General features: G+C 41.9%; 5 protein-coding genes across 9 annotated transcripts in view; 3 read left to right on the top strand and 2 right to left on the bottom strand.

Moving 5' to 3' along the window:
- The window catches only part of IFNAR1 (interferon alpha and beta receptor subunit 1), a 16609-nt gene extending 7824 nt beyond the window's left edge, over positions 1 to 8785 (top strand). Inside the window, exons 7-11 of one of the 2 annotated variants that reach the window (XM_042868296.1) lie at positions 108 to 310; positions 1572 to 1654; positions 2405 to 2558; positions 4731 to 4885; positions 7188 to 8785. In XM_042868296.1, coding sequence (XP_042724230.1) covers positions 108 to 310; positions 1572 to 1654; positions 2405 to 2558; positions 4731 to 4885; positions 7188 to 7415 — 823 coding nt within the window. In that variant the 3' untranslated portion in view covers positions 7416 to 8785. Of the gene's footprint in view, positions 1 to 107; positions 311 to 1499; positions 1655 to 2404; positions 2559 to 4730; positions 4886 to 7187 lie in introns of both variants that reach the window. The other variant, XM_042868295.1, reaches the window with a different exon arrangement.
- A 13204-nt stretch (positions 8786 to 21989) lies between these two features.
- On the top strand, positions 21990 to 29720 carry IFNGR2 (interferon gamma receptor 2). Its single transcript, XM_042866380.1, has 7 exons — positions 21990 to 22098; positions 23665 to 23791; positions 24240 to 24415; positions 25482 to 25630; positions 26896 to 27049; positions 27754 to 27908; positions 28832 to 29720. The coding sequence occupies exons 1-7, from the start codon at positions 22023 to 22025 to the stop codon at positions 29000 to 29002; spliced, it is 1008 nt and encodes a 335-aa protein (XP_042722314.1). The 5' UTR covers positions 21990 to 22022; the 3' UTR covers positions 29003 to 29720.
- Positions 29721 to 31190: 1470 nt separating this feature from the next.
- TMEM50B (transmembrane protein 50B) lies at positions 31191 to 45550 on the bottom strand. Of its 4 annotated transcripts, none has more exons than XM_042866384.1 (7): positions 45524 to 45550; positions 37898 to 38073; positions 37061 to 37173; positions 36235 to 36302; positions 35048 to 35140; positions 34368 to 34425; positions 31191 to 32743 (listed from the first exon to the last, which is right to left on the bottom strand). In XM_042866384.1, the coding sequence occupies exons 2-7, from the start codon at positions 37994 to 37996 to the stop codon at positions 32698 to 32700; spliced, it is 477 nt and encodes a 158-aa protein (XP_042722318.1). In that variant the 5' UTR covers positions 37997 to 38073; positions 45524 to 45550; the 3' UTR covers positions 31191 to 32697. The 4 variants fall into 4 exon arrangements, with proteins under 4 accessions (XP_042722318.1, XP_042722315.1, XP_042722316.1 ...); XM_042866381.1 differs by lacking the exon at positions 45524 to 45550 and adding an exon at positions 41845 to 41916; XM_042866382.1 differs by lacking the exon at positions 45524 to 45550 and adding an exon at positions 41796 to 41879.
- DNAJC28 (DnaJ heat shock protein family (Hsp40) member C28) lies at positions 42754 to 45608 on the bottom strand. The gene is made up of 2 exons (XM_042866379.1): positions 45524 to 45608; positions 42754 to 44295 (listed from the first exon to the last, which is right to left on the bottom strand). The coding sequence occupies exon 2, from the start codon at positions 44242 to 44244 to the stop codon at positions 43123 to 43125; it is 1122 nt and encodes a 373-aa protein (XP_042722313.1). The 5' UTR covers positions 44245 to 44295; positions 45524 to 45608; the 3' UTR covers positions 42754 to 43122.
- A 4075-nt stretch (positions 45609 to 49683) lies between these two features.
- Positions 49684 to 69396, top strand: LOC122178295 (trifunctional purine biosynthetic protein adenosine-3-like). The gene is made up of 21 exons (XM_042868394.1): positions 49684 to 49828; positions 50609 to 50704; positions 51320 to 51494; positions 53158 to 53269; positions 53809 to 53868; positions 54705 to 54830; positions 55671 to 55755; positions 57147 to 57232; positions 57725 to 57893; positions 59711 to 59942; positions 60080 to 60174; positions 60823 to 60932; positions 61995 to 62193; positions 62738 to 62989; positions 63282 to 63434; positions 63889 to 64095; positions 65043 to 65183; positions 65509 to 65639; positions 67448 to 67589; positions 68134 to 68249; positions 68918 to 69396. Exons 1-21 carry the CDS (start codon positions 49684 to 49686, stop codon positions 69188 to 69190), a joined length of 3105 nt encoding a protein of 1034 aa, XP_042724328.1. The 3' UTR covers positions 69191 to 69396.
- Positions 69397 to 69820: the final 424 nt, after the last annotated feature.

Below are 69820 nucleotides of genomic sequence, written 5' to 3'. Positions count from 1 at the left end.
TTCATTGTTTCATTTATAAATAGAAGAACTAGTTTTCTTGTTTGTTTGTTTGTTTTTTAAATCTGTGGGCCCTACGTCATAAAAAGACATTGAAATGTTTCTTGCAGTGGGTACCTAAAGAACCTTTATGATGATTATTCCTCGAAGTGGCGGAAGGTATCAGGATGTGAGAACATCACTGACATGAAATGCAATTTGTCGTCTGTCATCGAGCCTACTTCAGGACCTCATTACTTCCGTGTGCAGGCCACGAATGAACATAATAAATCATGTTTGTCTAAAGATATAAGAGTAGATCCTCTGGTAACGAGTAAGGAGATATTCTTTCTTAAATTTTTTCATTTCTCAGCCAACTTGTACTTGATGCTACATGAGTTGCTCTGAAAGTGATGCCTCCTATTTAATTCCATGGAAACTAGCACAGATAAAAAGATGAGAGTAACACAATTTGATAGAGCAAATTCTCAGCTACAAAACAATATTTTTCAACGTAGTCACCACAGTTAGCTGTATGCTTCCATCACTGATAAACAACAGCCTGCATGCTTTGTTTGTAAATGTCTGCAGCAGTGGAGGTGGCTCATGTGACCTGCTGTTTCACAGCTGCTATGATGGTATCGTTGCTAGGAAAATGTTGCCCATGCGGCCCATCCTTCGTTGGCCCAAAGAGATCAGGTTGCCCAGGGTCTTATCCAGCCTCACCTGGAAAGTCTCCAGGGACAGGGCATCAACCACATCACTGGGCAGGCAACCTGTTCCTGTGCCTCACCATCCTCACCGTAAAAGATTTTTTTTCCTTATATCTAACCTAAATCTACTCTCTTTGAGCTTGAAGCCTTTTCCCCTCGTTCTATCACCACAGACCCTGCTAAAGACTCTGACCCCTTCTTTCCTGTAGCTCCCCTCTAGATACTGATGATGGATGAGCTGATTGAGACATACTACATGCTTTGTAGTTTTGACAGCTGTGCATGGCTGTCCATGGCTTGTCTTTCATGTCTCTTACCACTGCTAAAATGCATCACCCACTGCTTCACTGTACTCACATCCAGTCTTTGGTTTCCCTTGAAGTGTCGGTGAATATCAGTGAGATCCATTTTTTCCATACAGAGGAATTCAGTGACACACCTTTGCTTCATACACACTTCTGTGTCAAACGCCGTTATGTCAAACCGCCCCTCTACTGCTGTGTGCCACATGACAACAACATGTAATGGCATATTGGTGGGAAGGTTCAGCCTTTACTGCCATACCACCAACATCCACCTCCATTGTCATGGGTCAACAAAGTAAAATACGAGGCAGTACTTTCGGAGCTGCCCTTATGCATACAGATACGTACAGGTGAAACTATTAGTCAAGTCAGGGTTTTAAATACACATTTTTAAAAATTTTCATAGATTTAAATGGCTGTGTTTTATTCAGTATTGTTACTTCTATTCTGTCAGTTTTTTTTTTTTTTTTTTTTTTTAACCTTTCTTTTTTTTTAATGTCTGAAGATGAAATTGGCCCTCCTGATATAAAGGTAGACATCAGTGATGTTTTGCTCCATATCAACATTATTCCTCCAGGAGGACCTGAGAGTGAAATCATGAGTGACCTATATGATTTATCTTACCAGATTCTGTATTGGAAGAATTCATCAGATAATGAGGTATGAAATCATCAAGTGCTTAAAACAGTCTGTGCAATTTGCTATGACATGAACAGTCCATTTAAGTTCTCAAGAAGCTTATTTTCAGAAGAGGCACGTACATGGTGTGCCAGTCATGGTGCCTGTTTGTTTTTGTGAAAGATTCTTTTAAAAAGTCTAGCATTACAACCTGAGGTGATTTTGATCTTTTTTCATTCACGTGGCCATGTAATGATTTTGTAAAGCTACGCTCTGAGTTTCATAAAGTTGCCAAATGGCTTGCTTTTGAACAGAGGTTTCTTTCTTACAGTATCTCTGTAGGAGTCTTGTCCTAATGTAGATTCTTGCCTCTTAAATGCTTATTTCTGTATTTGCAGTTTTATACCTACATGTATAATAAAATAACAAAGCCTTGAATGTTTCCAGTTCATGTTTTAATACATCTCCTCATAGTCTTTAAATGTTCCTAGAGCAAAATAGTTTTATCATAATCCGGAAATGCGTGTGTATAAACTTGTGGGAAAAGGAAAACAGTAACTGGAAGGAGTTTAATTTTGCACACAGTACATCAGTTTTGATTGCAAAATTTTGGTATGGTGAAAATGGTATCTTCTTGACAATCAGTGTTTTCTGAATTGGCTTGCTTTAGAGTTACGTGGTTCTTCTGTTTTATTCAAAGCTACTTACAGAATTACTTCTTCAGCAGAGTCCAAAACTCTTAGTGAGTGATTCTTATAATATGTATGTGCACCTTACTTTGCTCTTTTTCAGGAGGAAGTAAAAATGAAAGAAACAAAACAGACAATAGTGACAGTCTCAGATCTGACACCCTCAACTTTGTACTGTGTGAAAGTACAAGCGTTCTCAGTAGCTTACAACAAAAGCAGTGATTTCAGCAAAGAGGAATGCATCGGAACACCTGGAGGTAGGATGAACTTTGGACTTGTTACACCTACGGAATTGAAACTGTTAACACTTCACTGGCCTTTGCAGTCCTCGCTAGTTAGGAAGTATTTGCAGCACGATGTAACGGCCTTACCAAGTCAGCACCCATTTGGGCAGAGGTCTGTCACTGCTGCTGTGTTCTGTCCTGTTGCTGTACTGATACTTCTGTTCTGACCTCAACAAAACTGCATTGCAGTTATTCCATGGTACATCTGAGTTTAGAAATTGTCTCAGAATAGTCACTGTAATGATTATGAATTAAACTTAATTCCAGCTTGTTAATAGCACACTTTAATGTCCATTACTTCCTAAATATGGTTATGAGCGTGCAGGGAATCTCTAGGTGCTACATTTTTAAGAGTATTTTATTCTTGAGTTGTCTTAATTATTTTGTGAATTAACTAAACTTTAAAAAAAAAATCCTAGTCTAAAGTGTGAGGGGGCACTTTAGGGGACAAATAAAGATGAAAACACTCAGACTCGTTACTGACTTGTTTGCACATTGTGTGCAAAATGAAAATAGGTTTGAGGATGGGTTATATTCAGTCAACATCAGGGCGTGTTAAACTGTTGAATTTAATTTGGCTGGTTGTCTTTTAGTAAGAGCTCTTAGCACTAGTAGAAATAAAGAACTATCCAAACTGATACTAAGAAAATTTAATAGTCATATTATTATTTTCTCACATAATAAACTTCTGGGACGTAGTGATTTATATAGTCCTCACTTCCTGTCTTTATTAATCCTAAAAATAATTAAATGTTACCATTTTTTTAGTTTCATAAAATAAATTCTTTAATTGTTCAACTGGTTAAAGATTAGATTTCCCCATATTGCCCTATTGAACTTAACCTACTAAAGACTGAGAAGTACGTTCCAGCCTCCATATTGGGATAGAAAGTCACACAGATTGTGCCATGTGTTTCCCAGATGTTCTTATAACTGTGTGGAATGTTTTTGTTCTTTGATCACTTGTACTAACTGGAAATAGAGATTAAAAAGTCCCGATTGTCTCATCTAGGTTATTTGTAAAGTGTTTCCTGTTATTATAGTGTGTTCAATCTCCCTTCAATTGGTTTGTTTGATAGAGAGAATATGTTGCAAAGTAGAATAGAGGAGTAGAATAGAAGGAAGCTTGCAGAACTCTTGAACTTAATCACTGAACACCCTATGACTATTCAGCTGAAAGATTTGTTTGATGACAATATTTTGCTATCAAAAGCTGGGTTCTGCTTTCTATTCTTCTACCACAAGGTTCAAAATTTAAGTCTTAGAACTGAACCTTGCCTGTTAGAAGCCTTTCTATGGTTCTTGAGTTGGAACGGGAATACAGGATCGTTTTTGAGCACTGAAGTGAAATTTATCTCATCTTTCTATACTTACATAGGTTTCTGTACTTAAATAGGTTTCTGTACTAGTGTAAGAAGTTGAGCAGTTGTCTAGATTACCAGTATAGGAAATAGTCAGAATATGCTTGGGATTGATTTATTCCTAGATACTCATCTGAAAGAAATAGATAAGTTGCTTGCTAGATCTTTTTTCTCCCTACTGACTGGGCCACAGTCATCTGAATCTTAGAACAGGAGTTCCTTTCCTGTCAAAGCAACTCTTTTGTGCTCCTAGAGGTCTTCCAAGTCTGGCCATTCTAATCATTTCCTGGCTGAAAAGCCAGCAGCCAACTTTGCTGTTTTAATTGTTCATTCTCCTTCCATAACCCATGGAAATTTCCATAATGTGGAAATGTTGACTCCCGTATTTCCATTAGTTTCATATTATGTAGTCTGGGGCCAGAGCCAGCGGGGTAACAGATTTGTGTGCATCAGGTGCTTCATGTGGTTGTCTGTGGGCAGCCTTTCTGTCTTGCTGTCAGGTAGTGAGGGAATCACTGGATCCTGGTTCTGATCCTGTATGCAGATTCCTGTGTTCTCATATTTGATAAATCTCTTGTGCTGTGATTTTAATGAAATTACTTAGGGTATAAGGATGACATCATTTTCATAATGATCATTGTGCCTGGCTATAGTGATGTAGGATTGCAAAATTCTATGATAAGCACTGTGTCAGATTTGGAAAACATCTGTTATAATCTTGGTAGTAGTTCATGAATGCCTAGACTAAATGTTTGGTTTATTGGTTTTTTTCCCCCTTCTTTAGGTAAAAGCTTACCTCTGATCATTTTAGCAACATTTGTAGCTGCGCTGATTGTTGTCTTGATTGTGGCATTGCTGGTTATTTTTTTCCTGTATCAAGCCTACAATAAAATCAAGTACATGTTCTTTCCTTCATGCCGGACTCCTCTGAACATAGAGGTAAGATGAGATTTATTTTTCTTTAAGCAGAAAATATAATGGAAAGAAAGAAGTGATTCTGTTATCTTGTAGTCTTACAGGTTAATTGTATACTTTTTAACAAAATGCAGGAATGCCCAAGGGAAAAATTGAGTAGTAACATGTTCTAGAATTCTGCGTAACACAGAATGGGCACTGGGACTTACTCACATCCTTTCACTTACCAGCTTGACATTATTTTCTTGCTGCATAAAACTTGATTTTTATTGCTTCCAGTTTGTTTGTTCCTTGTTGCATTACACCTCACTAGTTTATCTGAAGGTTTGTTTGGGAGGGAATCATGAGTATCTTGGAGAGGGGAGTTGACTGAGAGCACCTCTGCAAGGAAGGACCTGGAGATACTAGTGGTAGATATGAGCTGGCAATGTGTGTTTGCAGCCTAAGCAAGTCAGTCATATCCTGGACTGCTTCAAAAGAAGCCTAGTCAGCAGGTCAAGGAGTTGATTGCCTGCTTTTTAACTCATAAGGCTCTACCTGCAGTACTGCATTCAAGTCTGGGACTCCCAATGCAAGAGGGCCATGGAGTTGTTGGAACATCTCAAGAGTAGGGCTATAAAGATGGTCAGAGGGCTGGAGCACCTCTCCTGTGAAGAAATGCTGAGAGCTGGAGTTGCTTGGCTTAGAGAAGGCTCTGAATTTGTGGCCTCTTGTATAAGCTCACCTTATGTTTGTTGTTTTGTTTTCTTTTGTTTTTTAAATGCTGGGGCCTGTAGTGAGAAGGGACAATCATTTTAAACTGAAACGGGATAGTTTCACATTGGATACGAGGAGAAATTTTTGTGACGAGGAGCATCTGGAGCAGGTTGCCCAGAGAAGTTGTGGATGCCTCCTTCATGGAAGCATTCAAAGTCAGGTTGAATGGGGCTTGAGCAACCTCTTAACAGTCCTTGCCCATGGTGAGGGGGGAGGGTTGGAAGTAGATGATCTTTAAAAATCCAACCAAAACCACTGTGTGGTTCTATGCATAGAAGTTGATGGAGCATTTTCTGGCTCTTTCATTATTAGAATTAGAGAGAATTGAATGGTTTTATTAAGATCCAGATTCAAAACCAAAGCATCTTCAAGCAGGCAGACCTCCAGATCTCTTGGTCATAAGACTCTCTGGATACAAGAAGGGTTAATTGGATCAAGGGCATCTTTGTAGAAGAGAACTGAATGAAACATTACTAAAATAAACAGAAACCATATCTGGCTCAGGAAGCTGGTGAGAGTTGGATGTTGGAAGCGTCCTTCCAGCTTTGTGTATTCTGTGGAAGTCATATTACACTTCTGCCATATCTTCTGTGTCTCTTTATCATCTGAGAGGCTGTGTGATCAAAGAACTGTTGTTATTGCCTGTCCTTTAAAACTCAAAGGAGGTAAAAATGCAAGTTCAATCTTTGGAGGAAATTTTGATATAGCAAATGTCTGCCATCTCTTGACATGATGACCTTATGGTTCAAGTCCCAAAAAGGATGATTATGCAGTTTCTGAGCTCTGCTTGGCATAGTACTTAATAGTGATCCCATTCTAGAGTAAACAGAGCCACACATAAATGTGGATACATTTTAGAATGTGAGTGTATCATAGAATCACGGTTCTGTATTGGAGCATATCCAGAACTACTCCTCACACAGCTTTCTTCAGTGTTTCCCAGACCACTGACTTGAGCGGTGTGTGGCCTTCCTAATGTATCACCTTCTCCTTGGGGCTCTTATGATATGTAATGTGCAGAGCTTTCTGAACACAGCTATAATTTAACCCTAGTTGCGTAGTTTTCAAGGGCTAATCTGAACTTAATTTGTAAGGCAGCATTTTAGCTCTTTTGTTCAGTAGAATACTGATAACAGAATTAATATTGTGTATTTATTTGATATAAAAACCATTTCAGAGAATAGATTTGAAGCACATAGAACAGACAGCGGCACTCTTGAGAGCTATGTAAGGCTTGGTGTCGTGCTGTAGCAGCTTGCTTCATTCATTCCTTTTATTTCTTGAGTGGTCTCAAGGCTGTAATCAATGAAGTATTGTGGTTATATACCTGATTGACAGCTGCAAACATAGCAGAAGAGTTGAGGTTGCTAGAACAATGTATAAATGCAGCTAAACTTTATCACGACTTTTCATTCCTGAACTTTAGAGAGCAGGTTGCATGCTATAGGTGGAAAAATTTGTGACTATTGGATACAGTACAGTGTAGTTGTATGGCCTTCATGTTAAGTGGGGTTATTTTTTAGGTGTTATATATGAATGTTCATCTTTCTTTGCGCTTCTGTTTTTGCAGGGCTTTGGAGGACAGCTCTTTAGCAGTCCGTTTGTGCCTGCTGCGGAAGAACCAGTAGAAATTTGTTACATAATTGAAAGTAGCATCGCAGAAGAAGTAAATCAAAATGATTTTAAAGGCAACAGACATTTCAAACAGAGCAGTCGGGATTCGGGGAATTACTCTTACGATGATAATACCTCACAGAGCAAAGGATCAGAAGAACCACTAGGAAAGGACATACTATAACTTCTATGGAAATAAAATTCAAGGATGGGACTTGTAGTATAATAAACACTTGAACTTTTTTTAGTTATGAAAGTCTTCGGCCTAATGAAGACTGTATGACTTTGGGATCCTTGTTCTGAAGTTTTCAAATCTGCACTTTGTTACTGGAAAATTAAATACCTTCTCTGCTGCCAGCTGACTGCGGTTAAAGCACAACGGAGTTCTGGTAGCTTATGCCATTTTGACTGAATCATCTGATGTCATCTGATGATAAAAGGAATACTATCTCAATACAGAGAAGAGATCTGTATGCTTCGTATACTTGAACCTATAACCTTGATGAAAGCCTACTGTGTTGCACAAGAAGGATTTCTCTCTTACAGGTTTATTTTGTGTGCCAGTGTGTACTTTGACAGAGTCCTTAGATCATCTTTATGCAGGCAAAAGAAAATTGATGCCAAATACCATTTCAAATACTTCTCTGGCATCTTCCAGCTGCTTGGAGACAGTGTTTTTTGAGTCAGTAAGTCCAGAGCAAAGTATGCTCTGGAAAGTATCCAGAGCAAAGAAGACAACAGCCTCAACGAGGCAAATCCTCTGAGCATCCCTTTAAAATTCCTTATAGCCGTGGCTGCCAGGTGCTCCCAGTGCCCACTTCCATGTGTATGAAGCTGGGTATTGGGGTGCTCTTCTCCCATAGCACTGGTTAACATGGGCAAGTACCAAGTGGGGAGAAGGCACTCCACTGTGGAAAATAAAAAAAAGAAAAGTCACAGTGGAAGCACTTTGTAAATAGAGGTATGGTCAAATTGCATTGTGCTGCGTTTAGAATGGCAGCCAATGAATACATAAAATAACCGAATAATACTTTGAAAAATACTTCAGCAATTACCTTGATGATAAGGCATATTAAGATGAATATCTGTTCTTTTTTTCTTTTTTCTTCTCTAACCAGAAGGTTACAACTCTTGTAACTGAATGGGATTTGTGAATGTGAAACTTTATTCTGTATGTACAAATATCCAAGTTGTATTTAGAAAATGCCTTCTAACAGCATGGCAAGGACACTGTCCTTCACAGCTTTTCCAACTCAGTCTTTTCTTTCCAACAGCCAACTCTTTGTGCAAATTGTACAGATGCTGCAGTTATATTTGTCTGCATACCACTTTCTTCTGTCAAAGTATTTTTATTTTTTATAGATTATTTTTTACGACAGAATTGACTTAGAATAAACTAGGTTTGAGTTACACGTGGGCCATTGTGTATTACAGCAAGCAACTGCTGGTGTTTTTGTATTTTTTTTTATCTCAAAAATGTGTTCTAATTTTATAAATGTCATGTTCCGGTGTTCATTGAAGAACTTAATAAATTTTGCACATTTACTTCTTTAACCCTTTCTTGGTTCTATTTCCAAAATAGCAGGATTGAAGCTATAGCACATTGGAAATCCCCATGATTCTCTCTTATTGTCCTTCCAGAAAGGAAGGACTGCATGAAGAATATCGCATAAAAACTTAATTAGCGCTTACGTGGGAACAAGCATGGTTTAAGCAGTTCAGAATGGAAGTACCAATGACACTGTTTGAGTCAGAGCTTATAAACTGACAAATGGCAGCATCTCACCGTCAGTGGTAAGACGCTCTGTGGATGGCTGTAGCAGATGAAACACAGTATCATGTTGGCTCTTTGTGCGGTCTATTCAAAGTAATCTTGCTTCAAACTCAAATTTGCTTTTCCACTGTGAGAATGCAAATTGTTTATGCAACTGTTCCTCATAGTGCTTTATGTTCTAATGGGCCTTCTTGGGTATTTTTTTTCCCCTGAACAACTTCAAGTTCAGACTGCTATTCTTGTGACCTACATCCACAGTAGGGCTTGGGGATGTATTTTCATTTCGGGGATGTTTCAAAAGTAAAGATATTCTAAACATTTTTCTGAAGTAAGGTTGGGAGGGATGTTATTTGTTTTCTGGGTTGTTTTTTTTTTTTGTACCTTTTTTCATGTCCATCTAGAGAAAAGGATTCCTCTGGTATTTCAGCAGCTGACTGCAGAACATTGTTTTGATAACTGTGAACTATTTCCAGTGAAGACATTGTTTGCCTCCCCAGGTTTTGGTGCTTTGGAAAACAGCAATTTCATAGGAGGGGATATTGCTGTCAGACCTCAACCGATAGCAAAGGCTACAGCAAATGTTAATCAAAATGGGCAGAATTCCTAATTTGCATGTAATCCACCTTTTTATCTTTTTTTGTGAGAATACAGAAGAAAATGAACTGTAATGAATATGTACATTTGTGTGGATATGTGCAGTGTACACACATTTATAAAGAAAGTGTGCTTCCAAGATGAATTGGATCTTGTTAACATCTCCTGAAGCAGTAAAAACAAAACCTTATCATGGAAATGCTCACTCTGCTTATATAATATCTAATAAGCAGGAAAAATTAAATTCTTACATATCTGATGCATTCACATTCTTCTTGTTTCAGGTGTATCCAGAATTACTGGAAAATAAGTTGGAACTTTTGCAGCCTAGCTTCTAAGATGAGTTGATCACAAATGCATAGAGGAACTGCATTCAAATGGGTTTGTTTGTTTGTTTGTTTTTCCAGTTTCCAAAGTCTTTCTAAAGAATAAGACACTTTCAGTGTTTGTCTTCTTTCCTTGTTCAAAATATTTCCAAGAGAAAATTAGTATTAACTCTTTAGTCTGGAAGAAATCTGAAGAGGAACTACGTTTGACCATTTCCACTGGACTTATTCAGTGGGATCAGATACAGCCCTGTTAATAGCCAAACACTTTGTGTAGACTGTAGAGAACTGACATATGTAAGCAAGCTCAGCCAAAACAATGGGATTTGAGACCTGAAGCACTTACTCAATGAAATATTGTTGGAATATGTTGGAATGTGGTCTCCTTCACTTGGAATATAATCTGGAATGAGAATGAACAGCGCAGCACAAGCTTCCTCTCATGGGGTTTTTAGTTGGAAGGAAACAAGCATCTGGTAACCATTTTTTGCACACTGGTCACGTATGCCATGACTTTCTCATGGCTTCTGCTTCTGGAATGGATTTTGTTTTAAGGTTTTCTTAAATCTCATCTCAGAATCAAACGCTTGATACTGTAAGCTAAAAATACAGTTGGTAGACAGTTCCTTTAGTGGTATCTTTGGGTTTAGAAGGGAGAGGTATGAGGAGCGGCTGAGGCCCCTGGCTGTGCTCAGCACAGAGCAGAGGAGCTGAGGAGAGGCCTGATGGCAGCTGCAGCTCCTCACAGGGAGCGGAGGGGCAGCGCTGCTCTGTGCCAACCTACCACCATACAAGCATCATGTCTGAGCTAGCTAATCCGATAGCAAATGACGTAAAATCAAATTATCTTATGCTTGACCATGTCTCAATGTTTTGCCATGGAGAAACAATGACAACAACAACAACAACAAAAGAAAAATCCTATGCTTTTAATTAATTTTGTTTGTTGTGCAGATTCTGGCATCTTAAAATGAATCTCATAATTGGTACCAGATGTAATTGCTGCCTTGCTCATTCCTTTTTCCAAAGACAGCAAAAGCAAGGCATACTCAAAAAGAAAATGGTGGTGATGTCAGCTTTGCTTAGGTTCTAGTAACGGTATTCCCTTTCATTGAGTGTTATTTAATTACCAAAGCAGCCAGGTTTTATCATCCAACTACAAGGAAGTGGGTTCTGGTATTTCTCTCCGTGAGCAGTGTTGGTACCTAATGATTTGTGCTCCCTCTGCTGGTCTTACAGAAGCGAATTCAAACTCTACTCCCAAGAGCTGGTGGAGTAGAGGCCGGGGCCCGGGCCCCAACCCAGCCCGGTGTCTCTGCCCGGTACGAGGAATGTGGCTGCCACTTTCCTGTTTGCAGCTACACCCCTTAGCAAAGCTGAGCAGGCGTTCATCTCACTGTACAGAATCGCAGAATCGTAGGGGCTGGAAGGGACCTATGGAGAAGCTGTGGTGCCCCATCCTGGGGGCGCTCAAGGGCAGGTTGGATGGGGCCCTGGGCAGCCTGAGCTGCTGGGGGGGCAGCCCTGCCCATGGCAGGGGTTGGGATGGTGTGGGCTTTGAGCTCCCATCCAACCCAAACCATTCTGTGATTATTATTTCATAATATACAAGCGGTCGTATACTGAGATCCCAAGCATCTAGATGTTTGAGTGGAATTGTCACATAGCATATTGGAGAAGATTCAGCCTTAGGATTCTGCCTAAGATCCCAAGTGAGGTGCCTATTGACACACTTAAGCCGAAATGTCTTTTACACTGCATGTAAAATGTATGCAAAAACTTGCCAGAAAAATGTATGGTGGGTGAACTATTTTTGTTTGTGCTCCTATGGAATTTAAGGTGATACCTTCCAGCCATCTCTGTTGTTCTTTACAAGGCTCTGTTGTGATAGAACAGGGGGAAATGGTTTCAACTAAAAGAAGGAAGATTTAGATTGGGTATAAGGAAGAAGTTTTTTACCATAAGGGTATTGAGGCAGTGGAACAGGTTGCTCAGAGAGGTGGTGGATGCCCTGTCCCTGGGGACAACCAGGCTGTATGGGGCTCTGAGCACCTGATGGAGCTGTGGGTGTCCCTGCTTATTGCAGGAGGGGAGCAGGGTCAGATGGCCTTTAAGGGAATGTTCAACTCAAATGATTCTCTGAAATCTTTGTGTTCCTGGCTCTGTGTACATACACAACTTTCTTAGTAAAGACCTGTACGAAGTAGAAAATGAATAGGGGTGATTTTATAGCTCCATAGCTACAAAGCTACAGCAGAGTGTCTCTTCCTTCCCACATATGATAAAGATCAGACTGAACATACGGTTATGTCCTATCTGTGCACTGAAGTAAAACACACATGTAGGAAAGATCATAACTTGAAGGTGTTAGCAGCATTTTATGTCTTCTTCCCCATGGGACTGATGATGCCTTGGTTTTTTTATATATGCACTTAAGTATTTCCATAGGAGGCTCAAAAAGATTTCTCTACATCAGCTTCTCCTTGTACGTGTGTGTACTGTACGTACATGCATTTATGTATTGGTGTAGCTGTCTTCATCTCAAGCGTGTTTTCCATTAGTTATTTTTTCCAGAGTTAATTTCCTCCACTGAGCTTACAAGCCCTGGTTCTATGAAGGAAGCCTCAGAAAACAGCTGTATGTTGCCACTGTAGCCCAGACTGCGAGAGTGGGACTGTCTAATTTTTATGTACGTATTTTTTCATCTTGTTCTGGCATCAGTGTAGTTACTGCACAGAGCACCCTGCAGCATGCTATACTGGCTAGGTTACTTTTCACACTGGCTGATCCTGCCATTCCTGTCCATGCTGATGTGTTTATGAAAGGAGCAGCATGCCTCTCCCTCAGTTTCACTGAATTTTTTGCCTGAGTCATAGCAAATTTCCGCCCTTGCCTTCCTTGCAAACTGTGCTGTTGGTTCTTTTTCTTTTTTAAAATAAGCTCCTAAGCACTTATTCTTCTCTGGTATGACCAATTTTCCCTCATCCTCCACTCGCTCTTCACACTGATTCTTCTGTGCCACACTGAATGGAAAATTTGGCTGCCTGCAGTCATGTTGCCAGTAGTGGCCGCGTCAGATCTGTGATTCTCCCTCACCTTTACTCTCTTTTCTCTCTGCCTGCAATGACTTCAGGAGATGGTTATCAGCCACCTTGGGTTGTGTTGATTCACAGCAGCCATTTCCCATCTCCTCATTCATAACCCAAAGCCAATGGCTACAGTAACTCTCCTTAAGACCGTGAGGAAAAGGTCACAAGGGGATGCCATTGCCCATGCATACAGCAGTGTCATTTCTCTAAGCATAGGATCTATCTGTTCACCTGCAGAGAAACTGTGCAAAGTCTAAATCAGATACGAGAGATCTGTAAGCATCTTTAGAAGAAAGCTGGGTTCCCCTGGTGCCTTCAGCTTGCCTTCTAGATCAATTGCCAAATCAGTTGTACTTCAGGAACGTTTTCTACCATAAACCTTCAAGTGCTGAGGACTTACTGTCTGCATAAAAAAGAATTATCTAGCACTTGGAATGAAGCATTTTCTTCAAACAAAGTTTTTCCAGAACGCTTTTAAGATCTCAAATCCTACCTCTAGGAGGAGAATGATGCCCATTTCTGCCCATACTGTGCATCTTCTCACTTGCCAGAACTTCTTCATGCAGAGGCCTCTGAGATTTAATCAGTTTTCATTAACACATCAGAGTTCTGCTATACTGGCACTGCAGTCCTCAACTCTGAAGAACTTTCAAGAGTAACCTGAAGGACATAAATCAGTATAGTTTCCCAGCTTTAATTACCTGTTTCCCTCCCCTGGGGCCTCCAGAGGATGTTGCAGTAAGCACCTAATCACACTTGGCAGATTAAAATGTTGAACGCATAGATGGCCTTTGGTTATGATATCTAAAGCTAACTTAAAGCATTACCATTTCTAAACACATCCTGCCTGTTTCTTTTTGAGGGACCTTGCTGAATGTCTCAATGGAGGAGATTTTCATTATAAGTCAGTGACAGATAAGGGTGACAGATTCAGTGCCATCCAATTTCAGAGAAGGAGCTGTAACAGTTGCTATTTCCTAGATATTTCTTGAAAGTTGCATATTTTGACATAACCTCTTGTATCAGAAGTATCTTTGCTTCACAGTGGTCCCAAACCACTTCCAACTCAGATTCGCTTCCCTCTCTTTATCTTTCTAAGAATGCACAAAGTCTTTGGGAAAACTGGAATCACCATCAGTGCTCATTTCAGATAAAAGGGAAACAGATGAATGGGTTGACTGGCTCGTAAAGATTTCATATCTCAGAGTATAATAAGCTCAATGTTATCCTGAAAGTCCTAGTCTCTGTTTCAGTCCTCTGCCGCTCCTCAGTGTGCCGGTCATGCAGCTGCTTTGTCTCTGTTGGAATATGCCCTGCAAGACTGAGCCTTGTACTCTACACACTTTATAAAGGCTGTACTGTTCCTAGTGGCATGCCTGCAGCTAGAGCTTGCTGTCTCTTTCTTCCCTGTATCACAGGACATCGTATTCAGGGAGCAGTCCATAATATCACCATATTACACAGCAAGGTGGGCTATGATCCCTTAACTATGCACAACAGTGTAGTAGTGGTCAAACTTTTGATCTATTTAGCACCCAGAGGTTGAGTTCCATCTTTCATTGATGGCCTTTGTCAGATTTTTTTTTTTTCCTGTCAAACCGTGCAGTCAGAAAATTTCACAGCTATACACAACAAAGATCATGACCTTTGCCTCAGAAGTCAAAACTGTGAAATGATTTGTTTCAGAACTGGTGGTGTCTTCCTGAGTTCAGTCATTCTGATTCAGAAAAGCCGAGATGTAAACTCTCTCCAAGTCTTTTGCCTAGTAAGGTGAAAGCAGGACGTGAGTGGGCTCTGCTGGCCCCCAGAAGGACCCCATTGTGTTGGTATTCAGATCTCATAAGGTTGTCCAAGTGAAAAATTGTGTTTCTGCCTTTGCTTCCAGATCCTCTGTCAATTTGCTAGGCCAAATTCTTTGCTTGCACAGAAGCTTTCGAATAGGAAGGGATCCTTAAAAGCCAGGTAGTCCAACCCCCCTGCAAGGAGCAGGGACACCTATAGTTCCATCAGGTGCTCAGAGCCTCATACAGCTTGACCTTGAGTGTGTCCAAGGACAGGGCACCCATCACCTCTCCAGGCAACCTGTTCAAGAGCCTCACCACTCATATGGTTAAAAAAAACCAACTTTTTTCCTTATAGTCAGTGTAAATCTCCCTTTTAATTTGAAATCATTTCCCTTTGTCCTGTCACAACAGACCCTGCTAAAGAGTCTGTTCCCTTCTTTCTTATGGACTTTGAAGCCCTCCGTTCAGATACTGAAAGACTGCTCTCAGGTCTTCTTGGAGCCCTCTCTCCTGCAGGAAGAGAAATGTCTTAGCCTGTACCTCAACACTTGAATGCAGGAAGGCTTAGATAAATGAGATCATTCAATTCTCCTCTTTCCTCAGAAAAACCTACAAAGCAAAACAGTCAACACTCACAGACTGAGCTACCTAGACCCTTGCAGTGAAGGACATGCTTTCTCAGTAGAGTTAAACACGCCTGGTGGTTTTATGGCATTGAATGGGAATCCCTTTGCTGCCTGTTCCCTGAAAGGAGGTTTCCCTCTTTCTCCTGTGTCAGTGTACTTCATCAGAGCCTTCATGGCTCAGCAAACTGATAGGAAAAACACCTGACAAAAGCAAATTGCTTCCTGTGCTAATATGAGGCCTAAGAAGCTCAAAAACATCAGGGAGGAAGAACAATGCAATTGCAGCTAGAGGGAATAGGTCATTAATCATCCTGCAAGAGGAAATGTTTTGAGCAGTTGGTTTCCACCATTATTTATTTATGATGCCCAACTTCATGGCAGTCGTTAATTCTGCTAGCTGGATGGGAGAGATCCAGGTCCTGTCAGTCTTTTATTTTATCCTCCCCCCTCCCCCATCACCTTTTTTTTTTCTACAACTAAGTATCTGAGATCAAATTTCAATTTCAAAGTGGATCCCAAAATGCTGCTGGGCTGTAGCTATTCAGTTTGGGTGGATCTGTATGGTTTTTTTCTGAATGTTTGTAAACATGAAAGCTCTGCTTTAGATCCTGCTCTAACTTTTGGCATGTTTTGTTACAGCAGCGAGATAAGGTGATTTAGCCATCCTCGTGTATGCCCAGAAAAGGGTGTCTCAGTGGAAAACTGCTTGAAAGAAATGCTTTGAGGATAGTCAGGACAGAGTCTAGTTAGGATTTTGTTCATCTAGAGCCTGAGTGGTGCTGGTCACACCCCTTCAAGGTAGGTGAGAGTCAAGGTTGAGTCCTAAAGCTCCACTTGTGCTTTTCAGTAAGCACGACACCTACAGTAGGCATCAAAAAATGGATGATGTTGCTGAACGTGAGGGTCCTGCAGGTTGCAATCTGCTTTACATAAGAGCTGGGATCCCGGGCTCCATCAAAAGAGCGGTGGCCAGCAGGGACAGGGAGGTGACTGCCCCTCTCTACTCTACCCTCCTACTGCCCCTCTCTACTCTGCCCTCCTGCGACCCCATCAGAAGTACAGGTCTGGGGTCCCCAATACAAGAAAGACATAGAGCTGTTGGAGCAGGTCTAGAGGAGAGCCACAAAGATGTCAGAGGACTGGAGCACCTCCCTTTCAAAGACATGTTGAGGGAGCTGGGCTTGTTCAGCCTGGAGAAAAGAAGGCTGCGGGGTGACACCAATGCAGCCTTTCAGTATGTAAAGGGAGCCTACAAACAGGAAGGGAGTCAACTCTTTGAAAAGGTTGATAACTGCAGGACAAGGGGAAATGGTGTTAAGTTGAAGGAGGGAAGATTTGGGTTGGATGTCAGGGAGAAGTTCTTTACAGAGAGAGTGGTGAGGTGCTGCACAGGCTGCCCAGAGAGGCTCCCATCCCTGGAGGTGTTCAAGGCCAGATTGGATGGGGCCCTGGGCAGCCTGGGCTAGTGTTAAATGGGGAGGTTGGTGGCCCTGCATGTGGCAGGGAGGGGTTGGAGCTTCATGATCCTTGAGGTCCCTTCCAACTCAAGCCATTCCGTGAAGAGCTGATTTTAGAGCTTAAGCCTTCAGCTCCCAGCTCCTTCCCCACTCCCTTGTGTTGGATGTAGTAATTAATCGGCATCAGAGTGAATTAGTTCAATTAACCTTGAATAGAGTTGTGCCAGGTAGTTGGGTCAGCGGGCTGCCCTTGTGCAATGAGCCAGAGGAGCCCCCCTTATGGTCAGGAGGGAAACCAGAGATTCTCTCCCTGTCCCTTTAATGTGGTCATGGCCTGGATGTGCCCACAATATGGGGGGGCTCCAAGAAAAAAATGGAGCTATTTACACCTGTTGTGGGATACTCATGTTTTCTGCAAATGCTTTTAAGGTCACCTCCCAGTGCTGTATGCCTTCCATCACCAGAAATAACGCTTCATATGTAATCAGCTGATGTGCTTCCGGATCCCCTCTTCAAAAAACGGCTTACGGAATTCATCTCTTTTAACCTCCTACTCTGACCCTTGGAAACTCCCACACCAAAACCTCTGTCTTCCAAGCAATGCTGTACTTGAGGAAGTTGTTTTTTGTTTCTCTGCCAGTGTGATCTTTTTGCTAATGCAACTATTCAGCATCAACAACACATGAAGCATCTTCTTACCTTAACGGTCACTTTTCAGATACAAAGACATGCCCTGTCTTAAAAATAATGGTCTGGTAGACAAGTTTGTCCACACAGGGTTTTTATCTATCTACACAACCACTCCTGTTTTTGCTGGTTACGAAAGCTGCTTTAAGTAAGCACGCCAGGACTGATTACACTTCCTCTCTGCTTCTAGGAGCTTATATTTCATCAGAGAATTACTGTAAATGAATCACTAAGGCTTTTTTTTTTCTTCCTAATTTAAGCGCTACACTGAGCTGAAATACATACCTTAAATGGGCTTAAATATATTACGTTGTAGGAAAGTCTGCTCTAGTTGATCAATTCTGGCAAGTGTACTGAATAATGCTCTAATTCGGAATATACAAACCAGATCAAGGGCAGGAGGTGTTTTTCTCTTTCCTCCTGATCTCTTCTTCTTCTTCTTTCTACCTTATGCCCACATAAGGATCGTGTGTGTATAATTAAAAATGAGACATTCATGTGCTATAAAATCAAAATGCAAATCCAAGTCTCCAATTAAATTCAAACACTGGCTAAGATACAAAACAAATCTCTTTCCTGGCGTGAGATAATCGCCATAGACCTATTTTTACTTTAAAATTATTTCAAAGCAGCTTAGAGAAAGGCAATGTTTTTTAATGGTCTTTAAAACCTCATTTCTCATGACTTGGGTGTTTTTGACTGCATACCACCACTCCTTCCAGTCAAAGGCAAATTCCTTCTCAGTGATGGGTGGATTCCCAAACCAGCACACCTCTATCCTGCTGCCAGAACAGCTGATTTCTCAGAGGTGGTAAAGAACATCAAGTTAGAAGGCAGCTGGTGGGAAGTCATGCTCTTCGAGTCGCTGGCTCTGGAAATCTGCTCTCATGTGCATATCTCACCATGGTCCATATCAGGGTCCCACAGCTAACGTCACCAGAATACCAAATTTGCACAGTCACATGCAGACTCAGGTATTTCTCAGTCTTCCTGAGGTCTGAGCAGGGTCTGGGCACAGCTTGTAGCTGATGGGTGTTCGTGTCTCCTTGTAGGGTGAAGACCTGTACTCAGAATTTCCTTCTGAGTACAAGAATCACTGCATACATGCAGCTGGGAAAGCAGGGCAGATTTGGGTGCTAAAGAGCAACTGACAGGAAAGAGAACCTCTGCGTGGGGACCAAGACTTGGCCAGTTGCATTAATCCATGAGAGAGAGCGAGAATAAGCAGATATTCATCAGTTCCATAGCACCAGCCCTCATCACCTCCCCCTGTGCTTTTTGGACACTCAGGTGGAGTGGTGATGCGTACGGGATGTCTGAATATGAGCACCACGTAAAGATGCAATACAATCTTTATCTCCAATATCCAGATATTATAAGCATTTTTCTAAACTGTTTTTCCTCTTTTAAAGTTGGCAGTGGTCTGATTTTTGAGTGGTCCTGTGTGGAACCAGGAGTCGGACTCAATCATCCTTGTAAGTCCCTTCAAAGCAGGGGGATTCTGTGGTATGTGTTAATGTCAGGACAACATCAAACAGCTCAGTTACTTTTCCTTGGGTTTTGGTGTCCTTGGATCTTTGATCACCTTTGATCTTTGATCATCTTGGATCACCTTTGTATCTCAAATGTAGAAGTGAAATTTGGGGAATATTTCTTATCATTCGTAGATCTCATTTTTTCAAGATTCTGTGCTGATAATTTTTGTGCAGTAAAGTAATTGCCTTAATGTTGCTTTGCTATCTTTATTGTTAATCCACACGTAACATATAATAAGCAGCAAGATTGGGATTTCAGAGCAGAAAGTTGCTTGCAAAGGTGAAATGCACAAACTTATTAAATCAATTTATTGCTCTTATGTGCCATAGTGATTTTTTTTCTACATGCAAGTCTTTTCAGTGATTTTCTTTTCAGAGCCTTTAGCTCGGAGTGATGGATGGAGCCATTTCTGCTCTAAAATGTATTTCCATCTACCTTTACTTCCTACCTTTGCTTTCTCATGCTTTGTTGAAGAAAGACCAGCAAGAAAAAAGAACGTATACCTTGCTTTCTGATTTGACACTAGATTTGCTTTTTGCTCCCTTAACTCGGTGAAAAGAAAGCAATATGTATAATTATCTCTGAAAAGTGCTACAGTTTTCTTAGGTTTATTTGTACTTTTTTTTCTTTTGGAGCTCACTGAAAGGATCAGGCATCACATTGATTCCAGTCCTCTCTTTTCTCCATCTCTGTTCTCAATTCACTCCCCTCCCCGCTCAGCTCTCCTTAAGCTACCAGCTTTAAGAAGCCACCCTCAGCACAACGCTAGAAGTCACATGTTTGGTGAACCTTCTCACTTACAACCAGTTACTGTGACTCCTTTCCTAACAGTCATTTAAACCACAGGGGAGCAATTTCCTTGGGCTTTTGCTTACAAGGAAGTTCAAGGAAGGAGAAAGATGGAACAAAACTAAAAGCCTTCAAAGTTTCCTGTCTGGTTTGGCAAAGAGAAAACAGACATGATTACTGGTTATGGGATTCCTCCAACACTTACAGTAAATGCACATCTTTCCATGCAAGGTTAGAGGGAAACCCAGCTTCAGAATTAATTGGTGTATTGAAATTGCTTTTCAAAATATTTGAGTGCATCTCTGAATCTATTTTAATGCATGAATTAGAGATGCCATTAAAATCAGTGTGCCTTCTGGACATGATTTGCCCAGTCATTTTACTATGTATGCTTCAGAGTCACAGACTGTTCATGGCCTTCTCAGCTACCCACTTGGCCACATGCCATCAGGAAAATACCGTGAGTCATGCTAATGCTGTGTGACCAAAATCCATTCACTGGCTTCAGAACCATTAATCAAGGATCTGTGTTTCAGCACAGGCATGTCACTGGGGAAATCCTATGGTGAAGCTCGTGGAGCAAAGGGTTTTAGTAGAACTGCAGCAGCCTACTGAGAGATGAGTCACTCTTCCCAGAATGGTTGAAAACAGGTCAGGTAAGTTCACTGCAAACAAAACTGTATGAACCCGCAACTGAATAACTTTAATCTTTACCATCCCTATCTAGCTTGTTCTATTTTTGCAACCAACCAAACAGCCAATCTGCTTTTTTTCTTTTTTTTCCTCTGATTTTTCCCTTTCTTTATACTTGTTCCCAGCTATCAGCGCACCTGGCAGTGCTAAAAGCCATCTGCTGAGATCCCAACCTATTTTATTACCCCTACAGATGAAGACCTTTGCCTGGAAAACCCGCTGTTGATACCAGCAGGCCAGACAGATAAGATAAGGGAAGGAATCTCTCTTTTGACTGAGGAACAACTGAACTAAAGCAGAATTAAGTGATTCATCCAAGGTTAGCTGTAAACAAAGAGCTGCCCAGCCTTATCTAGTGCTACAGATACAAGGTGTTAACACTGTTCTTGTCTGGTTTCTTTTTCATAGAAACATGGAATCATTAAGTTTGGAAAAGATCCCCCAGTCCAACCACCAGCCCCCCCCCCCCACGCGCACTGCCCACGTCCCTCAGTGCCACATCCACACGGCTCCTGAACACCTCAGGGACGGTGACTGCACCACCTCCCTGGGCAGCCTGTGCCACTGACTCACCGCTCTTGCTCAGAAGTTGTTCCTGATACCCAACCTGAACCTCACCTGGTGCAACTTCAGGCCATTCCCTCTCATCCTATCACAGTTACTTAGGAGAAGAGGTTGAACCCCACCTCACCACAACCTTCTTTCAGGTGGCTACAAGGTCTGCCCTGAGCCTCCTCTTCTCCAGACTGAACCCCAGCTCCCTCAGCTGCTCCCCATCAGATTTGTTCTCCAGACCCCTCACAGCTTCACTGCCCTTCTCTGGACACACTCTGGTGCCTTTTGCTGAAGACTGGATGGCTGTGGATTCTCAGTCCTTGCTGAGGCAGCCTTCGTGCAGCCAAAATGCCACTTTGTAGAGGTATCCTGCAGGGACAGTTCTGCATTCCCCCTCTTTCCTGAAGAACTCCGATTTAGTCTGCGCAGCCGCCAGCACCGTTTAATGGCTGCGGTTAGGCCTAACCTCGTGTCAGCGTAGCGCACAGGCGGAGAAAGCGAACAGAGGGCTCCCACCGCCCCGAGAGATTTTCTCACGTCAACCGCACAGGGCCGCGCCTGCAAAACACGCACGCACCGCCTGCGGTCGGGTCAGGGCGCCGCTCCCCGAAGAGAACGGCGCCGGGCGACCACAGGACGTCCCGATGGGCGGGCTCTGTCTAACGGAGGAGGAGGAGCGGGGCCGGGCGGCAGCCACCGCCCCCCTCGAGCCGGCCTCCGATCGCGCATGACTTTCCTTCGGCGGCGGCAGCCGCGTTGAAGGTGTGAGGCGGACCCCGGGCCCGCCCGCCGCCGGTCCCGCTCCTCGGGCACCGGCAGTCGTCCCGCGACCTCGGCAGGGAGGCGGGCGGGCCGGGCGGTGGGGCGCTGCCGGCCGGGCCATGCCGTGGCGGGCGCTGCTCCTCTTCTTCCTCCTCGGCATGTTCCTTCTCGGCTCGGCCCGGGCTTCGGGCGCAGGTGCGTGCGGCGTGGCGGTCCGAGCGGCGCGGGGTTGAAGGTTCAGGCCGGGAGGGGCGGTGCGAGCGCGGCGGTGCCCTCCCGGGGTGACCTCACCGTGGCGGGGCTGCCGCCGGCCGCTGCCTTTCCCCCCCCCAGGCGCCCGGCGCTGCGGTTCCTGCGAAAACTCGGAGCACGTGAGGTGACACCCCATCTGCCGCTCCGCTTCAGCGCGTGATTCGGGTTCTTGACGTCGGGTTGGATTTAGAGTGTGAATGCTTGGCCATTTGTTTTAAGCTGAAAGGCCCGCTGGCCGTGCGGCGCGGGAGGGCTGAGCACCAGGAGTCCCGTTGGGCTGAGCTAACCCGGTCTGGCAGAGCCCGAGCTCAGGGATGAGGATGAATCTTCAACATGTGTGCCAACAGGCGTGGCACTGAAACCCGTGGCTAGGCCAGGCTGGGTTGGTGTTACGCACTGCAGCTTGTGGCTTCATGCTCTGCAATGTCAGGGCTCTAACCTGTGACCTGACAAGCCAGCAAATGTCTGTATGAGGAGGGAAGAGCCTGAGGATTGTTAGCTGTTCAAGCAAGACCACATCTGAGCCGGACAGAAAGACAGGAAGGCAATTCTGCCTTTCCCTGGATGAGAGTGTGGTGCTGAGGGTCCCACAACGTGTGCCTAGCACCCTTGCTGTACAGATCCTATGTTTTGAAGTGCACATTTTGGTAGTACAAGCTGATGGCTGTTACAGAGTTCAGTTTGCACTTCCAGGAATGTCAGCAAGATTCCTGATAGCTAACTGAAATACAAACTGTGCAGCAGGACCTCTTCCCAGCAGTAAGCACTCTGTGGCACGTGGCAGTTTGGTGTTCAGCTATGGAGCCCTAACTCTGAGACTTCTGTCAGTGTTTTCAGAAGCTGGTAGGGGAAATCATCTGCATCCGCATGCTAATATAAGGCAAAATAATAAGCATGTGGTGCTGAGAGCAGAGAATGTGAACCAGCTTCCCTCATCCTTCATTACTCTTTTTTTTTTTTTTAAGAGGGAGAAAAGAATGCTGCTGTAGCTGGTTGTATTTTGTCATGACAGCCTTCAGTTTTGTACGATTAATTTGTGTGGGGTGTCAGACTGCACAGATTGCTGATGGTGTGAGATACCCCGCCACATGCCAGACCAGTGCTGAGGTTGCCAGAAGTGACTAGAAAGTGAAAACTTTTTCTCAAATGGAAGTTTCTAACTAACCGTTAGAGCACAATAGAGATTAATAGCTTGCCTAGCATTTGTAACTGTGAAGAACCTCAGTTTGCAAAGCAGAATGGTCCCTGTGTAGCATAATGTGATGTGTGCTTATTTAAGAGCACTACACAAAAGCTGAGGCTAAGAAACTAGTAGAATACCTAATTAAAACTTCAGGAGCGTAACTGGTTGTTTTGTATTTGGGACTTAGGACTTAATGAAAGTTTTTTTTGGTGCAGTTTCCTTCCTGTGTGTGAGGGGCATTAAGATCCTGCCACTACGCCCCTTCTGAAAGGTAGCACTGTAGTTAAATGTTGTAGTAATTGCTTTAACTTCTCTTCTTATTTTAGAAGCTTCTCCACATCTGCCAGCACCGAAGAATGTAACAATTTATTCCTCTAACTTTCGTAATTCCCTGAGGTGGTCTCCTGTTCAAGTGGATGGAGGCTCGGTGTCCTATACAGTCCAGCTTAAAACGTAAGCAAATAGTTTGAGAAGCAACCAAACTTATTTTGCTTTAATCCGGTAACAAATTTGGTTTAAAAATATGCTAAGAATAAAAAAGCGTAGAAATGAAAGTATGAGCTGCTTATTACAGATGTTTTTATGTGTATCCAAAAGCATCTTCCAGTGACATAGATTCTTGTAGCTTCTTGTGTTTCCACTGCATTGAGTAAAGACAGAAGACTCAAAGAGCATCCAGAAACGTTGCACAGTTTCTTGTGTAATTCTCACCTCTCTGAATTCTCCCTCACCCTTTTTTTTTTCCCAGTGCTGAAGAGATGCAGGCACTAAAATGGCTGTAGAATAAATGCTTGTGAAAGCAGTTGTTTTCTACATGCCCTTTTCTTACAAAAACCCTCTGGGTAGGAGGGATTGTATTTTAGAGCTTTGTTAGCTGGTCATCCTTTGTTTTGTGTCGCAGAGGTGCCTACAACCACTGGAGTGAGATAAACTGCACCCGTATTGCCCAGACTGAGTGTAGTTTCCTCCAGTCAGCAAAGGCACGTCGCTGGACAATTGTTCTGCGTGTGAGGGCTGAAATGGGGCCAAAGACTTCAGCCTGGGTAGAAACAGACCCGTTTGTGGCAGAGAGAAACAGTAAGTGTTACTTGTGGTGTCAGTACGTCTCTCTAAGGAGACTTGTTAAGTGTTCTAGGATATGTTATGTGAAAGAGCTGAGCGAGAGATGTGTAGGTGCTTGGTTAGCAAATGCTGCAAGGTCTCTGTGTATTACTAGGAATTTGATATCCATCAGTTCCTCAGCAGTGGCATTAGCAGCCCATTCCTTCAACAGGTATTGAGATAGAAACGTGTTACTGATGAGTTTCCTTGGATGGTCAAACCTTGTAAGAATTACAGCCTATATCACATGCACCCCTGTTTTGTGGCAGTTTCTGTATAAACTACCTGTTTCTGTTGAACAGATCTCTTTTTAACAAATCTAAGCTGTCCTGCCCTCAACTGTGGAGCAGAAGCGTGAAGGGCACACTTTAAATTCTATTAGACGTGTGGACAAGCATGTTACTGTTCTTTATGAGATCTGCCCTATTTCCTCGCTGTGATTGGTCTCAGGATTTGGAGAAGATAAATGTTGGGTTTTAGAAAACCCCTCAAAATAATGAAGAGGCAGAAGAATGGGTTTACAAGGTCTTCGGTTCGCCTTCTCCTGTAGTTTGTGATGGGTAATGGTGCTCCATGCTGGAAAGAGTGTATTTTCCCTGGTAGTAAAGAATGCAGGGGTAAGGAATTGCCAGAATCCTGAGTTGAAGATTACAACTGATGTATCCATAGCTTGTGATGCAGGATTGTTTGTGCAGGGGAAGAGTGGGATCCCTTGGTGGGTTAGGAAAGCATTAAGTAGATGAAAAAATGTTGCATTCCCTTTCTTGAGGAAAAAAAAAAATGCTGACATTCAGTGTTTGCTGAGTACTGTAAAAGTATCTAAATAAAGTTGAATGTAATCATAGAGTCATAGAATGGCCTGGGTTGAAAAGGACCACAGTGATCATCTAGTTTCAACTCCCCTGCTATGTGCAGGGTTGCCAACCTCCAGACCAGGCTGCCCAGAGCCACATCCAGGCTGCATAATGTAATATGTAATATGTAATATGATGAGCTGTTCAGCATCCCAGAGGTTCACGGCTCTTTCTCTGTTTCTTTTCAGCTACTATAGGGCCTCCTAAAGTAAACAGTGTGATTGTAAGCTCTGACTCCCTTCTCATTAGTGTCGCACCTCCTTTTGGACCTGAGGCAGGTTACCTTTTCCAGTATCATGTGTCCTACTGGGAGAACACAACAATTACTACTAAAAAAGTAAGAATTCTGATTTGTTTTGTTCCTAATGCTTCTATGACTAAGAGATGAGTCAGCATTTCTTGGCAAAACAACAGATGTGGAGGAAGAAAATGAATGCTTTTTTCAGAGCAGAGGTCATCATTCGGTGACTTGAATGTGAGTTAGTCTGGTTCTGGCACAAGTAATGCATGTACTACAGAACTTTCACATAGTTGTTTTTTTTTTTTCTCCATATGACATCACAGCTAAATCACACTGCAGCTCTGAGGAGAGAATCTGCAGAGTGTCAAAGGTGGCTTTCAAATAATATTTAGATTCCAAAGTTTGCTTAGGCAATTTGGAAGTTCTGGAACACGCTTCCTCCTTTCGGGGAATGTTTGTGTTGGCAGCGTCAGCGACAGGCTGCTGATGCCTGTGTTCCCAGGGCAGAGAAAGGCAGGAGTTCTTCAAAACATGTTGGGTGCAGCTGGGAAGAGCTGTCCCCATTTGCAATTAGACTCAGTGGGTTTGATCTGCCTCAGTATGCCCATGCCTCTGCCTTTCAAAAACGTATAAGTAAAAATGAAAAAGGAAGAAGAATCACAAGAATGTCATTTTCAAGCCGATTGCTGAAAAACAGAAGCAGAAAAAAAATCATTTCAAGCCTTCTGTTTTAAAGGTCTTGCTAAATCTGAAACGCCTCCACTTCCTTCCTCCCTTACACAAATGTGTTTTTGACGTGGATCAAATGTTTGAGAGTGAAATGAGATGTCACTCTTGGAGGGTTATTTAGGCTTCCCTGAAGCCCTCACAGGTTAAAAAGCTCAGTCTTGGTAGAAGTGTGGATATTTTGCACTGCCCATCAGCTGTTTTTCCCCTTGGCACAAAAATAGCAGAAGCACTGCACTTCAGTGTGCTTCTGTCAGCCTCTGATGGTGGAGACGTTTCTCATGGCTCCCTTTTCCTTCCCCCTTCCTGCCTTGCATCAACTGCCAGACTTACAGCAGCCGTGTGAAAGCATCCGGCAGCACGGTGTGGTTAAAGAGAGACCTTGCTGTTCACACCCTTGTGGGTAGGTTTTAAATGGTTGAGTGTATTTCATTTAAAACGAAGAGATTTCAAATACATCTCAACTCTCCTACTTCACCGTATTTCATGATGTCTCTTGACACATTAGGGAAGGCTGAGTTAAGAAAACTGTCCTTTTTTGAATGAGAAACTTCAATAAGGGGAGGAGAACTGCGCTGAAGCCAGGCTCTGATTCTTTCAGTAACACTTATATCCTTTTTTTTTCCTTTCAACAGGAGATAAAGACAAGCGATACACTATTCAAAATTAAAGATCTGAAGCAATTGACACTTTATTGTTTCACAATTCGAGTAGAATTGATGGCATATTTAGATTTCCAGTTGCTTGGACTGCAGACAGTCCCGGAGTGTTACAGAACAACCATCAGCGGTATAATCCTGTTCTTGTTGTTTTTCTTATATGATGGGATGGGTGTAGGACATTAGGTGGTGTAACTGGTTACATACCTCTGTTTGTCAGGAGTTAATATGTGGCTACCAATTCATAATTGCCATGAATGGCAAATGAATGAGTAGTGGTTGATGGTCTGAGAGTGGTTGATCAGTAGTTGATGGTCTGTGTTACATTCTTCCAGCTGTCCTTATTCTCAGTCACTGCAGTTTGCTGCCCCCAGGAGCTGATCTCCCTGCTAGTTTTGACCAAGTTGAAGTACTTGATGACAAGCCCCTGAGATGTGATGTTGGCGTCAAGTAGTGCTTGTTTTGCTGAAGGGAATCACATGTTCTAAAGCCCCTGGCATTAATGGCATTTTGCTGATAAAAACCAAAGGTGGAAGAAGGGCAGATTGCATTCCCTGCCTGCCTTCTGCCCAACAGCAGCGACTCCTCCAGCTCTGTTTGCCCTGCTAGCATGTCTTACATGTCTTGCATTAGGCTGGGTGCACAGGGGGACAGAGCTGGTGATTTCTGTATGGACTCACCACCAAGCTACTTCTCAGCACAGACGTTTAGAGTGCACCTGTGGCAGGGTTGTGACGTTAACTTAGAAGTTTGACTGTTACACAGACAGCAAATGTCAGCTTGTTGTTTTACATGAGCTATACAAATATGAACTTACCATATGTTCTTTTTCAGAGGCGGCCAAAGCTGGATATATTGTAGTAATATTTATGTCCATCGGTCTGCTTTTAGTTTTCATAATAGCTGGTTTCTTTTGTTTATGGAGACACCAGAAAGCAATTAAATATTTGTCCCAGCCACCTTTAAGAATCCCATCACACTTTGAAGAGGTACGTGTACACATTTTGTTTCTCTTCCCCCTCCACCTCCTCCTGCAAGAGACAGTGAATCCTGGGACTTTTTCTCCTTCCAGCTGACACAATTCTCTACTAACCAGTGTTGTCTCGTCCTGGTGATCTTCTTCTTTTTAAACAGGAAGTAGCCTTCAAGCACAGTTCTTAATTTAAAAGTTCTCATTCAGCATGTATTCCATATTCTTAAACATTCCTAATGTTCCCCCTGAAACACAGGGTCTGTTTAGTAAGCAGGAGAGTACACAGAGTTAAGAACAAATCCTTTTCTCTGGCTTCTTTTGCTATTTTTTCTAATCTTTCTCTCTGTGATTAAAAGTTTCATTTATTCAGTGTAACACTGGTAACTTAACTTTGAAGGCAAGGAGGCAAAGGGAATGTCAAAGCAAGTAGTAACTATAAGAGAAGAATGACACTGGAGCTTTCTGGTGACAATGAAAGGTACAGTTCTGATTTGTCTTGTGCTGAATAAGGCAGAATCTTCTCTCTCACTTGCCCAAGCCATCAGTTGCCAGATTCCTGCAGCTATAGGGCAGGCCCCAGCAGTATAATAGAAAAAAACTCTTCTGTGGTTTATTCTTTTGTAGGACTTTGAACTGACATATTTTCCAAAGATAAGTTTATCAACAGTAGGTAATGGTGGGATGTATTTAACTCACTTAAATGGCTGTCTATCTTATTTATTTCTCTGCAAAGAGAAGTGATGCATTTTTAACCTCCTTATTCAGTTCTTATCTCCTTCAAGGAAATCCAGAATAAAATAAATATACATTTAATTAGTATTTTGAGTTCTGTTCTAAAACAACTTGCCTATAGCCAGCAGTACTTGCTCAGGCTCTGTCACTTCTAATATACTTGTTCTGTGGATCAGTAGCTAAACTATCGTTTCTGCCATTTTCCAGTATTTGAGAGACCCCAGCATGCCTCATTTAGAGGTGTTGGAGAACTACAGTGAAGATCCCCAAGATTCTGTAACAGTTGTGTATACTGGAGAAGGAAGCAGCGCATATGGTGACATGCTGGATGGTAACACTTGTTCACACAGCAGCTCCAGCAGCCCTGATGTAACTTAAGGGGCACCTTTGTGACAACACTTGTATCCAGTTTTGGCAGAAGCTCCTGCCTCCAAGCGGTGCTGCTCAGCTCCCACCAGGACAGACAGTGAGCTCTGGACAAAGCGCAGCCACTAACAAATTCTGAGCCATACTTCCTGAGAATAATGTGGAACCTGGGCCTTTTTAAAAGCGGTTTCTGCTGTGCTACAGCAGCAATAATATTCTTCCTGCCACAGACTGAAAAGGTGGAATTTGAAGGTGAAATGAACACTAAATTGCCTTAAGAAAGACAGCTGGCTACAAATGACTGTATCATCATCATATTTCTCCCTCCTCCCCCTGAAGCCCAGCTTTGAGAAATAATGGCACTTTATTGAATATAATGAGGAATTTTTAAATAATTTTATAGCAGCTTTTATTTTGTTACTTTATTTGTGAAGTCTGTGTTGTCCCCTGAGTGTATTACATCCAATCCAACATGCTTTCCCAATTTGCTTTAAATTTGTCTTCCATGACTGCTGCTTCAGCCAAAAATGACAGTCTAGAAAGAAACTTCATGGTACTTAATCCTCCTCATTGTGAATCCATGCAAAGAACTACTCCAAGAAAGGCAAAGGGCAGTTAATTGCATCTCCCTTGGATCTGTGTATCTTCACACAGTGATAAAAAGCATTAATCTGTTCCTACAGTGAGATGATTGTATTCTTCACAGCAATAAAACTTATTTTGCTCAGAAGTTATATAAAATATCTTGATAATGGTGAGACACTAACGCTCTCCAGCAGTCCAGTTGTGTAAGTGCCAGGCTGACTGGGAGTTGTGGTTTCAGTATCTCAAAGCAGAAACAGCAGACCACAAATTAAGCCTCGTGTAATAATCCCATGGGATCTGAAAGGTGTCTCATAACACAAAAGTAACCACTTCTACAGTAAAAAGACAGGCTTTATTCCATAAAAAAAAATGTGACTTTTTTAATATTTGACACAAGTTGTTTTAAAAAATACAATAGATGTGCTTGTTGTTTGTTTGCATGTGGCTTGCTTGGATTCTCAGACCTATTAATGAAGTATGCCGCTGAAACAGATGCAGGTTATCAGTCAGTGCCACAGCTAGAAGTTATCTCAGCTGCTGCTGTTCCCTCCCCTCTGGGAAGACACACGACTAGCATCAAAATTAAGCAGTATTTCCCAAAAACTTCCTCATTCTGTGTCCTAGTAGAAGTAATCTAATCCCTTAAATCACACACCGTGCTAAGATAGTAGAGTTACCTGAAGACTTAGTCTACTTCAAGCCCCATTATGAACTTGCAAATCAGCCACAAGCTACAGAGTATCTGCTCCTTCCCTTCATCTGTATTTTTGCACGTGGTAACGTAAACAGATAACCACAGGCTCCCCACAGGAACAGCCTACGTGCATAAGGCAGGACACAAATAGCTGTTTAAGCACTCGGGTGAGTATCTGGCAGTACAGAATACAACTTGCTAAGTACACTGTACTACAGAGACTACATACTAGACTTCTCTTATGGAGGGTTATTTACTATTTCTTAGTTGCACAAATAGGCCACCAAAACAAAAACTGTTAGGGTGAACTCAAAGATAAGCTTCATAACTGCCAACCATAGCAGGCCAAGGTGTAACCTACAATGTGCAACTCCTGATCATCTTGGACTCTGCTGGAACAATCCATGCTGTAGAAGTCCTAGGGTTACTCTGAATAATGTTAGCACACGTTCATGTTCTCCGCATGTTTCTTACACCAAATACATTCTGAGCTTCAGCTGCTGGAAGAGATGCAGCTTCTACAGTGTCTCCTATCAGCAGCTATGCAGACAGCAAGCGAGCTTCCGGAAGAAAACAGAGAAAACCTCAGAAAGAAGCACGTTGCTGGGTACTCTTAAAAAAAGTTTCTTAACTAGAAACTTACAGTAAGGTACACTGGAAGAGTTCTTCCAGAGTGAAGCGTTTACCTCAGCTTGTGCTGTTCAAGTGTCAGATGTCAGACATAGACTGGAATTAGTTAGAGGCTACCTTTGTTTCTCACTCAGAAAAGCCAACAACCATTCTCCTGTATGAGAATGTGGGAGACATGAAAACAAAAACCTTGGTTTTAAATATGAGGTTTTGCAAGACTCTCTTAAAAGTCTGAATCACTTCAGCTGTTCAGTAGACTACTACTGCCCAATTATCTGCTGATGTTCATTATTTGGAGAACATAAGATAAAGTTTATTGCAATTTTCTGGAATTACAACCAACCAGACAATGTATGTACAAAGCTGTGATTAACACCAGTGAATATACGGTAACTCACTGCAGGATGACACAATGAGGATGGAAGTTAGTCTAGCCAGTAGCACAGTTTCAGCTGCAGTATTTGCTTCATACTCTGTTCACTGGAAAGATTCCCCCAAGGGAGCAATTAGATGACTAACGGTATGCAGTAACCATGCACGTATGTTACGTTCTGAAGTTTAATGCCGCTTGGTCAGCAATCTTGATACATGGAAAGTTATAAAAGCTTTCAGACACAAGGTAGATTCAACTGCTTTAAAAACACATAGAATTACAAGGAAGTCACCAACAGCAAGATGAATATACAACATCAGTCCAAAGCCATAAAACACTGCTGTTCTCCTTTCTGTATACTCCAGCTCGAGGAAAATGGATTCCAATAGTGAACACATTCCTATAAAATACCCTATAAAATACCTGCGAAATTTGGAACATAAATACATTTAAACTGGGGCAAGCAACAGTCCTAAAACTGGCACTTATTTCAAGGTAAGACTGTTAGCAATAACGCAATCTGCTATATTCCCATCTGAAGTACTCACCTGTTCCACTACCTAAGGTAATAATAGGTGGCAGCAGAACCGCTCATTTCTCAACAAAAAGCTTCCCCTGAAGAAAATCTATTTGAGCATAATTTTTAAGCTGTCAGTCTGATTCTCACCTATTCTTTCTATTCCCTAACAATTGGCAGCAGTTGCAGGGTTTTTGAAATTCTAGTATGTACAATAAATACTGATTGGCATCTATTACACTGAACAGCAAGAAATAAATTCCGTGCTGCTACCAAGTTTCATTTGTGCAATGGTAATCAAGTACAGCTGGATTGGTCATGCAGAACCTACTTAAAATAGGGTCTTGTTTAAAAACTCATAACCTTTTACACACAAAAAAAAGCTGCTTAATTGGATATAACTGTTCAGAAAAACATAAAACTCAACCCTTAACTCAGCATACAGTAGAATTTACCCTCAGGAAATAAAAGGTCACTTCCACGAGCTACCACTCCCCTCCAGGTATACAAGCAGCCCTTACTGTCAGCTCTTAATAATCAGGAATAGCTCACCTACGCATAAAGATATCAATCCCTTCCATCCTGCTTACTCACTTGCAGTTCAACTGAAGCCTCTCACATGTGTGAAGGTTTGGAAGATCGAGTCTTAACAGTCAATGGAAACTCATGTATTTGAAGAAATAAGCCTGAAGATTTCAGAAAGCCTGACTTTCCCTTTTTGAGATATATACAGTCATATGTACATATTCACAAATCTGTCCTATGAAAAGAGGGAGCTTATTACAGAAATCGTAGTTTGTCTCAGTTCATACTATTTAGAAAGCGAAACGAGAACAAATAAACGTAAATATCTACATACAGAGTACAACAGAGCAACTATGGAATAGACAATGCTGTATTGTGATCTCTCATCCCCATAACTCCTCTGTTCTTCCAAACTTGTAGATCAGAGTACTGAAAAAGAAAGGGAAAAAAAAAAAAAAAAAAATCAGGCCATACACAAAGAGGAAAAGGGCATTTTAATAGTTAACGTACAATCTTACACTGTTACACAGTAAAAATCAATGTCCTTCCAGCAATTTTAACTTCTATTCACATTAGTATCTATTTTTCTGTTTCTTGACTTTAGTCATGCAAGAGCACAGAACAGATTTAGGAACTGCTGTTTTGCACAAGAACATAACTGGTTTTCCAAACAAAGTCATAGAAGAGTCAGGCAGTAGTGATCACTGCCCAGCATTTAACACAGTACTAGAAGGAAAACAGCACACTAACTTAGGCGGATAAGAACTTCCAAAAGAGGAAGTTGTAAATCAGAGAATGTCCAGGGAACTTTTCACCCATCAGGAACAAATTTAAGTCTATCAGGTATTAGATAAGCTAGCCATTGCTATGAAATAGTAAAGAAAAAGGCAATAGGATGTCTCACCTACTGCTGGCAGGAGAGATGCTAAGGCGTTTGTTGTACAGAGAGGATATTGCCATTATCCATTGTGTCACAGACACTGAATATTTCACCCAGAAAATTGTCATCACTTAGTCATACATACACTAGTCCAGAAAGAACTGGACTAACAAGGCTTGGACTGTTAGGTGGATAAAGAATTGGTTGCATGGCAATAACAGAGGGGTGGCCAGAAGGGAGAGGGAGGTGACGGTCCCTCTCTACCCTGCCCTTGTGAGGCCCCATCCTACAAGAATAAGCAGAGCTGTAGGACAGGCTCCGGAGGACAGCCACGAAGATGATCAATGGGCTGGAGCACCTCTCCTGTAAAGAAAGCTTGAGGGAGTTGGGCTTGCATAGCTTGGAAATGAGAAGGCTCCAGGAAGACCTCATTGTGGCCTTCCAGTACTTTAAGGGAGCTTACAAGCTGGAGGGGAACTGGCATTTTACGTGGCCTGATAGTGATAGGACAAAGGGGAATGGCTTGAAGACAACAGAGGGGAAATTTAGGTTAGATGTTAAGAAGAAACTTTTTACTTAGAGAGTGTTGAGGCACTGGAACAAGTTGCTCAGAGAGGTTGTGGGTGCCCCATTCCTGGAGGCGCTCAAGGCCAGGCTGGAATGGGGCCCAGGGCAGCCTGAACTGATGGGGGGCACCACAGCAGGGGTTGGATCTAGATGATCCTTGAGGTCTCCTCCAACCTAAGCCATTCTATGATTCTATAAACAAGAACATGAATCTCTGAACAGTGCTCTGTCTCTAAGAAGGGGTAATTAAAGAATTGCTTCTAAGCACTGGAGCAAACAGGGTAGTAAGTGATAGCAGAGTAAGAAAAGTAATAATTGGATCTGTTTATAAAATGATTAATATCATCACATCAGTTCTCTATATTGTGCCAGTTTACTCTGTGACCCAAGTGATCTCTGCCTCACAGGTTTCACTCCTCAAGCGAAGATCAGAGCGGGTAATTAACTGAAATGGGGCTCTGCACTGTCAGCAGAGCTCCACATTGTCAAAGATCAAGTCTGGTGTGAGCTTTGGTTAGAATTAAATTTCCAGAAGTACCTATGTGGATGAAAGCAGGTGTGTGCAATACTCCTTCAAAAGGAAGGAAACTGATCCAGCTATCTTACCTGAAAAATATCAATGCATTCTGGAAAAACACTGCTAATCCAGGGTAAACATTGATGTCTGCAAAGTAACAAAGGAAATATTAAGATTCTTTTGTGCAGGAAAGGGTTTCTAAAACACTCATCACCAACAAGAAAAGTAGGTGCTTTGCATTGCTCTAGCAAGGACAGACCACACTTCCACTCTTCTAGATATTCTGTCTTTCAGCAGAAGTATTTTCTGTATCTGAAAATAAAGTTCAATGCCAGAAGACAATGTGTAATTTTAAAAACACTTTTAGATTTCAATCAAGAGTTCGGGCATTGTGTTTGGTTGCTTTTTGGTTTTGCTTGGTTTGCTCTTAAAACAGTACTTGGTAGCAGTTCCTGAATAACAGCTACCAGTGTCTGTATTTTATATAGAACACTTGTATATATCTGAACTGCTTGAAATGGTTCATTGTGGTAGTTCCTAACTTCAATTTCATCAAGCAATCCTCAAATCCATACAGTAAAGGACTGTGAAGGGTTCAACACGTTACAGATTTTCATATTCACAGCCTTCAGGAAAATGAAGCTCATAAACAAACCACCATATCACAAGATACATACCAAGCTGAAACAGAATACTTCACATCAAACTTGATGATACTTCCACAAAGCAGTGAAACCCATTTCTAAAACTAATCAATAAAGAAACTTACTCTGTGTAACATATGCTCCAAAAAGAATCCACATTGAAGCAATGAGTGAACCAAACATCAGCATAAAGCCAATGAAGAGCCAAACACGAGCACCTGCAGGAAATATTAAAAGCCCTGAGAACCACGTAGTGGTGATAGTGTACATGTAGTGACATACGATCAGACACAGAAGGTTCAAAAGGAAAGGGTAAAACCCTGTGTAAAGGATAACATCATCCAAAAATTGTCTTCTTTAACAAGGTAGATAGGAGGTGGATATTAGCAGTTACCAGAAATTTCTCCTCATCTGAAGGAAATGCCCGTAACATCATCTAACGTCACACGGAGTGGACTACTTAAGAGGTACACTGCCAAAGCTATTGTTTTTCTGAGGTAAGGATGGCATCCTGATAAGGTACACAAAAAACCCTTCCTGTGTTTACTTCAGAAAGGTATTTTCATATGGGTGAAATCCCTTGATTTACTCGGTGACCCAAGAGGTCCCTTTCCCTTACATGCCATCCTCCTCAAGGAAAGGTCAAGGTAGATAATTAATTGAAATGCTGGAGACCCCGCACTGCGAGACATTGCCCACTCAGAACGGAGGATGAAGCCTCTGCAAATAACCAACTTGCTCACTCATGGTAAAGGAAAAATCTTTATGTGCAAAGATTCACTCCAGCAGACTTAAGAATGAAACACAGGAAGGCATCGTAGCCTCGTACAAATGAGTAAATCCTCCCAGATTTCCCATGAGACGTCCTGCAGATCACATGAAAACTGATGCTGGGAGCCACATAGGAAATAGTAAGGGAATTATGAATGAAAGAAGAGAGAGAGCAGCAGGCCTACAGACATCACACAGTGGGTGACATACCGAGGAAACAATGTTTGCAGTGCACTCTAAAATAACAGATTCAGAAGGAACTCAGGTCCATTGCTTACCACTAGGCAGAAATTTATTTCTCTGAACAAGTATACGGGACAAGCAGAGAAAACTTCAGGTGTTCACACTATAAAGAGATCAAATTTTCCCAAATTTGCCTTTTAACAATGACAGTACTTACCTTCAAATGTTAATTTTGTAAAGAATTAACAGAACCTTTGTCCTACTTCTTAGCTTCTGATTATTATTTAACCACTGCATGAAAACAAAACAACAATTCCTTAAAACATCAGTCCTTTAACCCAGCATTATTTTAATTTACCTGTTCTTCCTAAGCATCCATCACTGTAGCTGTCTCCTCTCACCTGTGCATTTGATACAGCATTTATCCTAGGAACAAAAAAAGCATGGACATTTCAAGTTATCAGTTAAAAATCCCAAGTATAAAGCTCTCATTTGTTTGTTTGTTTGTTTTTTTAAAGGTAGAAAAAACTCTGGAAGAATTACTGCCATTCTGTACGGTCACACAGTATTACATCACCCCTAATGGAAGGATCCCAACTGGCCTTCAAGCAAACCCTATATTCCTGCTGAAGTTTACCTAAATGTTTGCATTAACAGACCTGTAAGCTGAAAAATCAGAACTGCCTTTTTTTAAAGTGACTGAAACATTGCTGGTCATTTTTTGGCCATCTGTTTAAGTTTTTAGTAGCACTAAAGTCACTTTTCAGGAACAATAATGGTCAGTAACACAGTAGTCTCATGACTGTAAAATGCTCTTTGATGTCTCTGCTTTGCAATGAATAGCAGAGATCTTCAAGTGAGACGTGTCCTGTAAGGGGGGGACCATTTATTTTCTTAAATTAGACTGCTGAGGAAGAAAAACCAACTTCAAAATACCAAATAACAAGAAGGCTGTGAATATCCATAAGTATCCTTTTTTTCTCTCCAATTAAAACTCATTTCTTTTCACTAAAACCCATTACTTCCCCTCAAGCTTGCCACGTTTACATCGTCACAACAGATACAAGATTACTCAGAAGTAATTTATAACAAAGTTTTACCATATGTATATGGTCTAGTAAAGATGGTGTTTAAGAGCTCACATTTACTATACAGTGAAAGAACTCCCTTCTATATACACTTACATGAAAAAAGCTAGTGTTGAAAACACCCCACAGGTATGGAACGCGTGGTTCATTTGCTCTGGCTTTGGGTAAACTACTGCAGCATCTATCATTATCCACCAACCTGTGAAAAACTAGAAATAAATAATACCAGTACTATGAGGCAGGAAGGGCACAATAACAGACTGACAAAACATGTCAAATGTTTCTGTACATCATTTAATTTTCCATTATCAAATACTGACAGAGAAAGTGACTAGCTTCAAGTCAGACTAAATGTTTGATAAGCAAGTTCTGCATTATACCTTAAAGTGGATGTTTTCACAGAAGCACTGGAGAATTGGTTCTGTTTCTATTCAATTACACCTCAGCCTATGGCTGAGTTCTCTGTACTACTTTAAGGACAAGGATCCGAAACATAAACTATGAATAATGTAAGTTATTTTGCCAAAACTCCATTAGGAATTGCAATCTTTTTTTAAAGAAGAGATAGTAGGACCAGTTTATTATTATTGCGATCATAGAATGGCCTGGGTTGAAAAGGACCACAATGATCATCCAGATTCAATCCCCCTGCCATAGGCAGGGTTGCCAACCACCAGACCGGGCTGCCCAGAGCCACATCCAGCCTGGAAAATTAAATACAATGCAAATTTATGTGATTCGTAAAAAAGGATGGCTAATGGTTATACTTAGGGAAAAAAACAATCTGAGAAATACGCTGGATCAAGGTGCAGTTAACAGCAAAACTCCACAAAATTTTACAAAAATAACTTTGTTGTATTTCCAAATTTGTCAGCATGGTTTCGACCCAGCTCTTCTCACAGATGAGCAAACACTGACGTATTCATAACTTACCAATACACCAGCAACTATGGAAGCAATGGCATTTCTTCTTTCACTCCAGTCAATACACTCACATTCTGGCCACCGGAAGTTGTCCAAGAATCCTGCCATTTCCTCACAGATTAGACTGCTGCTCTTGTTCTGCACTTACACATGAATTCTTCCATTAACAGCAGCGTTCTAAGTACCTGAAACATGGCCAAGAATGTATTTAGCACAGAATGGTAAAAACTCAAGATGTTTGACAAACTGTCATGAGCAGTCTTTAAAATGTATACTTTTGCAGAAGTATTCCACACATTCTATAGCTGTTCCATTGAGCTTCATTAAATAGGGCAAACTCCATCACAAACAGAATTACAATATAAAATCAGCACGTGAGCACTGCACTCGATGCATCGTACCTGAGATGTAAACATACTGCTTATTTATTTGTAACGTATAGAAACAAAAGTGGGAGCCAAAAAAGCAAAAACATTTCACCCTAAGTTTCACCACTGAACTGTAATCCTATCACTGGCAGTTAAAAAAAAGAGTAAGAGACACTGGGCAGGATTTCACATGCAGAGCAGAACCTGATCTTTGAGTCTGACAAAGGAATCTTAGATAAGATGCCTGTATTTCCTGTCTCCAAACAAAAAAGAGAATATAGTGTCTTTCTATCACAGTGGAAAAGCGATCACCTCAGTGAAACAACTAATACCAAGGGTAAGGGATGTCCTCCTCTGCAGCCGGATGATCAGTCACAGATCTTCACACATAGATGAAAGCAAAGTTCATCAGTGCTCGGGTGGCCCTTCCTTGTTTTGCACTCTCAAAATGATTCCATATGTACTTCATTTGTTCCTCTTCAGTCCATGAAACTGTTTATCTTCCTCAAGCAGAAATCTACCCTTCCTGCCAGAATCTCTCTCTTCCCCTCGCACCCTCTTGACCACTCAGGGCAGAATGCAGCCCATGGCTCCTGTCACTGTCTTCACTGCGGACTATACAGATTATGCTCTGCAGTACAGCTGGCCACAAGCAGGAGTAGGTAATGCAGCATGTTTTTGTTGGTTTTGTTTTTTTCCTTCTCTACTGAGAACAATGGCACTTCTGTCAAATCCACCAAATTTATTATCTTGCCTGCTAATACCCTCAGAAGGAGCAGCTGAGGGAGCTAGGGTTGCTCAGCCTGGAGAAGAGGAGGCTCAGGAGAGATCTCATCAATCTCTACAACCACCTGAGAGGATGCTGTGGTGAGGTGGGGGTCAGTCTCTGCTCCTGGCTAACAGTGATAGGACAAAGGGAATGGCCTCAAGTTGTGCCAGGGAGGTTCAGGTTGGGTATTAGGAACAATTTCTTCTCAGCAAGAGCAGTGCTGCAGTGGCACAGGCTGCCCAGGGAGGTGGTGCAGTCACCGTCCCTGAGGTGTTCAGGAGCCGTGTGGATGTGGCACTGAGGGACATGGGCAGTGCGCGTGGGGGGGGTGGGCTGGTGGTTGGACTGGGGGATCTTAGAGATCTTTTCCTGCCTTAATGAGTCTATGATTCCATACTTTTTGAAGACCTATTTTTTCAAATCTGTATTTTCTTTCAGATTCTTTTCCCGTAACACACAGTTTTAATAGTACTGATGTACTTAAAGGTGTTAAATGGTTTGCTTGGCCAGCCAATTTAATTAAACCAATGTTCAAAGCAAATAACAGGTGGCATCTGGTACACAGTACTAACATACGTATGTACATAGTACGTACATCACACAGTAAGACCCATTCAACACCACCAAGTCAGTCACGATAAACTTAACACATGGCACGATCCTCTTACTTACTAAACACGTTTAAGCACTAAGTTTAAAAACAAAACAGAGGCATTTTGGTCACATGAAAAATCTGAGACAAAACCCCTCTCAACTGTTTTCAGTATCAAACAGAATTTTCACAACTGCATAAGTGACAAGTGAGCGAACATAGTGCCCAAGGAGGCTGTGGATGCCCCATCCCTGGAGGCATTGAAGGCCAGGCTGGATGTGGCTCTGGGCAGCCTGGTCTGCTGGTTGGTGACCCTGCACACAGCAGGGGGTTGAAACTGGATGATCATTGTGGTCCTTGTCAACCCAGGCCATTCTGTGATTCTATGATTCTAGTGCTGCACTGATCTTTTTTAAAATATTTTTTTTAATATACATTTTAAGATATGGAGCAGCTTTCTACCAAAGCATGTTTTACCAGAAATACTGACTCACCAACCTACACTTTGCTGTAACCTCATCTTTGTGCTGAGAAGAAAAGCACCTCGATGATGCGAAGAGATGAGATAAGCACTATCTGCTGGCAGTCTTTCAACAGCAAAGACTTGTAACTGACTGTACAATTTTCCTCTTTCACTAGAATGGCAGACATTGGGAAACATAGCATAGTGTTTTTGCAACACAAGACAGACAAGAAGTTTGGAATTATTTCTACATGTGTCTAATGCTTTGATTTCACAAAGAGGAGTGCTAGTGTGGGCTTCTGGCAGCAATGGGGATAAAGGAGCTGATGTCTCTGCCCTTTTTCCTTATATGATGTAAACATTAACTGATGCCACGCAGAATTCTGCAAAGAAGTCTCTCATACAATCACCTCAGAAGAGTGCCATGCAAGAGTAAAAATAACATTTGTCTTCATATTTCTATAGATCTGCATGTGTAGAGACTTCACAGTCACACAACTAAAGGCAGTGATGCACCATCCCTTCCTGCGTGACTGAGCGTTTCCTCACTCCATGCCCACCACAGACAGATATTTCTGTCTATGAGAGGACAACACCGTCCCTGTCCAAGCAAGAACAAACTGGGCCTAAAAAATAACTAGGACAGTTATAGCTGCTGCAGAAATAACATTCAGTAGGTGCCAGCACCTGGGTTAAAGCAACTAGGGTATCATTCACTTGAATGAGGCAAAACAACATACCACATGAGGCCTGGAACATAAAAGTTTCTTCGTAAAGTTAGGTTCTCTCCCCCAAAAAGACTGGTTCCACGTGAACAAAATGTGAAAGCAGTGATAAGGAAGCGAAAAAACCTGCACAGGGAAAACTGTCTTAGGCTGCAATACTGCTAGGCTACAAATAATGGGGCCTGCTATTTCCAAGCAGAAAGCAAAAGACAGGCCAGAGGAAGAGCCACTGAAAGCCATGAAGAACATATTCCTTCCTCCTTTCCTCAGGGAAGGAGAAAGCACCTTTCACAAGACATCGGTTTGAACACGCTGTAAGCCATATACATGCAATGCACAAGAACTAGTGGAGGAGCAGAGGATACTCGGCAGTCACTGCAAGGACCTTACAGTAGCACTTCTACCCCGCTCTGTGCCAGTGGTCTCCGCTGCACCACTCCCCCATTTCTGCCACCACGTGAGTTTCACTTTCAGTTTCGCACACACAATACCGTATCGCCTGCGTTTCAGGCACGGCGGTAAAAGAAAGGACAGGAACTTTCCGATTAATAACCCTACGGCTAAGGGGCCAAGGCATCGAACGGACAACGGCCCCCCGCAGCCCTCAGCACGACGCCCGGCTCCAAGGTGCCGTGACCGCTCCGTTACCCCGAGGGGCTCAAGCCCCCACAGCGGCGACCCAAGCCCCGCCGGCGGCCGTCACGCTGAGGGCGGCCTACGGACCTCCACGTCCCCGCCCCCAGCCCAGGCCCGCGACTCCGCCAAAAGGTCACGGCACCGGGGCGGGCGGCGCGGCCGGGCCCTCGAGCCCGGAGAGCGTAGAGCTGCCGCGCGTTGCCCCGTCCGGGACGGAAGGTACCGGCCCGAGCTTCCCCCAGCAGCGAGAGGGGACGGTGAGAAGACGCGGCGGGAAGCGGGAGCCGTTGAGCGGAGAGCGGGAGCCGAGCGCGCGAGCCCCTGCCGCCCCCCGTAGCCCCCCTGCTCCCACACCTCTTCGCCCCCTACCGCGGCGCGAGCGGGAAGCGGCGGTCTCACGTACCCCCGTCCTGCGCGAGACTCTTCCGCCTGCCGGGGGGGCGGGGCAAAAGCCCGGGCTGACCGGCGAGCGACGCGGCCCTCCTCCAATAGGAAGCCGGTACCGCACGTCACTGGAGGCCGGGCGAGGAAGGAGCGCAACGATTGGGCTGCGCCTCCGCCTTCACGAGCGAAGCTCCGCCCCCTCCGTATCCCCGGGCGGGGGCGGCCCTGCCCCCTCCGGTGCTGCTCCCCTGTGCGCGGGGCTCGGTGCCCTTCGCGTCGCTTTCTTCCCGTAACGCTGAAAGAGGCGGCACCAGAATCCTCAGCACAAACTTCAAACAACCCTCAGAACAAACTCCGCCTGGCACAAAAGGTTGGATAGCCGGACTTCAGAGAGATGAAGACAAAACACAGCAGTGACACTGAAACTGAATTGCTCCATCCCACATCTAGAGCAAATATAAACTACCATTCCTTGTTGGTCTTTCTTTTTTTTAATCGTCATTATAATTATTGAAAAAGTGGCTTTTGCACCTGGCAGCTTTTCATGCTACAGGCACACGGCCGGCTCTAAGTGCCGAGAATCAGGTCTCATCTGCTCCATTAGAACCAAGTAGCTTTAAAAGGTACACAAAAGCCATTCCGAATGCTGACTCATCCATTACGGCAACTTCAGTATTTAAACTGCTGATACTTAACTTCATGGAGAGCCAAAATGGATTCCATCAGAGTCAGATTTATTGGAATCCGGTTCCTATTTACGCTCGTGCAATGAATCCAACTTACAATTAGCGCTTTTCACATCGGTCACTGCGTTCATTTAAACAGCAATTCACATCCAATTCCCGTGGAACATAATGAGAATTAAAACCTGATGTTTCTCAGCCTGCTATCCAAAGGACATTTAAACAAGGAAGGATAAAGGTCAAAGTAAAGGGCACAGTCAGAATTTTACTTCCACTTTGTCCTTACAGTGTTTTTACTTACATGTCGGTTTCACGTTACAGGAATAACAGCATTGTACAAATCATTAAATCATTATACACCGAAAAGCACAAATTTTGATTTAAGCAGAAGGAAAAATGGGCTGCAATAGGAGAACTGAATTCACTTGTTCCTTAGCAGCATTCACAAAGAATTAATTACCCACAAGTGAACATCAGGCACCCCAATTCCTTTAAGAGGTGTAACAGCCAGGTGGATTTTACATTTTCAGTGAATCTGAAATTTCTCTCATGCTACAGGTTTTAGTTATAAAGTGCATTCAAAAACATGACAAGAGAGGTGAGCTAATATGATCTTATTTCAACGTAGTATTTAACCACTTCAGGAGAGAAGACTTCCACCCAAACCGTTTAACCCCTTCCCCTTCATTTTCCTTTGTGTCTGAATCAGAAGTCTCCGTGCTTTCCATCAAAGCTTCGTAGGTCTTTTGTGCTCGAATGATTTCTCTGTCTGCACTGAAGTGCACCATTTGTCTGCTCAGAATAGGAACAACTAAATTGAAGCTGTCAATTCTTTTGTTTAACTTCCTGATATCTTCCACGAACTGCTCACAGATGTGATTCCATTCCTTTTGCCTATACGGAGTCATTGGCTCTCCAAGCTTACTCCTGGATTCCACTAAGCTCTTTCTTAATCGCTCGATTGTTTCCCGGATTTCTTTCTGCAGGAGGATCCACTCCGGCTGGTATCCGTTGTCTATCAGAATCCTGTTCAGGTTGTGAGTCATAGGATCGATGTGCGGACAATACGAAAACTTCTGCAAAGGCTTTCCTTTCCCGCTGAGGTTGTCAAAATCTCCTTTTGCCATTGATTCCTGGATGAGGTCCTCGACCAACCGTTCAACTGCCTGAGTTATCTTCACTTTTTTGCTCTGTCTCACATCCTTGGCTCTCATAAGGTCCGTTGCAATGTGCTGGTTTTCAAGTCTCCGTGTTCGGTACGCCAACACTTGCTCAGTAGCACGGTCTACTCTGAACTGCATGTACTGTTTTTCTCTTTGGCTTGGTGTTCCATAACCAACACCTTCAAAACTCAAGTAGTGTCTATGCTGTGGCGCGTTTGATTTGAGCTGGTCTTCCTCCTCCTCTTCCTTATTCTCAGTGGATTTCTTTTTGTTTGCCACATCATTAAGCACAACTCTGTACGCTTCTTCTACTTTCACAAATGCTGCAGGATCTGCTGTGATGGAACCGCTGTCTGGATGGTACTTTTTGGCAAGACTTCGGTACGAATTTCTGATATCATCGAGTGAACATCCTTCCTCAAGCTCAAGAATTTTGTAAGAGTCCTTGACGTTCCTTTTAGGTTTGTAGCCTGACAACATTCTATTGCCACAAATATAGGAAAACGGCTTCAGGCTTCTTGGAATCATTGCTTGATGTACCATTAAATGATGTCCTATGGTGTTAGTCAGCATCGTATAAAACCACTTTCTATTTCTTCAGATGCAGATACATTATAAACAAACCTACAAACACATTTTTTAAAAATCATATTATGTATGTTTATGTGAACTTATACAGCTTGTTCAAGTCTTATTATATTATTGGAACCAAAGAAATCCCTACAAAAAAATACAGACCAGTATACTCTCTTTTGCAGACTAACAGTGAATTCTGAATTTCTTGTTAATTTCTACTGAAGCAATACTAGTAGTATTACAATGTAAATGGAAATTAAATCACAATACAGCTTTCTCCTGCCATAGCAACAGCGGCACAGGTTTGTTATGCACGTCTTGCTTCCCAAAAGATCAGAGCTTTACTGCCTTTCTACAAACTCAGCGCAACATAAACTGGAACTATGCTTTTCATTGCGGAATTCCAGTGAATAACCCCAGCTGCTTCCCAACAGACTTGTGCTCCAGACCCCTCACAGTTCTGCTGCCCTTCTCTGGACACATTCCAGGGCCTCGATGTCTTTCTTGTAGTGAGGGGACCAAAACTGAACAGGGCTCTCAAGGTGCAGCCTCACCAGTGCCAAGTACAGAGGGACAGTAACCTCGCTGGACTTGCAACATAGCACAGCATACAGACCACTGCTTTGTCTCCTACTAGGTGGTTGGTAAAGATAATTTTGTTCCATTTGTCCATTAAACCCACCTATCTACCACTTAAAAGGAATGATGATAGAATCACAGAATGACCTGGGTTGAAAAGGACCACAAAGATCATTCAGTTTCAACCCCCTGCTGTGTGCAGGGTCGCCAACCAGCAGACCAGGCTGCCCAGAGCCACATCCAGCCTGGCCTTGAATGCCTCCAGGGATGGGGCATCCACAGCCTCCTTGGGCAACCTGTTCCAGTGCCTCACCACCCTCTGTGTGAAAAACTTCCTCCTAATAGCTAACCTAAACCTCCCCTGTCTCAGTTTAAAACCATTCCACCTTGTCCTATCACTATCAACCCTCGTGAACAGCCCATCAATGAATAATCTCTTGAAATTCAATATCCTGATATGAAGCGGTCCTTACAAATCGGGTTCTTACGCCCCTGGGCCCGCTCTAACGACACTGGGCAGGCTGCGGGCTCAGGGCCGAGGCGAGCGGAACGCAGCAGCCGGAGCTAACCCCGCCCCTTCTGCTCCCAACGGCCGACCCCCACCAAGCCAAGGGGGCGCTGGCACTCACGAAGAGGGCGCCCACACGCACTGCTATGTAGGGCGGGAGAGACACCCCTCCGCGCGACGCCGCCTCACCTGCTGCCTGCTGCCTGCTGCCCGCCGCCTCCCCGCTCCCCTGCCCTGCTCTCCCTGTCTCACACGGACGGCTCCCCGCGGCCCGCCGGGGGGAGCTCGAGCGCCGCCGCCAGCTCTGCCGGGAGACACGTGACTCGGCGGCACGCGAGCGGAGGGGCAATGGCGGGCCCGCCGCTGGGGGCATGCGCGGTGCGGTTAGGCAGGCGGCAATATGGCGGCCAGCGCGCTTTTCTGTCAGTGCGTATGGTTGTACGTGCGTGCGGTTATACATGCGATCTAGTGCTGAACCCACCCTACCACGCGCACTGCCCACGTCCCTCAGTGCAACATCCACACGGCTCCTGAACACCTCCAGGGACGGTGACTGCACCACCTCCCTGGGCAGCCTGTGCCACTGCATCACCGCTCTTGCTGAGGAGAAATTCTTCCTAATATCCAACCTGAACCTCCCGTGGCACAACTTGAATTCGTTCATTCTTGTCCTAAGAAAAATGTGGAATGCTTCATGAATCTGTGGAATGTTTCGGGACTGTGGGAATTTTGTTCCTGAGTTAATTTTTCACACATCCTGGCTATTACAAGAAATCCTGGAAAGAAAGAGACAGAAGTGTTATTCTTCCATTTTATGAGAGATAAGACTCTTATTCTGGCAGTTTGCTGTTCAGTCATGGATAGAAAATGTGAAATAATCCACAAAACTAAAGAAAAGGGTCTAGAAGTAGTTGTTAAGCAATGCTTTAGGTTTTTATATGGCATGCGTGTCCACAAACCACAGCATTCCAGGACAGTGTCTGTCCAGCATACACCAACCATTAATTGCCTGGAATTTTTGAACAAACTTGGTGGGTTTACTTTGAAAACTGCTCTAGTGGTGTGAAAACAACATGCTTGTGTTAGTGTATTCTTTTGTTCACTGCCTGACTTCAAGAGGCAGAGGTATTGTCCAGCATTATGCTGGCATGCGCTAATTTGGTTTTCAGTGCTGACTGAGCTGTAACTCAGCAAGCTTGTTTGTTGCTAACCAAATGGCTTCAGGTACTGTCATGACAGGACTAGGATGCTGAAGAGAACAGCATAGGACTTGGTGGAAAATAAAATAACACTACATGTTATCCTTGATGATGTCTATATTAAGTTCCTTCTGAAGGTAAAACATGTATTAATCAAGGGGGGGCATGATTCATGTACATGCAAGACATGAAGGTAATTTTTGTGTATAAATCTAAGGATATATTTCATTACACTAAACAGAGATGTGAGAGTTTGGTGGGTTGTTTTTAACCTAAATAGTTCTGTTTAGACCACAAGAGCTGTGTTTTATTTTTACACACTGCCTTTGAGAATCCTCTCTTGTTAGAAGATGTACTATTGCTGTGAACAGCATGGAAGCTGAGTGATCCCGCCTTTTTCATGTCTCCTTGTAGCTCTTTTTTTTTTTTTTTTTTTTTTTTTTAGGATTGAATACTGTTAACATCGTAGGACTGATTGGTTGGGAGGAGTTGTTTCATCATTAGCTAAGGAAAAATGGAAAGAAGGAAGAGCAGTGCACACTACTGAAGTTTTTGGGGAGGTCTGTTTCGTACAGCAGGAGGCACTAAGGTGATGCTGCCAGCTACCATCAGACACGATAAGGGGACAGGACAGCATGCATGTCTGTCTGCTTCTTTCAGGCTCTCATCCTTATCTCTGGCTTTAGGGGATCAGAAGTCATTTGGATCTGAAGCAGGAGCAGAAGGAAAACTAGAATTCATCAGGAGGACTCCTCAGCCTTTTGTGTGAACAAGCTGCAGGGTCTGCCGTGGTAAGAAAAGATGCTCCAAAAGAGATACCCCTCTGCAGAGCCTTTCCCCTAGGACTGGCTCTCTTATGGCTTTCTTTTCATCCAGTATGCATGCAAGTTGCTTTGCAAAAAAAAAAAAAAAAAAAAAAAAGGTTTTTTTTTTGTGTCCTCACTGTGATGTAAAATTGAAATGTTTTTTTTTTTCTTCTTTTTTTCCCCACAGAATAGAAGGCATTGCTTGGTCTCACTCTGTTCCCAGTTAGCAATTTGAATTTATTCTGCCTTCTAAAACTTCGGTGAATTGTGAAATGATGATTAAGAGAAAAACTATTTGGCTTTTGAAGACACTTGGCTTTTTATTAATTACCACTGAAGCTTTGTAGAGTGCATCTTTGCTATAGATACAGCAGTTCTTACTCCTTACTTTTAAGCTTACAGCACCTTCCTTGTGATTACAGAAATATTTGTCAAGCAGTGAAAAAAGAAAAGACAAAGGCTGACATACTGGACACTTGCACAGTATGAAGGAAAAGGAAAGAAAATTCTTTTGCCAGGAAATGGGTCTGGTGATTGATAGAGCATTAAGCACACTCTCCCTGTTTATGTGCATGAAGTACAGTACTTAAAATTTAAGATCTCTCTTAGATAATTTACAGCAGGACAAGGCACCTGAAGTACTTATATTACACTTGGACAATTTAATAACTATGAAAATATATAGTTAAATTTTAGTTTGTTGATATTAGGTGAAGACATCTTAATGCTGTCTCGGAAATTAGGGACGTGATTATTGTTATATTACAGTAATAACTCGGTGTCACATATTTAACTTTTGTTAATCTTTGGAAGCTGCGTAATGAACTCAGACCAACAGTCATGATTCCTTTTGAAAAGGCTGACAACGTTGCCTACAAAGCAGTTGTTTTATGGTAACTTTAATTTATTATGTATTTCCTGGGTAAGGACTGCTTTATGCCAATAGCGTCTTCCTTAAAGGTCATGCTCTGAGATTATTTTTCTTTCTGACATTTGTCCACATCCAGCACATATGGAAAAATTAAATTTGCAGATGTTGGTATGATAATATTTCTGAAATAGATCAAAACTAATTTGCCTGGAAATATTATCGAGGAACTGTTGTAAATGTCAGTCTGGTAGTGAAATTAACAGTTATTCTTTTATTGAGCATGCTATTCTGCTCAAGTTACCCTCCTAGCAGTTGTCGAAGTATTAAACCTGTCTGAAAACTGTCTTTGCTATTTATTATTGAAGGTGTTTACACTCACGGGAAGTTCCCAGGTTGACCACAGTGTTCAGTTTGAGATACCCGCTAAATTACCTGGAGCATTTGTATGAAGCTTCCTGTCCTGTCTTCTTCAGTTGTGTGAAGGATTTGGTGGGACCTAGATGTTAGATTATTTCAGCCTGACTGCTCAAGAGAGGAAATATTGACAGTGCTGAAACAAGCCCCTCACTGCAAGAAAGATATTGAGGCCCTGGAACGTGTTCAAAGGAGGGCAACAAAGCTGGTGAGGGGTCTGGAACACAGGCCATATGAGGAGAGGCTGAAGGAGCTGGGAATGTTCAGCCTAGAGAAGAGGAGGCTCAGGGGAGACCTCATTGCTCTCTATAACTTCCTGAAGGGAGGTTGTGGTGAGCTGGGGGTCGGCCTCTTCTCTCGTGTCATTAGTGATAGGACCAGGGGGGATGGTTTCAAGCTACGGCAGGGGAGATTCAGGCTAGACATGAGGAAGTATTACTTTTCAGAAAGGGTGGTCAGGCACTGGAATGAACTGCCCAGGGAGGTGGTGGAGTCACCGACCCTGGGGGTGTTCAAGGAAAGACTGGATGTTGTGTTGAGGGACATGGTTTAGTGGGAGCTATTGGGAATAGGTGAACGGTTGGACTGGGTGATCTTTTAGGTCTTTTCCAACCTTAGTGATTCTATGATTCTATGATTCTATGATTCTAAGTGGAAGAATTCTCTGTGATTTCACTGTGTTTAAATCAGAGTGCGAATGATGCAACTATCCACTGTCACTACTGATGCAGTCCTGGGCTCTCTGTTCCAAGGCCAGGTTGGATAGGGCCCTGGACAGCCTGATCTAGTGCCTGAAGTAATGGTTGGCAATCCTGCCCATGGCAAAGGTTTGGAACTAGATTATTTCTGAGGTCCCTTCCAAACAAAGCCATTCTGTGATTCTATGATTCCACGAGTCTATGATTCTATAATTGCAATGTCTTGTGGATATCTTTCTGATAAGAACTGGATTGGTGTTACTTAAGGGATGTAACACAATTTTTTTTTGCTTACTTTTACTTGAGTTTCTGGAATAAGTAGATAGTAATCAACATAATGACTCTGGGTTTGCGCAGGCTAATGGCTGATCGAGTGCTTGTGATCGGCAGTGGAGGCAGAGAGCATGCATTGGCCTGGAAGCTGGCCCAGTCCCCACATGTAAAACAAGTGTTTGTTGCTCCTGGAAACGCAGGGACAGCCAACAGTGGAAAAATTTCAAATTCAGGTAAAAAGAGGGGAAAAAGTCAAATACTGTGGCAAGCAGTTGGCCGTATGGATGTGGGAATTGAAACGGAACTGACCACATTTGTATTCAGTTAGTAGAGTACAACAGTTCTTTTCTGTTACCGGCACTACAAGTTATTTAAGTCATGCCTTTTTTCCGGTATGTTTTGTTTCTGTATATTAGAACTGCCTAATAAAACATCATATTGTATCTATTTTTATCCTAACTTCTTAAGATAGAGAGGATTATATGAGACTGTGTATTTCTATACCTCGTCTCTTTCCTCCTGTTGTTTGTTATGCTTGACAGATTTCATTCCAGCTTAACAGTGGAAGAGAAGGCTCAAAGATACTACCTTCTTGTGGACAAATACTTCAGTGTCTGCCTAGGCTGTTCAGCTAAATGTAGTTAACTCATTCACTAACACTGATTAAATTTTAGCTCAGATCTTAAGCCTGAGTTTTCTTACGAACTTAAGGTTTCATTTTTAAAGTTTTTAGTCTGCTATGATTAGTAACTTCAAAAAGTTTGTACTGATTATATGTATGAAATGGAAGGCAGGTAATAAGATAGTAAATGTATAATAAAGAGAGCAGTGTAAACTGAAAGTGTTTTAATAACTCTGTTATTATTGTATTATGTTTCATTTTGCCCTTCATGGGCTGCTAACTCAGTTTTTTAATCATACTTTTAAGGGAGATTGAACACTGAATCTCCTATCTTCCATTTCTTATTTAGGCTTTGTAGCAGTATTTTCTTATATATCCTTTTCCTTTTCAGCTGTTTTAGTGAGCAATCACACTATTGTTACCCAGTTCTGCAAAGATCATAACATTGGACTTGTAGTAGTTGGACAAGAAACTCTTTTGGCAGCTGGTAAGGCTGGAGTAAATTATCTTGACAGTAAAAATCAGCACCTTGAATCTTGCTTCAAAATGATGTCTTTGGGACTTGAAGGCACACACTGACTGGATTAAACTAAAGTGCAAGAAAATTTGGAGCATCTTGTAGATGCGAGTTGCAGCCACCTGAAATTTTTGGCTCAATAGCTGTATGCTGCTTTTTGTATGTTACAAATTGGCTGGGGAAATCATGCAGGACTACAAGTCAGTGATGGTTACAGGTATTCTTGTTTCTTCTGCCGTGTTTTTTGCTATAAAGATTTTCTTGCAATGGTCCCAACATTGCTGCTTTATGTAGCAGTACCAAAACCATTGCTGACATTTATTGTAATGTGATATTTAAGATCTCCGTGTCATAAACAGTGAGCAGAAGTATCCAACAGTCATATAGCCATGAGTTGGTAACTGTGACACTTCTGAGTAGTAGGAAACAAGATTATTGGATATTCAGAACTTTGTTTTAAGGATGGATTAGTTGTTTGAAACAATGAGAAGTGTTAGCAGAATGCTGGAATGGCTGCGTGGCTTTCATTTTGTCAGAATGTTTCTAGAGAGATGACTTGATTCTTTTGCTATTTTTGATAACTAGGTATTGTTGATGACTTACAAGCAGCTGGAGTAAGATGTTTTGGACCGTCAGCAAAAGCAGCTCAGCTAGCATCCAACACCAGTTTTGCCAAAGCTTTTCTGGATCGACATGGGATCCCAACAGCAAGATGGAAAGCTTTTACCAATCCCCAGGAAGCCTGTAGGTTTATTATCAGGTAAATGCTTTGGTACAGGAAACACCTTCTTTGTTGGGTTATTTATGCGCTTGGCCTTTGCCCATAATAGTTACCTAGAACTAGTGAGTTAGTGTTTTGTTTTCAAATGTTCATCTTTTTAAGTGGTTACTGAATATTGTTGAACCAATTTTATAAACAGAGACAGATGGTGAAGGAGCAGGGCACTTAAACAGATTGATTTTTCTGTTTTTCTGTTGATTTTTCTGTTTTCTGGTCCTCTTCCCTTTAATCATCCTCATCAGGATGGTGCTAGTTAGCCATTTATAAGAAAAAATGTGGCAGAGAGAAATACTGCAGTAAATTTTTGTGTAAGGGTCAGAAGGGATAAAAATCATTTCTACGCAGACGGATAACAGCAGCATCTCCATAGTGTGATTTGGGAGGAACTGGCTAAATACTGATAATTCAAAGAATCTTCATTTGTCAGCTGCACAGTATCTCTCTCTGCATGTGAGAGAGAAGTGACTGCAGATCTCTGCAATTGCTTTGATTAGTAATACCTCAGAAGTCATGGGGGATCATATGGGAGAATAACTTTTTGCTGTGGCTATTTTGGTCCTGGGTCACAGCAGTGGCTGTATTCAGCTACATTGGACTGTGCTGGTGTCACAGGCGCTTTGTCATTGCTGTCACATAGTTCATGTGGTATATTCTGGCAGAACTTCCCCCCCCCCAAAAAAAAAAAAAAAAAACCCAACCAACTACATTTTTATGGACTTTGTCCAGGCTTGTCCTGTGACAGCATTGTATGTATCATGGTCACCTAGAGAAACAAGCCAACTTCTATGTCTGTAACTGTGCCTAAGGCTTCAAAAGCAAAACAGTATCCCAGTTCTGCTTGTTAAGCTGCAGAGAAAAGGAGCTCTGTGTGAGCCTACTTTGGCTGCTTGTAAAAATCTAGAGTTGTGGTTTATCCTAGTATAAATTATAACATGAAAAAGAGGAGTGAGGTGTTTCAGGAAGTATACTAGTGTGATGAATCAGCTCTTTCAGAGGGCCATTCCGTTTGATCACAAACTGGAGAGAAGTGAATGGATAAAGCTGTAGTTAAAATAAGCTGCGCTGTCTTTTTGTTCTGTTTATTTTTTATTATTTTTTTCTCTTTCCAGATTTTGTTTGTGTTCAAAAGTAAGCAGAACAATTCTGGGGATACAGTGTTAATACCCTAGTTCTAGCATAGCCTTGATATGTAAGACATAAGTCAACCTTAACCTTACAACCCTAGTCAGAATTTCCATGGTGGTTAATAGATTTCTGTAGTACATTCAAGTGTTATTAGCCTACAAATCACCAATGAATTCATCTTTACAACCCTGCGACACGAACAAAATAGTAACCCAAATCAGGGAAAAGAGGAAGATGCTGCAAACAGGATTAATTGACATGTCCAAGAGTATACAGTGAGGTGGTATCAGAACCAATAACAGAATTCACGGGTTTCCAATTCGCAGTCCTTTATCAATGACTACAAAAGCCTGTTCACCTCCATGATAGGATAGACTGGCTACTGGAATGCATTTTTTTGATGTGTTATTCCTTAAGCATTTATAAAAAGGGAAGAACATGGGAAGCATTCATCTTAAAAATGTACCTTTCATGGGATGCAGTAGAGATGCCTGAATCTTTTGCTTTCCTTTTAAAGCACAGACTTTCCTGCTCGAGTGGTACGGGCAAGGGGCCCTGCAGCTAGAAAGGAAGTGACTATTGCAGCCAGCAAAGAGGAAGCCTGCAAAGCTGTCCAAGAGATTATGCAGGTGGTGAAGTCTTTAATTAAATAGTGGGAATGCAGTTCATGTCCTTGACTAAGAACAAGAGGAACCCCAAAGTTGCATCTATCAGCTTGCACATTAAGGCTGGAAATTAGCACTGCTGCTACCTAGCTGCATGTATTCGTTAGGTTTGGTGCTTTGATCTGCATGTCTGATGTATGTGATCACTGTGGGACTTTCTCCTTATTCCTCATCCTTGTGGGTACTGGGGAATTTCTCTTAGGTTGGCTCACAGATGGTGGGCACTCAGCAGGGCTCTGGGGAGTTTGTGGCTGAACTCTCATTCCAGCACTAGGTCCCACGTTACCAAACCTCCAGCTTTTCCATTTCCCTTTTGCTCCTGGTGCCTGACAATGTCTCTTCCTTATCTCTGAATGAGATTCTAGAAGTTTTGCCCAGCATCCCAGGATTCAGACAAGCTGCAGCTTTTCATATCCATTGTCTTTTCCGATGAAAGAAAATAAATAGAGGATTTAGTCATTAGATGCTATGTTTATTGACTGATGACTTTTTTGTCTGTGCAGGACAGAATGTTTGGAGAGATCGTTGTCATTGAAGAACTTCTTCAAGGGGAAGAACTTTCTGTATGTGATCAATTTCATAGTTATGTGCTTTTATTCCTTGGCATTATTGCTATGTTTTGTGCATAACCACACACTTATTGTTTCAAAAAGTTTTGTATGTTTGTTTTATTTGACAAATAAATAAATACGCAAGCTAAGCAATTTGATGTCATACTAACCAATTATGATGTCAGCAGAATTTTTCCTACATTATGGTGAAATTATGGTGATCTTTTTATGTGGAAATTTATCTTTTTTTTTTTCCCCTATGGTCACCTAAAACATTTTTATATAGACCTTGTCTTGGTAATTCTTGTTACATCATTAATTTTGTGCTAACACTTAGTGCCCATTTTAGCACGTCTTCTACTGTGGGTTATTATTATTCAATGGCAAGATAAAACTTAATAATATGTGTGTTATCTGCTATGTGACAACTGAAAAAAAAAAATATTTGTGAAAAGTTTGTTTTGCATTGAGAATACCTCACACTCATTCAGGCCTTGGATTTGCAAGCAAAGATGTTAAACTTCGAACATACAAGTAATTCCATTAAGCCTTACAGTAAGCACATATCCAGTTATTCATGGATAGTTCAAGATCTGGTTCATCAGAACGTCATTCGTATGAGGGCCATCATTTATCTTCATCATTTAAAAATAAGAAAAAGAAAGTTCATTGAATTCTTTGTGTCATCAGCCTTGCAGCACAATGACTGGATCCCATGACTTTTTAGCTTGGATTCCTGACTTTTCCTGACAGATTCCTAAATTAACTTCAGCCTGTGACCAGTAGTGTTAACTTCCCATGGCACAGGATGTTGTCACTGTTCCTGTGTCTTGTTCCTCTCTTAACAGTGCCTGTGTTTCACGGATGGTGTCACTGTTGCCTCAATGCCCCTAGCCCAGGCCCACAAACGGTTATTGGATGGTGACCAGGGTCCAAATACTGAAGGAATGGGAGCCTACTGCCCGGTTCCTCAGGTACAGCAGTCTTCCTTGGCCTGCAGTAAAGCTGATCACATCTCTGGTTAATGCATCTTTAGGGCTCAACCTTGTTACTATCACATAGGCTGAATTTCTTGTGGAGTTGATTGATACCGTGCTTGTGTAAGAGCAACACAGGGCTGAAGCTTTATCAGTCCTTCGGTAGGATTTCTTTCGCCTATGCTCTGAGGAATAGTCTCTTTTATCTTTCCCACTATTCCTAAACTCGGTGTTTTCCTTCTCTATAAACTTGGAGTTTATCTTTTCCTTCTTTGCAAACTTGGTATTTACCTTTTACAGGAAGCACCTGGATGAGGAGCTATGAGATGCGGTTTAGTTTGTGGTAGCAATGGTATTGAGAAGATGGTTGGATTAGATGATCTTATAGGTCGTTTCCAACCTTGTGATTCTATGATTTTATGATTACTTCTAAGCTTTGTCTTGTTTTGCTCCTATTAACATCATTTGAAATGTTCCAGCACAATTTCCACGTGCCTGAAGTCTTTGTCTTGAACATAATCTTGCATTTATTGTTAATAGTATATGCTGCTCAAGTACATTATTGGTGTGTTTTTTACAAGTACGGAAACAATCTTACTGTGTATAGCCTAGGTTTTCAGTGTCTCAAACCTCCTTAAAGTTGGCCCTGTAAAGAAACAAGGAAACAGAAAAAATTGTGAGATAGAGCATCAGTATATCTGTCCTTCAGGACAGTAACACTGTAATGTGAGGAGCATACTGGGTGGGAGTGGCAGTTGAGGCATTCACTTACCCCAGTCCTTTCAGGACCAAGAGCTGGTTCAGCAAATGTCATTACTGTTTGATGTTGATCATCAGGTACCAGAAGTTCTAGAGAAAATCAATGATGCTATTCTTCAACATGTGATTGATAGTCTGAGACAAGAAGGAGCAGCATATGTAGGTAAGTATGCATTCAACTGAAAATGAAGGTAAAGTTCTATCAGGATTAATTTCATTGTTTGGGATTGCTTTTGAATTCTAAATGATCTTTATCCAAAAAAAAAAAAGGTTCACTTTTCGTGGAGTATTAAGCCTTACTGATTTGGTTTATAGCTCTTCCTTTGGAGAGAACTTTCCTCTTCAGATGGCATTTCAGGAGATGTATTGTGCCTCATTTTTTATTTTTTATTTATTGATTTATTTTGTGCAGTGCAGGCTAACAGATGCATTTCTTATTAGTTATAAAAAACAAAAACTTCAGCCAGAATGTGGGAAACTTCTGAACTATGTGGGCCGTTGCATCTGATTTTTACAACTGTAACATTTCAACTTCACTAGCTTGAAAATACTCAATCTGAATAATGTTGGACTATAGAACATACCCTATTTTTATGAAATTAGAACATTTTGTAACAGTTGCAAGCAGATTCTTTGTAAATTGAGGTATAATCAGTCATACTGTTCACTTCTGTGTACAGCAATTTAAGTTTTCTTAAGATCTTTGTCTTGAGAACTTTTGGAAAAGGAAGGGGGATGCTCACTGCTGTCACTGTAGGCCAACAGCTGCTCTAGGTAACAACAGCCAAGATTGCATACAAGAAAATAACTTTTTTCTACTCTTGAGGGATGCAATGTGTTCTCAGCTATTTAGTAACTTTTTTTTATCATGCTCAGTAAGATTTTACAGTGCTGCAGTAAGAAATGAATGTGTGTTGAGCATTTTCAGGATGATGCTGGAGGACCTGATGCTTTGTGGGGATTAATATTTAACACTTGTTACTCTCTGGGCATGACACAATGAAAGGCCCACTCCAGATTGCTGTATGCACATGTGTGTAGCAGTAGAAATAACAGAATACCAACTTCAGAAAATGTTTGTTTCTGTCTATTAGTGATGGTCACAAGTTTTGGTTTGTTTATTTTGCCTGAAATGCAGAGTAACATTTATATTTATGGATAACAGTACTACACTCAAGAAAATTGCAAGATCTGCATCACAATGTTTTATGGAAATTGTTTCATTGTGGAGTTTCTGTTGTTTTTTCCTTTTTCATCCTATCTATTCCATTGGATCTTTGGATACCTACAATTAGAGGGCTGTAGCAGAAGGTTGCTTTCCATTGTATTCAGTCTAAAATGAGATGCAATATTTGTCATGTTGCTGCAAGCCACTTCAGTGGTTACTGTAGAACTATTACAACTTGTGTACAACTGCTTGCTGAATCCCTGCTTCTAATTTCTTACAGTTCACAGAAACGCTTCCCTCATTCCAAAGTTTCAGGTTGCATTTTAAAAAGTTGTTGAAAAATACACATTTAAATTCATTTTCTTGATTGTGTTCTTTCTTCTCAGGTGTGCTGCAGATGGGGTTAATGCTTACCAAAGAAGGTGTGAAAATTTTAAACTTTAAATGTCAGTTTGGTGACCCCCAGTGCCAGGTGAGTGACAGACACTGAGAACTCACATGTGCTTCCTTCTTTAACTCTGACTGTTACATCACACGCCTTGGGAAATTTGCACAGTATATTTGGATTTCTGTCTTTCTTCCCCTCAATGTCCAGATCTGAATGAGAATGTCTCAGTGCATGAAGTAACTTAAAATTTTAGCTGGTAAGCTTCTGTGAATTATTAGTTAAAGAATTTAAGTTAAAGAGCTCCTCCTTCCATTTTATTCTTCTGGATATAAACATACTAGGAGGGGCATGAATTCATGTCTCTTCATAATCTCTTGTTATGAATTTCTGCTGTTGCAAAAAGCTGCTGCATATTAGTGTTTATTACTGCTTTCCATTCTACAGATACAGGGAAATACAGTATTTTCAGTTTGGCAGGTACAGATTTTACTCTGTTACTTGAATTTTCCCTACATTCATTTTCAGTAAGTCAGCAAAAGAAGAATTAACTTCTATCACTATGAAAATTTTATGCAGGTAATTCTTCCACTGCTTAAAAATGATTTTTATGAAGTGATTCAAGCAGCAATTGATGGCAAACTCTGCAGCTTCATGCCAGCCTGGTCAGAAAACAGGACAGCTGTGTGTGTGGTCATGGCAAGTCTGGGATACCCAGGAGACTATGACAAAGGCATGGAAGTAACAGGTAACTTGAGCAGATTATTTACTATTTTCTCTAGCCCGGTACTTGGGAAGGCTTGCATTTACCTCTTCTCGCAGAATGTTGTCCTGCTTTCCTCCATCCCACTCCTCAGCTCTTCAGAATCTACCTTCATCTGTCACTGCTTGTCCATGTAGAAGAAATAACTGATCAGTAGGATTGTTTATCTGGAAAGCTTGCCTGTCCAAAGTGGCATAGGGCCTAAATGTTTAACAGTGTACCATTCTTTAAAGTCTGTAACTGGTTGAGATAAGGTGATAGAGTGTTATAACCTCCTGGAAAAACTCTGGTGCATCCACATGGAGTATTTCCACAAACTGCGCTGGAAATGGGGACCACAGCATTATCTGGTCATGACTGCTTTGTGCTAGCTTTTGCTTTTGCCAGAGTCACATTATGTTAGGTAAGTGTGGAGATCTGAGGACCTTTACAACAGGAGTGGTTAATTCCTCCACTGTTAATTTGTTTCCTTGCTTTGTGCCAGCCAGTCTGTGTAACACATAAAAGCCCCTCTTTTTCATAGAGGTTGTAGGGTTTTTGGAAAGGTGGGCATGTGGGCTTTTAGATCAATACACGTTTTCTTTGTTAACTTAATCATGTTTCAATATTACCTTAAGATTATTTTTTTTTTAAATGAAAAGGAAAAAAAAGAAAACAGAGGGAATTGTTGCAGAACTAGTTCCTTCCCCCTTTGCTTCTACTTTGCCAGGCCAACACAGAGAGCTGATCTTGTATCAAGGACATTTCTTTTTCAGAACTCCTGTTATCCTACATCAGCCACGCAGGACATCGTGTTATCTTGTTTTTCCTCTTTTCAAGATTTCTGCTGCCATGTTGTCATTGCTCACCCTCCCATTCCAGTTCAGCCATTACATTAACTTTGTTTTATGAGCAATGTTCTGGAAAACTCTGCATTTCTGTAAGTGTGAAAATGCAAACCATATAACTGAACAAATCCCCCTGCTAGGTGAGTTTTCTTTCAGTAGTCAGGCTCTGGAACTCACATTGAATCTTGCATTTTAATAGCTTAACAAACACTTTATTCCTTAGGACACAAGGACAGGGCACTAGGTTTCCATTGTGGCAAAGCCAGCTTGGGCTCAGCTTGCCCCACAGTGCTGTGGTGGTGCAACAGAATTCCAGCAAGTTTAAAGGTTACTTTTACTCACTTGTAAAATCCCTCTAGGCAAAAGGAAAAGTATGTTTTGCTTTGCTTTCTCCAGGTGATGGCAGCAGTTCCTCCTCTTCCCTTATTCTCTCCTCAAAATACTATCTTCCAAAAAATCCTCTAGCAGGAAAATACACAGAAACAAAATAACAAAATGCAAACCTGCAGATATTTATAAAGCATGGATTGCAAATGTGGCAGGGTATTGTGTGAAGTGGTCGTAACAGTGTGGATGGGGCAGTGCCATTAACATTAATAATTTAATATCAGGGGGAGTCCAAGTAATAAATTGCTATGAATTGTGGAATGGTTTCATCTGGAAAACCGTGCAGAAATTATTCCCAGTTACAGTACAGCTTTTCCCTGGCACAGCGTAGCTGTATGTCCTGCAGTGGTATCTAGATCCCCTTTTTTTGTTCCTGTGTGATCTGTGTCCTTACCAGCTCTCTGAAAAGGGAATCTTTGGGCCAATGGAGAGTGATGCCCATCACTGGTGATGCTGTTTCTCATAAGAAAGGTAAAGTGGGAAGCCTTGTTGTTCTTCTCTCTTGACTGAAGAAAGGACTTCAATCTTCACTGCTTTACCAACGTAGTATCTGATTTAAAATACTCAATGTTCCTTTTGCTTTTGTAGGGCTGCTTCCAGCCAAAGAGTTAGGGCTGCAGGTGTTCCACGCTGGCACAACAGTGAAGGATGGCAGAGTGGTTACAAGTGGTGGCAGAGTCCTCTCCGTTACTGCTGTTAAGGAGGATCTGATGACTGCACTGGGAGAAGCCAACAGGGGAGTAGCAGCCATATGTTTCAAGGGTGCCACATACAGGAGGGACATTGGCCATCGGGGCATTCGACTTCTCAAACAGTCTCTGTATGTAAGCAAAGGCACTAGTAGAAGTTGATGCTAGCCCAAAGTTATATCTGTTGTTACCCTTTGTACCATGAGCGATGATGATCTATGCAGACAACGTAGCAATTGCTGCTAGCATGTCCTTTTCTTCCCTGCAGGGGTTTGATATACAAAGAGAGATGTGTGGAAGCTGTAACCAGTGATGTTTTGTTTTACCAGCTGAAAAGATCAATTGTAAGTCGTACCAGATCAGGTAAGATTAGGAAAAAGAATATTTGAATTTCCTCAGTATAGCAAATGAGACCAGAACTTTTTTTTCCCCAAGAGTTGAGTAGACAGTCTCTTGGCACTGAAACTGAGTTTGAGATATTGGGCTGGTGTCACCATGAAAAATGAAAACTCATTTCTTTCTCATTCCTCCTTATGTCTTACTTAAAAGATAGTTGGCTTATCATGAGAATGATTGCATTTCTTCAAGGGTAGCTTAGTGAGCAGAATAACTCTTGGATTCATTGAATGATTTTGGACAGAAGTCATCCTACCAGCTGTATGTATGAGCACAAAACCCAAACAGTTTTTAGGATGTGGCAGACAGTTACTGAACTTGTTTGCCCTTCAGAATTCTATTTGCCTCTTTACTCTCAGTAGTGATCTGTTGAGGAAAATTTCTTCTTTTTTTTTTAGCCCTTAGAAAAAGAGAAGGAAAAAAAAGAAAAAGAGCTGTTAAAATTAAACAGTGCCATGAAATATATGACTTTAGGGTCCAAGCTTCATAAAGCTATCTATGATTTGTCTGTTTTGTCTTGTCCAAGAAATCATAATCTGCAGTACTTGCTTGGTGCATGCTTTAGGTCTTTTTATTTCCCTTAAAAACAATCCTTTACATATTTGTATTTGGCAGGCAGTCATTCAGAAGTAAGAGGCTTTGCTGGTTTCTTTGATTTAAAAGCATCTGGTTATGATGATCCTATCCTGGTATCTCAAACTAAAGGCCTTGGACCTAAACTTCAGGTAATCTGCAACTTGACTGTAGCAAAACTCATGTTATCTCCCAAGACTGTTTTGAGTGCCACAGCCAGTTGCACCATCTGCACCCTTCTGAGCATTACAAATATATCCCAAATCCACTGCAGTAGTCAATTGAGCTTCATAGATGATCACTTGAGCAAAGTGTGCACATGTGCCATTGAGAATGTGGAGATTTGGGATATTTTGTGATTGTAATAAAACGTTTAGTCATGCACTTGAGGAACTAAGAATTAGAATTTCTGCTGGGAAATCCACTGGCTTTGAGAAGGATCAGTTCAGAGAGAAACTGGTACAGAAAAGTGCTGAAATTATTACTGTCAGTCTGGGTTTAATAAATTGTATGCAGGGGTAGCATGATTACTTCTGTCAGGCCACTGGGTGAGAAAAGGATTTCTATATTTTTTAAATTCAATAGAAGCCTTCTTGAGGTTTGATAACATTTTACTCTATAGAAGAGCTGCTTATCAAGGAAGTTATAAACCAGGCCTGTGTTCTCCATGTAATGAGGTAGCTGGACCAAAAGACTCCTTGTGGATGGTGGGAGTGGAGAATCTCATTCCTTGTCAACTTGCAGATGAATGAAACACTGTTTAACGAAATTGCTTCCATTTTGCTGTGTAGCCCAGGGAAATCAGTGAGCATTGCAGAACAGACAGTAATGTTTAAGCAACCTAGTATTATTTATGGAAATTGCTAAGGTGTTCTGTAGGTTGGATGTCCCAAGAATTCGTAATTGACTTAAGGTACCTCTTATGCCCTATTTGACATAGTATTCCAAAATAAACAAACAAACAACCCCAAATAACAATTTATGAGTAGCAGTAGTTAGAATTTGAAGGAATGCTTTTAAAATATATATTTATTTTCTCTTGAAGAAAATTATCTGATTTCTCTTAATTTAAACTAGATTATCTACTAGATATCTTCCACCTGTATCTTCTGTTGTGATGTTTATCAAGGAAATGAAGATTTCTGCTTATTTGATCACCATTTGAGTTTTCTGTATCTCCCGTCAGCACTGCTGGTTCCTCCCATGTTTTGCAGATTGCACAAGCATGTAAGAGACATGACACCATAGGACAGGACCTGGTTGCCTTGTGTGTTAATGACATCCTGGCTCAAGGGGCAGAGCCCCTCTTCTTTCTCACCTATTTTTCCTGTGGCAAACTTGATGTCAAAGCGACTGAAGCAATCAAAGAAGGAATAGCTGACGCATGCAGAAATGCAGGATGTGCTTTCCTAGGTATGAACACACCTCTTCTTTGGTATTTGAAGATTCTGATGTTAAAATGATGATTAGTGAATAGAGTTTATAGGCAGCTCTATTATATAGCATTAGAACATTTGGTTTCTTTTTCGGGGGGAAAAAAAGGGCACAAAATCTTCTTGATTTATGAAACAAGTCAGCATGGAAGCATGATTTTTGCTTTTTGGACCCTGGATCTCATCTATTCTTGTACAAAGAAAAAAATTGCCCGTGCCTTACACTCTTGAGGTGCAAATGTTTTCATTCCCGCTCTGATGTTCCTCATAGCAGAGAAGTGTCAGGTAAGTAGTGCAAAATGCAAGAAACCACCTTTCTTCTTTCATTAACTTAATGAAGCTTTGTTTTGTTGAAGCTATGAGGTAAGAAACAATGAACTTTTAAAAAGTGTCTGAATATGCTGTTTAGGCTGTATGTCTCTACAGCTGCCCTGGATACGTTACCTATTTTAAGAGATGCTATGGATTTAAAGTTAACAGTGCTGACTGCTTGTGCTGCTGACTGCTTTTTATCCCCCATTTAGGCAGGGAGATTGCTGAGGTGACTAGCATGTATTCTTCTGGAGAGTATGACTTGGCTGGCTTTGTGGTTGGTGCAGTGGAGCGAGGACAGATGCTTTTGGGTCTGCAGAGAGCTGATGAGGAGGATGTGCTTATTGGACTGGCCTCTTCTGGGATTCACGGCCGAGCCTTTTCCATCATAAGGAAGATACTCCTAATGTCCTCCCTGCACTACTCCTCTCCAGCGCCTGGCAGTTGTGGTGACAAGACTCTAGGTAAAATATCTTCTTTCTCTGAAGCAAGCCTCCAAATGGATCGTGCATAGACATTTTTATAACTAGGTGCTGCCAAGGGTTGTTTATTAAAACATGTTTATTAGTGTTAGTCAGTCTTTGGAATAGGTAGGTCTCGCTTTGTTAGTTTTGGAGGAGTGGAGCAGCACTGTTTGCTACTTTACAAATCTGTCTGCCAGAAAGATCAAGGAGAACCCATTCAAAGAATCATTCCCATCAAAACACCTAATACATTTTTTTTAAAAACTCTCTGAATTGACACTTTTGTTTGCAGGAGATGTATTGCTGACTCCAGCAAAACTGTACAGTCCATCTTTGGTGCCTGTTCTTCGCTCAGGGCATGTGAAGTCTTTTGTCTTTATTGCTGAGGAAGGGTTGCTGGAAGGCATCTCTCGAATCCTGCCAGAACATGTCAGCGCTGTCCTGGGTAAATATCAAATATGGCTCTTTCTATTTGACAAAATTTATATTCCTACTCATTGTTTCTTTCAAAGAGAAGAAAGGAAGCTGCTCAAGTAATCCAAAAAAGTCAGAAGTTGTTTTGTCATGTGGCTCCTTTATCTCTCATAGAAGAGGTGTAAGTCATCTGTAACTTTATCCTTATGGCTCATCGAGGATGAGCATGTTTCAATTTGCCATTTCCTATATGTTCTCAGAAAGCCTCGAAAGGCCTTGTCTTGCACAAATTATATCTAGAAACATCTTACATAAGCAGCACCCATAAGTTGACTGGAAGTTGGATCAGTGTCCTCTTTGGGAAATATTCTTAAAATACCAAGAATTCACATGTATCAGCTCTTGTAATATACATTACTGTATATAATTGCAGGTGGGTAGTGCACATATGCTGATCAAGTATGTTTTTCCTATCTTTTCTTCAGATGCCCTTACCTGGAAGATGCCTGAGATCTTCTGCTGGCTCTATAAGGAAGGAAACCTCTCCGAGAAGGAGATGGCCCAGACATTTAATTGTGGGATTGGTGCAGTCTTGGTTGTGCAGAAGGAGTTGGCCCAGCATGTTCTCAGGGATGTACAGAGACATGAGGAAGCTTGGCTGATTGGAAAAGTTGTTGCCCCTTGTCACACAGGTAAGCAGATGTCCTAATGGGATATAAAGACACAAAAATCAAATAGTATGGTGTGACTGCATTCACTTCTTCTTCAGAGGGGTTTCCATTTAAGTGCACATTATTTACTTCTAACTTGATGCAGAATAAGTTGCTGTAGCGTGATTCTGTGAAGTGCTGAGCATCTCCTGGAAGGTACCCATTGTCCTTAGTTCTGTAGGAACTGTTCTGTTGCAAATTGTCTGTAGTTCACATTTTTCTCTTGTTATGTCACTAGGCTTAAGGCTACTTGATGCTTTCACATCTACATTTCATTATTAAATACCATGAGGAGGCTTGCTGAATGACATTACTTGAACAGTTTCTTACCTGATGACTGTCTGTAAGGACTCTTAACATTATTTAGTCTGTTATATTCTAGAACAATTACAGTAATCAACATACTTCCTTTCCAACCCTTTTCCAACTCACATGGATCCCATGTAAAGACAGAGGATAGGCCACATGTGTACACAGTCACAAGTTGACAATAATAAGTCTTCATTCTGGTATATATCCAGTGATTATGTACAGCAAGACATGAGCTGGAATTCTTCTGGTTTCTGAACAGTTTGGGGAGCAGTTTTGGCAGTCAAAATAAAGTGTCAGCACTGTCACCACCATTGTTAGTTTCATTTTGTAACACGAGAGAAAAGGAGAAGTGCAAAAGATGGGGATAATCCTTGAAAGTACTATGCCATATCTAGCCCTTTGCAGCCCAATGGGTAGAATGAATGCACAACAATGCGATTTGTTTATTTAATTAATATCCATTTTTGTAGTTCAGTTGGTGCTAGCATATATTTATTGCTGATAGGTTTTCTATTAACTGAAATTTATGATTAGTGAACTATGTGAAGTAATTTTAGAAGGGAAAGTAAGATCAAAAATGTTTTCTTTTTAATGTTTTCCACACATATTTGGAGGAGGTTCTCACATCAAAGTTGAGAATCTTCTTGAAGCTCTGCAGCTGAGCAGCCCCCAGCATCTGCTGAATAACACTGTTGTAGAGAGTCAACAACAACCCAGAAAGAACAAAGTTAAAGTAGCTGTTCTCGTCTCTGGAACAGGTGAGATTTTGTTTATCATCGCACAGCGAAATGTTCGTACAAAGGGAGGTGAATTCAACCCTGGTATAAATGCATCTGCCTTGACTTTTTTTGGTAGTCTATGGAGTCTTCTGAAAACAGGCTATATTTTAACTGGCATTCAATAATGTGGTTTTTTTGTACTGCTTAACAAATGAGATTTATTAGCGCATAAATTGCTTTGTCCTCTTCCATTTGTGCAGTTGTTGCAACTAGAATTTTTATTAGATAAACAAAACTGAGAATCCCTTCTCAGTAACACAGATGCTTATCCGTTTCATGAATGTTTGCTCTCTTTCCACTTGAGGCACAAACCTTGCTGCTCTCATCAATTATGCAAAAGAACCAGGCAGCTGTGCTCAAGTTGTCCTTGTCATCTCCAGCAAGTCTGGTGTGGAAGAACTACGAAATGCAGCCCGTGCTGGAATTCCCACCAGGGTAAAGGCACCTATTTCCTTTCCTCTATACCACCACCTCACACCTATTGAATCTGTAGGCCTTTAATGTAAAGCTTGGTAAAAATTTGTGTTTCACATTAGTTTCACCCTTTTATGTAGATAAGCGAGTGCAGCACAAATCTATTGAAGTCATCAGCAGAGACAAAGCTGGAGGTTCTGTCGACCTTACACAGTGCTCAGTGGAGGCTGTGAGCATGTTTCTTGTCTCTTCAATGGGTACTTCAGTCCCGGTTATGAAGAGACTTAAAATAAGCATGTGCCTGCACTTGAAGGTGTGCTTTAATCTCAGAGAAATTAGTGTGCTTACATTCTACTCTTGCAAGTGCTTTGATGATTTAGATCTAAAACTGTAGCCCAAGCAGCTTACAGCTGTAACAGAATCAGCAAGACTTCAAGCTCTGTGAAAAATATAAGCATGTTGTCTCATTGGCTCATCCTTTCTTAGAAAGCCTCATGTGCACAGTCAGTTTCAGTGGCACTATCTAGAATAAATAAAGAAATAAAGAAATAAATAAATATATAAATTCTAGATAAAGAATCTCCTGCTTTTGGTCAGTGAAGTAGTACTTTGTTGTGGAAATTTTCACTGGTTTGTTTCATAAAACAAAGACACAGAAAGACAATAACATCATGTCATCATATTTTGTGGAGTTTCTTCTCCCAGGTGACAGTGAGAGGCTGAGAGGTAATGACCTCAAATTGTGCCAAGGGAGGTTCAGGTTGGATATTAGAAAGAATTTCTGTTCAGCAAGAGCAGTGCTGCAGTGGCACAGGCTGCCCAGGGAGGTGGTGCAGTCACCGTCCCTGAGGTGTTCAGGAGCCGTGTGGATGTGGCACTGAGGGACGTGGGCAGTGCGCGTGGGGGGGTGGGCTGGTGGTTGCACTGGGTCATCTCAGAGGTCTTTTCCAACCTTCATGACTCTATGATTCTATGATAGTGTAGAAAGTAGCTTTTGAAAACACTGAACAACTTGCGATTTCAAATGCAGCCCACCAGGAATTCTTCTGTCTAGTGTTTGATGATTTGGAGCAGTTATCATATTTGTACAGCTATGCACAGATGGCATTAAATGCTGTTAGAGGCTCTCCATCCATTAAAAAGTTTTCAACAACTTCCTCAGCAGCTGAATTGGATCCACATTACTTTTTTTTTCTGGCAGTATAAAGACTCTGGCAAGACAAAGGAGAAAAAAATCTATATGGTGTCAAAAATCATTCACATTTTCCTAGGTAAGAGCATGACAGCTCTGTCAGGACCTTATTTGAATGTCTTTGTGAACAGTCAGGTATAGTCAGGAATCAACACGTATTTGGGGACTCAGAGATAAGTGGTTGAGTAGAATTAAAACTTCACTCCTCTTCTTACATGGAATTTCTGGTCAGCTTGTTGTCTTCTAGATGAATACTTTTCCGTATGCAGCTACAGACTGACTAATGGTGATGCTGATTTTACTTCTGTCTTTGGCCAGGCATTCTGGAGATGTCCTCCTTATTTTTGTCTTATCCATGTTGCTCTTTTCACTTGGCTTTTCTTAATGCAGATTTTATGTGTATATTACAGCATGCTGTGAGAAGCAGCCTGTGTTAACTAGCAAGCGATTGGGATGTTTCCAGGAATGCTTGTATAAATCACAAGTATCCAGAATAATGTGCAAATTCATACCTCATTAAGTCTTCGAGTGACCTCAAATGAATGTGTTTTATTTTTTCTTTGTTGCTCAAGAAAATACTCTCATTCACATGAAGTTACTTCTTTGGTATTCTTGCTGATGTGTTTTAATGTTTTAGGTGATTGATCACAAGTTATATGGGAGTCGCTCTGAATTTGACAGCACAATTGACCGAGTTCTTGAAGAATTTGCTGTTGAACTGATATGTCTTTCAGGATTTATGAGAATATTGTCCAGTCCTTTTCTCAGGAAATGGAAAGGTAAGAAATTACAGCTCTGTAAAAAAGAAATTAAAATGAGATGCTTGGGCTTACCAGAATTACACAGTCGCAGTTCTTCGTCTTTGGTTAAATCTCCCTCAGCCTTGATGACACTGAGGATTGGAATGTAAGTCAGTGGGGCTGCCACATGCTTCTTCCATTCATTCCAGCCATCAGCTCTGACTGTGCATTGGCAGTGAAGTGTCCTGTGCCGGCACAATTACTGACAGAGGGACAAAAAGCAATGTCACGGAGTTTGTATATCTTCTTGCTGGGAAGAAGAAATGCCTGTGGAGCAAGCAGAAGTTTTGTTTTCTGTGCAGGTAGCGTAACCATCTTGTTTTCCCAGGAGCTGTGCTGGAGAACCTCTTTTTGCTTTTAAACGTGGAAATGTCCCGCTATGTCCTGACTGCTCTGCTGTCTGCTCTTTGAGCTCCTGAGGTGCTGAATGCTGTTTTGAAGTGGTGGTCACGTCTCACTTTTATTTTCAAAGGAAATTCCATTCAGATTGATTTTTCTTTTCTCCTCTCACCCTGATCTCTAGGGAAAATTCTGAATGCTTCCCCATCGCTTTTCCCACCAGTCAAGGTTGGAAATGCGCATCAGCACTCCCTCCCAACTGGATTCAAAGTCACTGGCTGCGCTGTGCATTTTGTCCTGGTGAGTGTCCTCTTTTCTAACAGTGATGAAAAGGAATTCGTTTTTTTTTTTCCCTCCCTTTTCTGAAGGCAGAAGAATGAAAAAGTGGTAAGAATGTATAGAGGTCTTAGGGTTGTTTCCAGTAAAACGCAAAGTTTGCAGGAATTACTTTGCACAGCTTTACTCTTTGTGGCCCTGCTCCTTCACCACATTTTGCTTCCCTTGTTTTTGTCTTTTCACTCACTTATTTGTGGTTTCTCAAGGTCCTGCCTTTTTCTTTCATATCACGGACATTACTTTTTTCCAGTGTCTCCTCACCACAGCAAGGTGCCCTCCAAGTCTTCTAGGCCATGTCTATCCCCACTCTACTCAGTACATGCGATGTATGCATTCCTAATGGAGGTTGCCCTCTTATGTACATACAGCCTCTTGCACACAACTGCAGTTGTGCTTACTTGAGGTATCTCATGAGACTTTCTGTGTCCTGTCTTCATCAAAGAATCACAGAAAGTTTTGGGTAGGAAGGGATCTTAAAGCCCACCCAGCCCCAACCTACTGCTGCGGGCAGGGCTGCCACCTACCAGCTCAGGCTGCCTAGGCCCCCATCCAACCTGGCCTTGAACATCTATAACCTCACTGACAATGCAAACCAGCCTTTTCTAAGACTTCTTCCAATATCTCTGTTGTAGGAGGAATCTTGTCCAAAAGCAGTAATCCACCAGGAGCCGGTATCTGTGAAGGCAGACGACACTGAGGAGATGCTGTCAGAAAGGGTTAAGGAAGCTGAGTGCCGGGCTTTTCCCATCGCCCTGCATCTAGTGGCCAGTGGGGCAGTGCAACTAGGAGCTGATGGTAAAACCTGCTGGAAACAAGAGAGGCAAAGTCTGTGTCTTCAAGAAGAGAAAAATGACTTCACTTCCTCTCTGGTGATGCCAGAGCCACAAGAAAATGATGTGGTGTAGCCAGGTTTTCCTTTCCTTCTTCCTTCCCACCATGTGCTTCTCTTTGCAGGTGTATTAATGTTTCTGGCTTTCATTCTGAGCTATGATCAGTTTTTCTGGGCTTGCACATTTAGTTACACTTAGTTTTCAAAACTGGCTGTGGGAGCCAAACTCATTTCAGATCTTGAATTTCTTTGTTCTGCAGCCAGGGATGGGGCATCCACAACTTCTCTGGGCAACCTGTTCCAGCACCTCACCACCCTCTCAGTAAAAAATTTCCTCCTAACATCTAACCTAAATCTCCCCTCTTTTAATTTAGAATCATTCCCCCTTGTCCTATCACTATCACTGTGTAAAGTTGGTCTCCCTCCTGAATATAAGCTCCCTTCAAGTACTGGAAGGGCACAGCCAGGTCTCCCTGGGGCTTCCTCTAGGTTTATCATGCCCAGTTCTCTCAACCTTTCTTCATAGAAGTGCTCCAGTCCTCTGATCATTTTCTGTTGGAAGAGGGTGTGTGATGGTGTTTCAAGCCACAGAGGAGTCAGTGAGGCCATATAGGAGAGAAGATGCCCTGCTGGTCCCATCCTGTAGGGGCAAGGCCATGCCCACAACTCTCAGACATCTGTGAAGCTGCTGAAGCCTTGTGCTCCC

This window comes from Lagopus leucura, unplaced genomic scaffold (assembly GCF_019238085.1).
Source record: "Lagopus leucura isolate 7727_CA_CO unplaced genomic scaffold, USGS_WTPT01 Super-Scaffold_100001, whole genome shotgun sequence".
NCBI lineage: Eukaryota > Metazoa > Chordata > Aves > Galliformes > Phasianidae > Lagopus > Lagopus leucura.
This window is presented reverse-complemented; position numbering and strand designations above follow the sequence as displayed.

Coding starts and splice junctions, on each gene's coding strand:
- LOC122178295 (XM_042868394.1), top strand. CDS start 49,684: ATGGCTGATCGAGTGCTTGTGATCGGCAGTGGAGGCAGAGAGCATGCA. Junction 57,233..57,724: donor TTGGTGACCCCCAGTGCCAG/GTGAGTGACAGA, acceptor AATTTTATGCAG/GTAATTCTTCCACTGCTTAA. Junction 62,194..62,737: donor TGCAGGATGTGCTTTCCTAG/GTATGAACACAC, acceptor TCCCCCATTTAG/GCAGGGAGATTGCTGAGGTG.
- DNAJC28 (XM_042866379.1), bottom strand. CDS start 44,244: ATGCTGACTAACACCATAGGACATCATTTAATGGTACATCAAGCAATG.
- TMEM50B (XM_042866384.1), bottom strand. CDS start 37,996: ATGGCAGGATTCTTGGACAACTTCCGGTGGCCAGAATGTGAGTGTATT. Junction 36,303..37,060: donor TCAACACTAGCTTTTTTCAT/GTAAGTGTATAT, acceptor TTTTGTTCCTAG/GATAAATGCTGTATCAAATG. Junction 35,141..36,234: donor TGGATGCTTAGGAAGAACAG/GTAAATTAAAAT, acceptor TATTTCCTGCAG/GTGCTCGTGTTTGGCTCTTC.
- IFNGR2 (XM_042866380.1), top strand. CDS start 22,023: ATGCCGTGGCGGGCGCTGCTCCTCTTCTTCCTCCTCGGCATGTTCCTT. Junction 25,631..26,895: donor CAACAATTACTACTAAAAAA/GTAAGAATTCTG, acceptor TCCTTTCAACAG/GAGATAAAGACAAGCGATAC. Junction 27,050..27,753: donor TTACAGAACAACCATCAGCG/GTATAATCCTGT, acceptor GTTCTTTTTCAG/AGGCGGCCAAAGCTGGATAT.